Source organism: Xenopus tropicalis, chromosome 3 (assembly GCF_000004195.4).
Source record: "Xenopus tropicalis strain Nigerian chromosome 3, UCB_Xtro_10.0, whole genome shotgun sequence".
NCBI classification, from domain to species: Eukaryota; Metazoa; Chordata; class Amphibia; order Anura; family Pipidae; genus Xenopus; species Xenopus tropicalis.
In genome coordinates this window covers 92,852,050-92,908,556 of record NC_030679.2, presented here as the reverse complement: position 1 = coordinate 92,908,556, position 56,507 = coordinate 92,852,050, and the positions used below count along the sequence as shown (strand labels likewise).

At 40.4% G+C, this 56,507-nt stretch overlaps 2 protein-coding genes across 2 annotated transcripts; both read left to right on the top strand.

Annotated features, from left to right (window-relative positions):
• The first annotated feature begins 6,747 nt into the window (after positions 1–6,747).
• Positions 6,748–23,876, top strand: peak1 (pseudopodium-enriched atypical kinase 1). Its single transcript, XM_002937482.5, has 6 exons — positions 6,748–6,854; positions 6,944–7,442; positions 9,988–12,586; positions 15,213–15,409; positions 18,933–19,402; positions 20,103–23,876. Exons 3-6 carry the CDS (start codon positions 10,092–10,094, stop codon positions 21,279–21,281), a joined length of 4,341 nt encoding a protein of 1,446 aa, XP_002937528.3. The 5' UTR covers positions 6,748–6,854; positions 6,944–7,442; positions 9,988–10,091; the 3' UTR covers positions 21,282–23,876.
• Positions 23,877–35,779: 11,903 nt separating this feature from the next.
• Positions 35,780–50,188, top strand: ubl7 (ubiquitin like 7; the record flags this gene model as incomplete). Its single annotated transcript, NM_001017123.2, is given in 11 exon segments — positions 35,780–35,796; positions 35,905–36,087; positions 42,346–42,465; positions 45,579–45,661; positions 46,684–46,768; positions 47,199–47,256; positions 47,976–48,106; positions 48,269–48,318; positions 48,405–48,575; positions 48,785–48,907; positions 49,849–50,188. Coding segments are annotated over 10 exon segments (1,122 nt in total). The 3' UTR covers positions 49,987–50,188.
• Positions 50,189–56,507: the final 6,319 nt, after the last annotated feature.

Sequence of the window (56,507 nt, the reverse complement as noted above, 5' to 3'; positions counted from 1 at the left end):
TATATAAATAAATGATGATGTAAAATTCCACCACTCTGTTCATTTCTGTGGGACTTTTCAAAACATATATAGAAATTGATGAAAGCAAAAGTTTACCCTTTGGTCACTCTGAACCCTGACAAACTATAATTTCACACTTTGATAAATATGCCCCCTATTGGAGATGCCAGCAAGCTGTATGTCACATTACAATAATAATTCAGGATGGGCATTTTATAAGATTTGCTTGTTATCTCTGCAATGGCATGAAAAGAGATGTCATTCCATTAAGAGAACTGTGAAATATGGTATAGTCCCAATACATTTTCTGACAAATTGGTGCATTGCATATCTTTGCTGTCCAATTTACTTCTATGTTGTACAAGGGCATCAGCAGGCTCCAAACTGTTTTAATTGGTTCTAAGTAGGTCTTTTAATTTAAAGGATTGTAAATGAATAATATTGAATCTATAATATAGAACGTGTTGTTTAGTATGGTTAAATGAAAAAATGTAAATAACAGAATGGCGGCTTTACTATAGATCAGGGGAATCTTAGCAGTGATGCTTAGCAGTCTGATACAGTGCCGCATTTCTAATCCGGGTGCACCGAGGCCGTCCTCATTCTGCGCCCCCCGTGCTTGAACACAAACACGCCCCCACTGCGAGCGTGCATGTGCAAACTTTTAAACTCCCATACGGAGCAGTGGGGAGAGGTCCCCATTGCTCCGTATGGGAGCAAAATTTCGCTGTAGCGGAGTGGCATGCCTCCCTAAGTTTCTGCCGCCCTTGGCCTGGGCCTTTGTGGCCTTGCCACAAATCCATGCCTGCTCTGATATGTTTTTGATATTAACTGACACATTTGTTGCTTTGAATAGTCAAACTCCATTCTGTGCTATGGGCTATCAGAGTTCTTACATGCCACCAAATAGTTAAGCCCCATAATATTAAAAATGAATGCAATGCAAGTTAATGGAAGGCTAAATGATTAAAAAACACTTTTGCATACTGTAACAAATTGTTACAGGGTGTTACAGTTTGGTAAAAAAATACATAATAAATTATAACCTCTGTGTTTGCTAATTAAATTAGTGTGTAGGGGTAAAAGGAAGTACTCATCTGGATGACTGGTAAAGTACGTGTAAGGTACAAGCTGCTTGGTGTAATCTGTACCTCTTAGTGGTCATGCACAGAACACTTGTGTCTGGGGCAATAGCTGACACCTTTTGCCAGATAAAGATTTTAAGCAAAGGGGCAGAATGCAACACTGCTGTTTGCAAGGCAGCTCTGTATTTATTGCTTACTATAAGGTAGGGCTCTGCTGCTACCTGCTTACCTGGCCCAGGTAAGTGTCAGAATAACATGTTAACTAGGGGGCATTTCTGGGGGTGCCCACATGCTATTCACATCAAAAACCCTCTGGATGCAGTATTGTATTTAGAGAGATGCACAGCTCTTTGTGCTCTAATCTTAGGGTTTCCCCATGGCTGGTATTTTACTGGCAAAAATGATGCTTCACGCCAATGTTATTAATAGGCAAGATAATAGGTAACATATATAAAATATAGGAGGGCTGGTATTTTTTTCAAGTAAATGTGACCACCCTAGGGTGGTACAAAGAGCTGTGCCTTAGGGCACCATGCTTGCTCTGCCCCTGGCCACATCCATCACCCTCTGGTTATACCTTTGTTACACAACGCCACAACCCCAACTTTCAGGGGCGGGCCAAGCCTACCTGTTGCCCTAGGCAGCCAGGACGGCCACCTCACCCCTGCACACGCACACCCCAACATGTGCAAGCGAACATGCGCTGTGACCTAGCGGGGGGTGGGATGTGTTGCTCAAAGACAAGCGGCAGGGGAATGGGAGCGTGGACATGGGGTAGGCAGGGGAGGTACCTGCCTGGTGCCCCCCCAGAGTTTTTGCCTACCCCTAGTTCTAGCCCTGCCAACTTTAATCCATGCTCAGCCTGTTTCTAAAGATTTCTGGGTGCATTTCATTGCTTTTCAATGGTGGAGGTAAGCTTTAATTCAGGTGCAAATTACAGAGGGAGACTAACCTGTTAATGCTGGCGATTCCTGGTTATTACGTATACTACAGTTATAGAGTTAATTAGTATTATGGTCAGATGTTGCCTGGTCCAGTAACCCACAGCAACCAAAAATACATTTACTTTCAACATTCTAAATAGGCCAATCAAAGTTAATTGTTAACTGACTTAAATTGGTAACTGGACCTGCACAAACTTTTACACAGCCCATTAGTTTTGAACAAAAGCAGCAGGAGGTTAAGAACAGAAATTTGGTTGTGTCCTCTTTTCAAGAGCCCCCATTTGCATGACAGACTTTTATGTATCGTGTTTAATTGTGAGTTATGGAGTGTGGCTGTGATTTACCCTGGAGACTTCAGACACAAATAATCCACCACATTAATGGCAAGGAAGTGATATTTTAACTTTGGTGAGTAACTTCCTACTGCTGCACACTGAGCAGTTTTAAGAAATCACGTTACACAAAACTGGTGCATACGTGACAAATGTTTGCTATCTATACATGCTACTATGTGACTTCCCAATCTGATATACATCCATAATGCCTTGTCTGTGGCAGGGCATTACACATATTTAATAAATAGGCTGTGTGTTCTGGGCTATTATACATGAACTTGGTACTGTATTTATTCTACCATGTGTACTGGGGGCACTATACTTATAAAAGGTGCAGCATTTATCCTGCTATGTGTTATATGATGTATTTTAAATAAAATGGGTAATGTATTTATTTTTTCCTGTGTTCTGAAGTATAATGCATAAAATTGGTACTACATTTTCCTTATCATGTGTTTTGAGGACTGTCATGAATGAAGCTGACCCCACACTATCATGTTCTAAGGGAATTATATATATATGCAATGGGGTCTGGGATACTAGAAATCCATGTAGAAAAGGTCTTAAAGAGGAAATCCAGCGTCCGAACCAAAATTTTTTAATGAGCCTCACACAACACAGAAACCCCTAATATACTTATCACTGTAATCTGTTCCTTCAAAAAGTATGAATAAATACCATTTTATATGCTGAAATCCAGCTGCAAAACAGTTCTCTTTCTGCATTATTTGAAATCCTGGCAGGGCAGAATGAACTAAAACACTGATGTTACAAATTGTAACAACTTCTCCACAGTTTACAGACAGCATTCAGGGATTGTATAACCCACAATGCATTACACTGTGATGTAACTTTCCTTACTGAAATCACGTGTGCAGGGAATTGTGGGGTTTGGAAGATGCAGGCTAAGAATAGTAAACTACTGTTAGATATTATTTGTCTCAAAGTAGTTAGCCAAATCAGCACAAGAACAGGGGGTTAGGTTTAGGTAACTGTTACAAACTAGTATTACATTAAAAATCATGAAAAGGCTGCATATTTTTTTGATAGATGTACATTGCAAAGTTGCTTGAAACTATATTTATTTTTCAAAACGCTTAATTTGCCTTTGGTTGGACTTCCCTATTTAAATTAGCATCCCCAAACTCAAAAATCACCTTCCACCACTAACACTTTTAAATGGGATGTTGAACCTTAAATTAACTTTTAATTTATCATAGCTGTATTGTTCAGTTAGTCTTTGTTTATTGTTTATCAATCTTTTCTGGTTCTCTACTGTTCATCTTTCATTCTGATTTCTAAACTGCTTCCTCCCTGCTAGCCAGAAAGCAGTTGAAATGTAAATGTAAAGCGGTAAACTACAAAATGTAAGTCACTGAAAACCACAACACTGCTGTGAACATCATACTAAAAGTTAATATGAACTACAACTTTAACTTTGATACAATATAGATGGAAAAAGTCCCGCCTTCAGTTTAGTAGTAGGAGGAATAGAGTTTTCAAAAAATGGAATCAAAACAGTGATGCAGCTGCTGTCGATACAAGTTTTTGAGTGTGCATTTGGATGAATTGGCACATATGCAAGAGTGTGAGAATTCCCTTAACAACACATGTATTCGGTAGCGGAAAGTGAGTCAGGGAGAGAGACTGATTTGTGCGATGGCTCGTTGATGAGGAACAAGACAGGAAATGGCCATTTACAGAAAAGGAATTTCTTTGCAAGGAAGTTAGCATTGCACAGTGCACTGGGAAGCCTGAGCTAGGCTGAGAATGCCAAGTAACAAATACAAAAATATTAATATTCCTTATGTGGGTATGAACAAAGCAAAATAAAGACATTTCACAGGCATTTTTAATGCAACCAAGCAAAAGGATGGGGAGTATTGCAGTCTAGCATTCCTGTTAATGGGGATTTCAGAATAATAACTACAGTTCAATTTGTTGTGGAGTGTATTTTTAGTGGTCAGGTATTGTTTGTACTTTGTTAGGTCCTTGTCCAAGCCTCTGTAAAGGATGCCTGTCTCTGATTAATGGTGTAGTGTCGTGGAAGGGTTCAATGAGCAGTCCATTAGCAGCGGAAATGGATCTGGCTTTAATGTGCAGGGATTCCCCTTGGGATCACATGATCTGCCAGAATACATCCTCCCCATGGGCTGACTTCTCCTGTACACTGGAGCATCTACTGTTACAAACGATGCTTTGTGTGAGACAAGTAGCTTGGTGCTTTAAGCCCTAGCATTTGCCAAGCTGAATTCCTATCATCTTTCTGGGCTCTTTTTATTTTCCTGGGCTGGGTTCTTTACTCCTCACAGTAATGTTCTTAATTGTGCTGTACTGGTTTCAAAGAACAACTCCTAGCATTGCCCAGCTGCTTTACAATGATCTGTTGTATCCCAGAAAACACCCCAAGCTCTGTGGCATAACTACAGTTGCACAAGCAAGAGTGCAGTATTTGTACCCAGGCCCACACTTCCTGTCATATCTGTTATGATGCTAACACAAAGTAATTAAAGTGACAATTTTAGAGGGTCACTTGCAAATACTTTTTGAATGAAACATCTCCCAAAAATGGCAGACCTCCTCATTAATCAGTTTGAAAGACAATGCCGTAGAAACATTTTAAATATCTATTTAATTTCTTATTTTTTGTGGTGTTCTATTAATCGCAATGTGATTCATCCTTGCATGGATGCAGGCAACACATAGCACTAACCATGGAAGCCATGATTAAGCTGGGTGCTCTTCCTTATTCCCCTAGAGCACACAGGACCTGCAAGACAAGTTGTGTTAATTAATTGTTTAGGAGGCCAAATATAAGCAGCAAACTTCAACCCTACATACCAAGTTAGCAGCTTATTGTTTCATAAATGGGCATTTAGACAGAAATGTATTGGGCTGGTTAAAAAATTCTGTCAGCAACGGTGTCCTCAAGCAGGGTATTTGCCCTGGGCCTAGCAGTGCTCTAAAGAGATTGTTCACCTTAAAAGTAAATTTAAGTATGATGTAGAAAGTAATATTATGAGACAGTTTGCAATTGGTCTTTTTATGAATTGTGGTTTTTGAATTATTTTGTTTTTTGTTCAGCAGCTTTCCAGTTGGGAATTTTGGAAGCTGTCTGGTTGCTAGGGTCCAAGTTACCCTAGCAACCGAGCAATGATTTTAAAAAAAGACTTGAATATGAGCAGTAGAGAACCTGAATAGAAAGATAAGTAATAAAAAGTAACAATAACATTGTAGCCTCACACAGGATAATAATTTAAAAACTATAAAAAAATTAAGACCAATTAAAACATTGCCAAAAATTGACCATTCTATAACATACTAAAAGTTGAAGGTGAACTAACCCTTTAAAGCAGCCCTGGACACTATCACTTTTATTTTTTGTATTCATTATTTTTCTTCATTCTTTTTACATATATGAATTTGTATATTTATTCCCAAATGATCCCAAGTATCTGTTACTACAGCCTTGGAAAACAGGGTTCATGCAAGCATCACTCAGACTTCTTATCAACATTCTTGTAGGCTGGAGGACAAAAATATAAAGGGCCCCAACCTATAAGAACATTTCCCCGCCCTCAAGCACTGTGTCATTGAGAAGGCAAAGCTGTTTCTTTGGTGGAAAAATGTTAGTATGTAGGTAGCTGAGGGAAGGCAGAGGGCCAGAATTACAAAAAATCTTGGCAAATATCTAGACTTATAGAAGAATAGTGACACTTTTTGTTAAAATCATAACATTTCACTATTGCTTTAAGTTAGCTATGCAGGCGCAAATAAAGGCTGCTGACCCCTTCGGCCCAGGCTATAAGCCTATCAGCCCATGTATGGTGCCCTCCTAAGAGTTGCCTGACCAATATTCAGCTACAGGGCAAAAACTGCATCAATGCCCTGATGCCTGGTGGGTCTCTGTAGGCTCACAGTATGATCCGTTTGTTGTATACCTTTATGGCCTGGAAATCACACTTTAACATATCTTGGGGTCCCCTTTGCAATGGGGAACCCTGATGGTTCCCTGATTGTCTAGTCAAGCCTTAGGCAAAGCTACAGGATGAGTGCCCTAGTATCTTAGCAAAATTAACATCTGAAAATGAAAAGAAAATGTATTTAATAGATAGAAGTAGAAAAATGAAGGTGCAGTGTAATCCTCAACTGAACAATTCAGTGTGGGATGTATAGCAATAGCAGTGGATGGTATCTTTGTGGGTGCTCAGAATGTGAATAGCATAGGAAGAAAAGGAGCAGCTCTGGTTCATTTCCAAGCAATATAAGCACAGACCATGCCAGGCTAGAGGAAAGCGCGCACAGCTGACTTGCTAGGAGCCCCTTACACAGAGGTTCACCATAAAGGGGCTGTACCTCCACCCCAATCCCTCGGCTTTCAGCCTTGCACTCACTGCGGCCCTTGGAAGCCACACTAAATAAGCTGTCTCTTTCTTCATTCCTCGTAACTATATGATTTGTTTGGCGGTGCCCGCTATATTCCTGCCAGGGTGTGTGTTATTACGCATTCACTTTGTATATCCGTGCATTGTGTGCGCTTTGAGTGTGTATATGTGAAAGCAATGCCTTCCTTTTTCAGGAAATAATTTGCCTGCTGCTGCTCTTCAGGCTCCCTGTAGGGGGAGAGGGAGAGACGGACACACTTACACACACACACACACACACGCACACACGCACACGCTGGCTCTCAGACACAGACAGCAGGCCAGCTAACACACACACATGCACAGATCACACACAGGAACGCCGCACAGATCTGCGACTGCACCCCACACAATGCATATACAGATACACTAGCATCAGTGCCACAGGCCGGCACCTACATCCATCAGGAAGGCTCAGAGAGCAGCCTGACATACACGCAGATGTCACACACAAGCAGGTCTGTCACATTCAGACAGCTCTGACACACGGTTATGTCACATTCAGACACAGCGCTGTCTCATACACACAGATAGAAGTGACAGTCACCGGGCTGAATCACACACTCAGACCTGTCACACATATACACTGCTGCTGATTGCTCCGCTTAACTCTCCCTTCGCCAGGAGAAGATCTACCAGACCCATCACATTCTGGTGAGTACTAAAATGGCCATTTCTTATATTAATGTGTACGAATGTGCGCTGCCGATGTGGGGATGCTGAATGGGTTCCTGGCACAGAACTGGTTACAGACCACAGATTGGACATGCTTTGGCTGCTAAGGAATAATCTTGGGTAGATGTATTCTGGGAAAAGAAAGAAACAGTGCTAGGCTTTGCGCTCTGGCGATCGCGGGGTTAACGTGGCTATCCCGGGACGGAGCAGTAGGGAAGGGAATGAAGGGGCAATGCGCTGCGGATATTGGCCGAGTAGAGTTAAGCAGTGGGTGCTGCACGGGTTTCTAACTGGGCTGTGTTCCTCCTCCCCCCATTATGTCCTGTAAATAGCACATACTTTCCCTGCTCCCAGACTGACCCCCCCCCCCCCCCCCCCCCCAGACATACCGAGCATTCCTGTAACTCTTCCCAGGCCCGACAAGCAGAAGGGATGGCCCTGAAACTGGAAGGCACACACATGTTGGAGCCCATGCTGCTGCCCTGGCGCATCTATACGTGCACACATGCTGTTTGCTCTCCGGCCGCTGTCACAGGCAGATGCTGGCTTCTGTCAAAGCCGCTACAAGGAGCCACACACACAGGAATGCAGCAGCCTGTTACCCACACACACACCAGCTTTCTCTGTATCCGCTACAAAGGCCCACTGAGTACACTGTATTTGTGCTGTATATGCATCACTGAGCTCTGTGTATAAAGAGGAAGTCAGGGGCAACCGCTAGAAAAATAACAGCTCACGGGTTTATTCCTTATCCTGCATAGCTGCCAAGCGTCCCCACATTTCCAAGGCTAACACCTGTTTTTAACATTATCCTTGGAAATGCCTAGGTGTTTTCAAACTGACCAACTGCACATATGTATTTGAATGATGTTTTGGCCAGATAATAAGTTGTTAGTTCCAGCTATAAGGTTTGTAACCTATACTTATGGAGATAGGGTGCCTATGACATAAATAATCGTTCTCATGGTGGCCATTAAGGGTTAGTAATGAGTTAGGGGGAAGTGTGGTACATTAACTCACACAGATATAAGGATCCCTGGAAAATAGTTTCATACGTTGGCCTGTTAGTGTCATACTTCAGGGCCCATTTACTAATATACTGTAAGTGGTAAATTGCACTGGAGTGGTTAGTTGCCAATAGCAACCAATCTTGAATTAGCTTCACACAGTCTTACTATAGTTAGGAAATGAAAGCAGAGATCTGATTTGTTAAGTAGATACTTGCGCTGAAGCAATTTAGTACCTATGTTTTTAAATCAAATCCTTCATGCATATCAGGCAAAAGCAACCAGTGATTTGGCTGGCCAGGATTCTGGGAGTTGTAGTTCAATACTAATTGGAGGGCAGCATGCTTTCCTGTTGTGATGTATATGAAAAATATAAAGTTTGCATACGGAACATAAGAGGAGTGTGTGGGTCTTTAGTAGAAAGTTATCATGCTGAAGGTTTATGCATATTCATTTCCATTACTTATGATGTTCATTGACTAAATTGACTAAGCAACATGAAATAAATGGAACAATGACTTGTAGAATAAAAAGGGGTTAATAGTGATGTTTGGTAGGCCTCTCCCAGGGGAATGCTGCCTCACACCCATGTGTGACTCAGAGGCAGGTCATTAATGTCTAAGGGTCACTCTCTGTGTCCAGACCTTTAATGTCTTCCTTCCTCCATGGACGGAAACAGGTAGCAGAGAATAGCTGAGGCTGCAAGCCTGGTATGACAGTGAAGGCTGGAGCAGAAGAAATAGCATGTGGGGTGGGGGTGAGCGCAGAGTTTAGACAGTCAGGATTATTTCCAAACCAAACCCCCAAATATTGAGTAGCCAAATAGTAACATTCAACCTGCAAATCAAATAGGAAAACCAATGGAAATACAGTAGAACCCCCATTTTAATTTTTTGAAGGGACCAGAAAAAGATGGTGCAAAACTTGGGAAAATGTAAGATCAGGGAAGTTTATTATGTGTTATATATTAGTGGGACCACAAAACAATGGTGTAAAATGCAGGAAAACGTTAAATCAGGGGATGTAAAATTAAAGTTGTACTGTATATATTTAGCAACCCCAGCTGGATTTCTTTGGAGCATTGGCAGTGCTGTGTATGTATGAAAAAGGGGTACTGGCAGGGGGCCCTGTATTCAGTGGATAGATAATGTGGGGGTGGTTGGCACTTCTGCTGCTCCTATACCTGTTCTGTGAAATGAATTATTTGGCATGGAATTAGTCGAGGGGGAGTTTGGCAGTTGGTACTGACACTGTACATGAAGCTTAGTTCTAATCTTAGCATTCTCTGATGGAAGTGCAGCCTGCATTGCATATCTTTCTGTGCAAACATGCCACAATGTAGAGCCCTAGCTGTCACCAGTGCAGCTCATAAAATGCACACATATTACAGTGGAATGGAACCTATGTTTTACATGTTTACACATTTTACACATTTTTCTCTCTTTCGCTTCATCTTCTGTAACCTGCTTTTGTTTCAATGCAACTTTCTATAATGAGTTTCTTTTTTGCCCTTGCAGGTCTTGAGTTGGGTGTCTGTAAAGATCATGTGATTAATGTGTATCCTGTTACCCTGTGGGCTCCTCGTCATATCCTGGGGCAATGCTCTACAGTGCCTGTCAGAATGTCAGCCTGCAGCTCATTCACAGAGCATGTCTGGAAACCAGGGGAGTGCAAGAACTGCTTTCAGCCAAAGGGGCAGCACCAACTGGCAGCTCTTAATAGGGGAAATCCTACACAGCCTCCTCCTCCTCCCCCCCCACCACCTCCCTACAGAGGGTATCATGCCAAGATTGTCTCCAGTCAGAGGTCACGTGCGGCCACTGGGTTCAGACCCCCTGTGGCCAAAAAGCCTACCATTGCTGTTAAACCCACCATGATGGCAGTTGAGGGAGCTGCTTGCCAACCAACCCATGGCCAAGCAAGGGCAATTTTGCCCCAACAACCAACCCAAAACCAAACACCAGTCACAGTTTGTAGTGATGATCAAGCAAATAACAACACAGGATCTGAGCCAAGTGTCACCAATAACAATCTCATGAGCAGTAGTGGACTCACAGAGGTGCTGAAAGAGATTGCAGGATTGGGGAGCACATCTGATCCTAGGCCTCCCCCAGACCCCAGAACCCGTGAGACTTTTCTCTGCAGGATCAATCAGTGTTACCGGCGTTCCCTGGAAAGAAAACCCTCCGCAAGCTGCCTCTCTGGAGGTCGTCATGATATGGGAGAGACAAAAAGAGCTGTGCGAAAAGTGGCACTAAGTGGTGAAGAGGGGGCAGTCATCAGCTGGGATGGTGGACGCTTCTGCTACCCAGAGTTCTCCAGTGGTGAAGAGAGCTGGGATGATGAAGGTGAGACCGAGAGAGGGGAACGGGAGAGCTGGGAAGAGAGTGATGAGGAACTCCTGGCCATGGAAATACGAATGAGGGGACAGCCACGTTTTGCTAACCTACAGGGGGGCAGTCTGTCTCCAGTACCTGGGCGTCCAGGTGGGAGAGAAAAATGGAACACTGTGCCTCTGCGCCAGAAGTCATTGCAGAGGGTTTGTGCTGTGGATTATGATGATAGTTATGATGAGATTCTAAATGGCTGTGATGTGGCTGAAGACAGGAGTGTAGCTGCTATTTGTCCTTCTCCTGATCCGTCCATGACTGAGTCGTTTTCCTGTCCCCCTTCTTCTTCCTCCTCCTCTTCTTCTTCAGGGGGGTTATTTTGTAACGGTGAAGTATTATCAGATAAAGCAGAAGAAGGTTCAGAAGGTGCCACACAAGGTGCGGTTCAGGATTGTGGTATGGCACAAGCTAAGCCTTATCGTGTTGTGAATCTGGAACAACCAGTCTGTAAGCCTTATACGGTGGTAGATGTGTCTGCAGCTATGGCTGGTGACCGCTTACGTCAGCCCAACACCAGGTTAAAGAAGGCAACTGCAACTCGATACCAGGAGGTGTGGACATCCAGTACTAGTCCTCGGCAGAAGATTGCAAAGAATGAGGTGGTAGAGGCACCCAAACGTAGCTGCCACAAGTCAGCTCCCACCTCTCCTACTGCTGGGTTGAGTGCCAACACTGTGCCTGTCCGATCACCCAACTTGTCAGAAATTAAGTTCAACAGTTATAACAATGCTGGCATGCCACCCTTTCCAATTATAATCCACGATGAACCAGAATATGCTCACAGTTGCAAGAGTGCTGATAAAGTGCCTATCCTTATTAATCCTGGGGCCTATGACAACCTGGCTATATACCGTAGCTTTGTGGGGGCAAGTGCGGTGTCTCCGATTCCCCCTGAAAAGGAAAAAAGATCAACTAATAGTGTTACCAGCCACACATATGAAGAGATAGAGACACCAGCAAAAGGGCAGAGAAAGCAGGCTTCTTTAAGTGAAATGACACAGGAGGTTAATGGTTGTCCCAGAGAGAGTGCCAACCGGGTGCTTTCCCAGATTGTGGCATCCATACAACCGCCTCGCTCTCCTCCAGAGCCTGTGACTCCTGAGTCTACAAGTTCTGAGATACCTACCTTACCAGAGCAACACCCTGATGCTGAATCTCCGCAAGGGTCACTGGAAAGACCCAAGACACTCTTTACTTCACAGAGTGATATGACAGGAACTCTCAGCTTTAAAAAGGCATCCCCAGTGTCTTCCTCTGAAGTGAGCCCCACAATTCATGGCACCAATGAACCCCTGCCACCATTTCCCCCCCCACGTTCAACTTCTTCTCCCTATCATGCTACCATGCTGCAAAAGCATTTTGCAACACGTGGTAAACCTACTGGAACCAATCGCCCGTCACCAAGTGAATATACGACACAACCACGCCGACAGTCAGATGGAAAGCCACGCCGATGGATCTCTTTCAAAAGCTTTTTCAAGAGGAAAAAGGATGGGAGTGGGCCGAGTGCAGCAGAGGAGAGGGGTGAAGAGGGCAAATTATTAGGGCTGGATGGAACAGTTATCCACATGCTCCCACCACCACCAGTTCAGCGCCACCAGTGGTTTAGTGAAAGCCATGGAGAACATGGAGAGAAACCAGCTATTGTGTTCATGTGTCCAAATGAAGACCAGAAAGTAACCAACTGTCAGGAAGAAAAAGTGGATGATGAGAACAAATCTAGCAGGTAGATTATTTCCACTAGCTGAGCACATTATTAGCTTTTGGGAATGTTGTAGACAGTATTGATCATCTTTAGGGCACAGTCATCCTGAGTTTCTTATGCATGCTGAGAAAAGTGGATCTGCTCTTATATGCAGCTTAGTTTTGTATTTTAAGCCTCTTTGTGCTCTATGGTGATACTGAAATCTACCAGGAGCAGTTACAGTGTAATCAAATGAACACCTTTAGAATGAATTACATTCATTAATTAGGTTACTAGACATGGTGCAGTTTTATAGCTTAAATTACATTACCTCCTTTTTCGCATTTTGTAGATATATTTTCCCTTTATGAATACAAAAAGTATGAAAGCTGTAATTGAAAATTAATGTACACAATTATGCTGCCCATAAGCATACCAATAATGTCTTAGGAAACAAAAGTTGGTATGACTACTGGTAGGTGTATGGTGGCCTGAACATCCTGATCCATTTTTATGTACTATGGATATCTGTCATATTGGAAATTGGACTGATTTAAACATTTTATCTGCAGATGCACCATGAGGAAGTGTTTATTTCTTGCTGTGCCAATCATTTATGCTCTTTGTCCTACCATACATTGTGTACTGCCATGCATTCTAGGTTACATCAGCCAGTTAAATCTCAGCTCCCATGGGAGGCAATTATCCTCAAATGCTTTCCCACTGGCAGTAAATTATATCACCAGTGGCAAAACATATGCAGGGATTCACTTTATTGCCAGTGGGAAGGCATTTCAGGGAGTTTTATCGCCCATGGTAATCTCCCCATGAGCCATTACCCTTAAAGTCTAAATTTGTGTTATTTCCTGTCAGGTCATCAGTTAGTTATATGTACGTACCAATTTGATAAGTATCTTTAATAGGTAATTAGGATATAAATTATCGGTTAGTTAATTATTATTTTGGAGGGTAAAGGTTTTCTCTAAAGCTGGCAAGACACACATCAATATAATCGTATGCAACAAAGTTTCGTACAATATTATGTGCATGTACGGTGGGGACCGATATCACAAAAGCCTTGCATAACGGTCATCTTGGTGATCAGGTGGGACAAAAGATTTTGATCAGGCATATCTGTAGGTTTAGGGCAATGGCACACAGGGAGATTAGTCGCCCCACGATAAGTCTTTGTTCCCGCTGGTGACTTATCTTCCCGCAGTGCCATCCCATCAGCAAGAATATAAATCGCTAGTGGGATGGCATATGCGTCATTCCGTTTTCCTGAAGTTGCCTGAAGTTTCCTTGAGAGCCAACTTCGAGCGAATTTGGGAAAACGAAGCAACGCCATCCCACCGGCAATTTACATTCTTGCCGGTGGGATGGTATGTCAAGGAGATCCTATTGTTTCTACCTCGATATCTGACAATTCAGCCTTGAACATCAGTGGAGGGTACGAATGATTTTCTTGTGACCAATGAGAAACTTGCCTCAAGCGGCAGGGCCCCCAAAGTTACCAGGGGTGGTAAAAAGCTGCTCCCAGTAAGAGACGAATTCGTAGTTTTTAAAACAGAAATTCGTCTGTGCTCTACACTAGCGGTAAAGGTAAGCGCGGGGGGGGGGGGGCGCATTGCAGGAGCTTCCTCCATAAAAGCCCCCCTCACTCATTAGGCACAATTGTTTGACATAAGATAAGGACATAACATGTGACATAGCATAAGGATTCAGCAGATCCACATTTTAATGTGGTAGGTCCCTTAAAGGTACTAGCATGTCGGCAGATTTGTCGCCTACAATAAATCTGTGCTACCTTGGGCAACAATTCTCCCGAAAATGCCTTCCCTTTCACTTACCATTTAAATCTTAACAAGTATAATCCATTATTCTCTTTGCTTTACTCTAATTCTTCTTCCAATTTTATCCTTTGTTTCCTTGGGTTATCTGTATTTTTCATTTCTTTCTTGGAATTGTAACTGCTCATGTTCACAGTAGTATATGCCCTAACCTATTTTGTCCCTGGCTTCTACACACGTGAAATAACATGCTTATTCCTGTGCAGGGAGACAGAGCAGCTATTACTTTGGCTGTGTTCTAAAAGTGGGTGGCACATTGCAATCCCCTCCCTTCTCTCCTTATCAGACCTGTAATGGGGGTGGTATATGTTGCTGCTGGGCAGTTACAGGGGTGGGTGTTGGGTGACACTCCTTCAGAGTTAAACACAGGTGAGGGGAGAGATCAGAACGTATGTGGCAAATACTACTTCTCTGAATGTGATCTTTCACCCTTTCTGACGATGGGGAGCTGTGTGAGTAGCAGGACACGGTGAGGCCAGGCCTTTTCCAGCAGACAATCATTTTTCTACTTTTTACATAGAATTCTATTTAGTTTTCTGGCTTTTTACACATGCTTTCATTCCTTCCATGTTTTCCCTATTGCGCCCACGTTACTTTTTCGTGATTTCATTTTGCTTCTCCCACATTCTTTAATTCTTCCTCTTTTTATATGACAGCTTTCACTTTTGCTGTGTTTCTCCTTTCACCCACTGACTACACATACAGAGCATTGTCAGTGTTGGGACTAGCCACACCTATAGATATATTTCCTACAGAAGTTTCTCTTGCTGATTGAGATAACATATTTTTTTAACAGCAGAGTCTCTGCTTCTTTTTAGTATCCCTGATACTACTCCAGAACAAGAACCCACCTCGCCTATAGGAACACCCCTGACAACACCATCCCCAGATGAGCTGGTTGTGGGCAATTCTCTGCAGTTGGCAGAACCTGACATGCAGGCTCAAGGGGAGTATGTACCTGCCTCTGATTGCTCATCTGAATGCAGTCCTGGAGGCGCAACCTACAGCAACCTAGGTAAGAAAACATTTAGCATAGTTTAACATCCATTGCAAACCAACATACCGCCTGCTAACCAGCAACCATTGCTTAGTAGTTAAGACTGCTTCTCCGAGAGTTCTAATGATTTTTTGGTTTAACTTCTGGTACACATCCAGTTCCTTGGATGTGTATAGCTGTATTTATATACTCCTTTACACAGACATACACAACTGATAATAAAAAATAACTGGTACACTAAGGGGCTGATTGATCAGTGCTTGAATTTTAATGTTTACCATGATTTTAGTTTTTTCGCGCTAAAACTCACAAACTCCAATTATAACTTAACATCAAGTATTTTTTAAGCTATAAAAAAACTCGAAAAACTGGAATGTAAAACATAGGCATCTAAAAGCTTGTGTCATGTAGAAGTCAGTGGCAAAATTTAAACTGTTTATTCAATTCAAGGATTTCAAGTTTTTCAAGTTTTTTTTGCTTGTAAACTCGCAAATTGGAGGTATTCGAGTTTTTTTTTTCCACTGTTTTATTCAATTAAATTTTTTTTTAATTGTGAGTTTATTCAAGGTAGAAAAAAACCCTCACAAATTCGAATTTTGATGAATAGACCCATAAGCCATTAAGGGGCATACGTATAGTGGTAAATAAAGGGGCAGTATAACTCCATCTTCAACATGAGTTCATTGAATAAGGCTTTTGACAAACTACCTCACAAGGCCCAAATATGGAGTAGTTTAAATTGCTTTGGTTGACTTGTTTGACTCAAGATATAACAAAAGCCACAGAAGCCCTGTTTATTGAAGTTAGAAATGCACCAGATCCACTATTTTGGGATTTGTCCGATCCCCGAATCCTTTGAACAAGAGGATACACTGTCCGTGTGCATACCTCCCATATCACCACTTAAACGTAATGTGTAACATTAATACCCGTGCAACAAGTACTGCAGAGCTTTATAAATATGACATTTATCTTATACCGTATTTAACACTGTTTTACACACCTCTATAAAGTAAATTACTTAATTAACAGTTAACACAAAGCTATGTTATAGGAAATCTTCCCTGCAGGGGAAAAAGAGAAAAATGTATTAAACAACAAAGTGCATCCTGACAGAGGAAGCAAGAGAATCACAAGAATTATACGAAAGAGAATGGCAAAAGTTATAAAGAAAAGAGGGAGAAAGTGTGTTTTTAATAATGTGCAAGACTTTACTCCTTGAGAGGGAGGGGAAGTAGGGAATAAGTGATATATGAACAAAAGAGAAACAAAAGTGACAGCAGGTTAGAAGTTAAGGTGCCCATACACCTTCAGATCCGCTCGCTTGGTGATGTCGCCAAGCGAGCGGATCTTCTCTCAATATCCCCCACCTACGAGTGGGTGATATCGGGAGAATCCAGGCTAATTCGATCATTTGGCCCTGGGGCAAAACGATTGAATTATAACAACGGGTATAGGCAAAGTCGGTCCGGGGACCGAATCAACGAGCCGATGCGGTCCCTGATCCAACTAGATTTTTTAACCTGCCCGATCGATATCTGGCCAATTTCAGGCCAGATATCAATCGGGCAGGCTCGTCGGTAGTGCCCATACACGGGCCGATTTTCTGCCAAATCGGTCTGAGGGACCTATATCGGCAGCTAGAATCGGCCTGTGTATGGGGGGGGGACCTTTAGTGCAGGAAGGTGTTCCATTTGAAACTGAAATATAAACATGCTGCAGCACTCCGAATTTGGTGCAGACAACAAATCAGGCAACATTTCAGGTGTAAACCCTTTCTCAACACTGTACACTGTGTAATAAAACTCCCTTAAATACATGTGTAATGTGGGAGTGGTAAGTAAACCCCACCCTCCAACTTAGGTACAACTCTCATTATGCTCAGTAAAATACACAATTAAAGTGTCCACAATTAATCACAATCCTTAACTAGTAATAATATATTGCTGTGTAGATCACATGTTCCAGTGAAATCCATTCAATCTGTAAAAGGTCCGTAGTCCGTAGTGAAATCCATATTCAGTACAAGAGCAATCCATAGTCCATATTATGTATAATAAACTTGGTAAATCCATCCCGATATTGTGACCACCACTTTAACAAATGATTAAAATCTGTTATTGTTTTACTCACATATTGATATTGCTTGGATCTGATTGTCTGCATGGTAAAACATCAGTCACCCCAAGGACAGGAGCTAGGGAGTGTATCCATGCTCAATGATACCTTTTTGGTCACTGATATCATTTACATTCTCGATTACTGATACATTAGAATAAAGACAGGTTTTTTCACCAGAGGCAGACCAATTGTGTTAAGATTGCTGAGCTTGGTCCTACAAGGGAACTACTTCATGTTTGGGGACCATTTCAACAATGACAAGTGGCAGCAATATCTATATGGACCACTTTGAGTGTCATTTTGTATACCAAAATCCACTATTTAAAAGGTATGCAAGATAATACAGATGCTATATAGATGACATTATATTGTTTTGGGATTGATCCGTTGAAGATCTTAAATTATTCCATTCCACTTTAAATGATGCAGTACCCACTCTGTTTTTTCATTGACATCATAAAATGAGTATTAATTTTTTGGGTATGACTGGTGTAAAACTGGACAGTGGTGAGAACTGATTTATATAAGAAGGAGACAAATCGTAATAGCCTGTTACATTATACAAGCTTTTATCCACCCTCATCCAACCTATTGTTTCTCCTACTCCCTTGTAACTGGAGTCTCAAGTTGGACTTGGATTTCTTACTACTTTGTGCTATTCGGATATCTACTTGGAGCTGCTTTCTTGCTCCCTTGCCATTGTTCTGCTGATTGGCTGCTGGGAGGGGGATGATATCACTTCAACTTGCATCTCAGCAGTAAAGTGTGGCTGAAATTTATTAAAGCACAGGTCACATGGCTGTGGCACCCTGGGAAATGAAGAATATGGGTGAAATTTCTAAATTAAGTATAAAAAAATCTGTTTGCATTTTTGAAGAACGGATTTCAATTCAGGATTCTGCTAGAGAAGGTCTAATAACTCAACTACTACAACTTGCGTTTTCAAAAAAACATTTTTCGTTTTTCCATGAGAGTATTCCTTTACAAAATGAAGGTGAAACAAATTGTGACAGATCCTCTAGTGGAAGAACAGAGGTTGGGTGGAATGCAATGGAGATTTGTTAAAAGGGGTTACCCTGCTTATGTTCTAGAAACTCAAAGCAGGATGGTGGCTAATATTTCTAAATTATAACTAAAGAAATTAAAAAAGAGAAAAAGGACCTCAAGAATAGCATTTGTTAGCAAATTTTCGGTGGCTTGTGATTCTGTAAAGAAAAAATAAACACTTGCACATATTACAGACATACGCTTTGCTTGTGCATGCCTTTGCAGAGATTCCAGTAATGGCCTATCAGCATAATAAAAATGTACATGATATACTTGTGAATGCAAATATTTGGCAAACCGAAAAAGTGTACTTTTTTTGTGCTTGTGCTGCGTTTGATTGTAACCCTTTCAATGAAATTTTTTATACCCACAGGTCAGTCTCGTGCAAACATGATTCCATATAAGCAACCTCGCCAAACACGAGGAGGTAGCCCACCACAAGATTTGGATTCCCATCCCACTCCTCCTCCCCTTCCTAAGAAGAACTTGACACCTCGCCATGCCACCCCAGAAAAAAGATCTGGAGCCCCACTGAGTCTGGCCAACCCTACTTATGATACAGAACGCAAATGGGAGGCAGCCGGAGATGAGTCAGATAACTCCCTAGAGCGGGCAAAAAGCTGCAGTGGACAGATTGCTGAGTTGCAGGCAGAAGCTTTAAGGAGATTTTTTGCCCGCTGTGAAGATATCTTTATGGCAGGCCAAAGAGAGCCTATAAACTTTGGAATAGAGAACTGGCCTGACTTTCGACTGATCAGTGCAACAACCTGCTGCATGGCTGGGGATGCTGTTTATTACCGTGCATCATATGCAAAGGACCTGGGCAATCTCTATGCTGTGAAGGTAATTTAACGACTTGTACTACACTGGCTTCTAAAATGTGATGGAAGGTAGGAATTAAATGGGCAAAATCTTATCAATCATTCTTGTCTGCCATCAGTTTTAGCTGTCAACATATGTAGTTTGTACCTATAAACTAAATATATACTTATTGTCAATTTTCTTGTAATTATTGTGGTGCAATCCAAACCTTCTAACCACAGACTAGTTCACTTACATTTATTAAGGATTTAAAAAGAACTTCTATGTATGAAAATGTAGATTCTTCAGAATGTAAAATGGGCAATTGTTTGTGGGCTTAAGATGTGACTAGCAATTTACCATTGAATATAGCAATAAACTCCTGGTAAAGTATCATAAAATAAGCAACTGTAGCTAATTTGTGTAAAGAAACTGCAACAATTCAGTCCTTGTCATTCATGAGATGCAGAGCATGGCCAGGTAGTATTAGTGTCCAAGGCTAATAGTACTTTGCCTGATTCTCTCCTTGCTGCCCCCTAGCTACAAGCATGACAACTCCAGCCCCCCCAGCTATCGACATAAATGTCTCCCCAACCAATGCCACCATTTGCTTTACATGGCCATACCCCCAAGTATTTTGGAAATACATGCTGCAAAATTGGCTTACAGTTGTGTTTTATTATTGCTCCAAATGCCTGGTTCTACTATTTTATAGACTTTTGTTTTCTTGTTTATCCTACAGATCTTTCGCAACAAGTCCAAGCAGGCCCAAAGGGAATATTACCATTGCCTGGCAGTACGTCAGGGTCTCTCAGAGCACTTTAATATCCAGCAGGACTGTGGGCATTTCCTAGCAGAGGTGCCTGCACGCCTGCTTCCTTGGGAAGATCCTACTGTTTCAGAAGATGAGGGTGAGGAAGAGGAGAAAGAAGGAGAAAAAGTATCTGGCTCTACAGAATCCAAGGTGCCACAAGACAAACAACAGAAACAGCCTGTATCAGGCCACCAGGGATCACTTGGAAAACGTAGGAATAGAATAGTGGTTATTACACGAGAACCACCTCTGCAAACTCTGGCGGACTTTGTTCGTAAAGGTGAAGAAAGGCACCGCCGAGAGCCAGAGGCATACGAGCGCCAAGTATGTTTGCTTCTCCTTCAGCTGTGTGGTGCATTGGAGCACTTAAAGGCGCAGGGCATCACTCACTGTGATTTACGTCTTGACAACTTACTAATTGTTAGCTGCAAACCTGGTGTGAAAGGGTGCAGCTGCTATCCTGGTTCTATGACAGCAGAACAGAGTGACAGCAATATGATGATGGGTTCTTTAGAAAAGAGGGAAACACCATCATGTCCTGGTCGTCTCCTTCTTACCAACTTCAGCCAGGCGAAATTGAAGAGCCAAGCTGCTTGGCGTCCACAGGGTTTAGGAGATCCTACACGACTAGCTCCAGAGATTGTTGGAGCTACTCAGTACCGGCGGAGTGATGAGTTTCAGACAGGGATTCTGATCTATGAGATGTTGCACCTACCTAACCCATTTCAAGATGGAGGTTTAAAAGAGAAAGAATATGCCTGTTGTGATTTGCCAGTGTTGCCACGCCGCTCTCCCTATTCCCGTGGCCTTGGGCGTCTTGCTGGATTACTTTTGCAGCACAGCCCTTCAGACAGGTTGCAGGTGGGGCAAGCTAAAGGGGCCTTACGTTGTCTGATATGGGGACCTCGAGAGGAGGTGCTCCAAGGGCCAGGAGCTCTTCATAATTGGCTTGAGGTAAAGAGAACAATGTTGCTAATAAAGTTGGCAGAGAGATCACTAGATAAAGAGGGAGGGGTGACTTTGGAAGACTGGTTGTGTTGTCAGTACCTGGCATTTGGCACAGCACGGGGACTAGCACAGACAATTCGGCTACTGGAACATCATTGAAAGGGATATTTCCCCCATCATACACCCTCCAAAGTGTGTGTGCAATAGCTCGGACTTATCCCAACAGGCTCCGTTTAAGAAGCTTGAACTTTCAGTGTTATACCACTCCCTCTCTGCACACTTGGGCAGTTGACACGCACATGCTTTTTGCACTCTTTAAGCTCTTTGAGCCTCTTCCACAGACATATACATTGCTTTGCATGTCTCAAAAACACCATTTTCTAGCCTCCTACATAATGGACACTGAGACATAAATCTATAAAAAGTACCTACACATTTATTAACTTAGCTAAATAAATATAGTAAGGTTGTTTACCATCTACCAAGCCTATATTTAAGTCTAAATTAATTCCATTTATACATCATTTTCATCAACTGAGAGGAAGTTAATGTAAATCGATTTTCTGTTTCCTAATCCTCTAATGCAGGTGTGTGCTGGCTGCATGGGGCACTATGAATGTAATAGAACCCTTTCATGGAGGGATGAATATTTAGCACAGCACCCATAAGTCTGCTGTCTAATTAGTCCAAGTAATGACAAGACTTGAAGCCTTGGTAAAGAAGTCTGGCTGATACATAAAACCTTAGTCAGTCACAGGAGACAGTTTCCTACCCTAGTTACTGCTGCTACAGGCTGAAAACTCAGGGCTGCATAATGAAGTAATGTTTTTATTCTCTACAAGGAAAAGTGGGCTTTGGCACAGACAAGAAATGTATAAGGTTCCATTTCTATGTGTACACAGAATGTTTTGTGCACAATATATCATACACCCAGAGATGTAATAATGTAAGAGGAAATAAGTAGAATGTATACCATTAACACAATTGGTTGCAGTTTAAGATAGTACTATGGCCTTCCTCAGATTTAGAGATTCCCCTGACTTCCTGGCCTAAATATTCTGGTTCTGTTGCTATCCTTTTCCAGGCACTTTGTAGGCTGGTCACATCATCTGTGTCTTGCCATCCCACAGCCCCCCCATCAGGTCCCTATCAGAGCTCTAGTGTGCTAAGGCTTAAACGGACAGTGTTACAATGAGGCACATTCATTTACACCATAATCTATATTATCATTTTACTACCTGCTAAATAATACAGGCTCTGGCACATACCAAAATAGCATTCAGCTGCAGATGATGCTCAGAGCTTCCAAAAAAGGAACAACCAATTAGGATGAAGGTACTAACTTGATTCATTTATTAAAATCCATACTCTTTTACCTTTTCATAAATGTAACTGAAACGAAACACATCTATCATGCACTCATAATAACATGACACGCAGGCATTCTGCCAGTCTATGAGGGAGATTACCAGTAATAGTATTAATATGAAATGTTTTATTCTGAATGCTTTTAATACCATAAATCCATATTTATATTTATAAAAATACATTGATATGGTGAAAGGTGCAGATATGAAACATGGAGTGGCACTCTAAAAGCTTAAGCTTACTGTTTCCCACTAAACTGAAGTTGTAGGCCATATTACCCAAGCCTTCCCCCTGTACTTAGTTCGGAAAATATTAGATTTACTCCAATAGGATCATACGATAACCTTCTAGGAACAGTGTAGGTGAACAAAATGTGTCTCTAAGCAGAGAATTTAGTTTCATTAATGAATATTTACAAATGTCTCTGCTGCTACAGAATTTGGCTATGTGCAAAAAGGCCCACAAATAAACATTTATATGTTCTTCTTGCATTCGCCAAGGGCCTAAAACCATATCCTTTGTATAAGTTTTCATCAAATTTGGGGGATGTAACTGCAATTTGGCCACCATCCATCCCTATTCTAGGAATAGGACAAACTCTGTGTGTATATAAGAGCAATGGCATAATACATTTTATAGTATCGTTGCTTTAGGGGGTCAGGAATGGTTATTGATACCGTAAGAAGTATACAGAAGACAGAAGATTTGCTTTCTTCTTTAGATTTGTTTCTATTAGTGGTTACATCAACAACAATAAAAAAAACATTCTTTTAATTTATGAATATATATTAGAGAAATGATATATGCATATAACAAAATACTTTTGTTGAAACAGTTTTAGCTGCAACATCCCCCCCAGTATAATATACACCTTAAAACAGCAGGTTTCAGGTGCATCTTTCAGGCTGTGTGGGTGATCATAGAAAATTTGGATCCAAACACCATGAAGAGTCCCTGGGTTTTTATGAGCAATAACAGGGAGTACAGGCTATTACAGTAGCTGTAAGTGCCATTCATGTATATTAATTGCTGCACCTTAAACATTCCTGATTTACTGGGAGCAGGAGGCACTTTGTAACTAATCGTTTGGCTTTCAACGTGGCATCACAGGTTTTCAGATTTGAACATTCTGCCATTCTGTAACCACTACTTGCTTCCTTGGACTATATCATTGCATTCATGGGCTATGTTATCCTACTCGGAAGTTGTGTTTATGTCCTGGGTGCATTACTGCCGAAGGTACATATCAGTGGTTGGTACCACCTCTGTTATACAAGTGGTTTGGATATCTCTCGCTTTCTTTCTGTAACTCTTTCCGGTTATGCTGTGGTACTCACCCATGGTCATATTATTACAGTGTTAATAAATCTGTTTTATGGCACAAAATGTATAGTATGCGTTCTTCTACACAAACATGCTGTTAAAACACAGACGTGATGTTCCATGGAGACTGGGCTTTCACTCATTTGGGTATTTTCTGCTTCACTACCAGCATTTTGTAATGAAAAAAATGGGTGCCAAATACTTACCTGCATTTTGCATGCTTTTATTACCAAACTAATGTGTATTTGAAGAAGGGACTCCAGGCTGCAATTTAACTCCCACCAACACATTCACTTTCACAAAAAACTTTAGTGCCAGTAGTTCCTAACCAGGAACATTATATAAGAAACAGAACAGAAAGTACTTCCTTTGTACACAAAAGGTTATAACGTAATATTCCATCACCTGTTCATAATGGTTCACAAGTTCACACCACAGGTATTTGCCCCCATTGTATCAGAATCTCACAGTGTGCTCCATGGCATTTCACTTTCTAGTGGAAGTACTAGCCACTTGTGTCCCTACAGTCTGGCAGGTGTCACCTGGCAATCTACCACACAAGACAACCTCCATGGTGAAGTACAAAGCTGCTCATACTAGCTCACACTGTGTATCTAACCCTTCCTAGAGTGTTCTATAACAGTAGCTACCTGCCACTAACTTTACCTCATTCACAGAGCCCCTTATTCCTTTTATCAGGGGTGAGTTAACATTAGTGCATAATCTTCTTACCTCAGGTTCCTAAGTACATTCACCCCTGGCATCAGGTGGATTTCAAAGAAACAACTATGTGCTTCCTCCCTTTATACAGACAAGGAACAGAAACTACACTAACTATCCCTGGGCATAGGTTACACTTACACTCAGTAGGGATGGTTAACTTCTTCAAATCTACTACAAAACCTTTAAGTATCTCAAACATATATATTAAATAAACTGAAAAGGCCTCTTGGTGAAATAGGTATATAAAACATAGTAAAGTTTTGGAGATCCTATAATATTGCTATGATCTTTTTTTTATCTGTTATGGCTTGCCAGTGGGATGGAGTATTCTGGTCCTCTGTGTCCCTTGGCAGGGGGACAGTTCTGGTTGGCTATTTTTAGTGATTTCACTGGGAAGCAGTCTGATTAGTAATTCCTATTTGGCAATCTCTCTGCCTGATTTGGCCATCCAAGAGCTGGGCCTACAGATACCCGTCATGTTAGGACCACAGCAAAGTGCCAATGCAATCCTTGCCTGAGAAGAATTTCAAACCTGTCCGATAAATATCTTGTGTGATTTTGGTCTGATATTGATTGTGTAGGCCAGTCCAAGGACCAATAAGTGACCAACATGGTGCTACATGTGTCATCCCTACTAGCAGTGTAAGGTGAAAATCCAAATATGTAACGCAAAACTATACCACCAATATATAAAGTGGTTCACCTAACATTGTGTGCTCACCAACACAAACCTTGTGAAGTCCAGTTTTTGGGGTTTGCAGCACTCCCAGTATATGTATTAAAAGTGGAACTCCATCTCCCAAACCAAAATGTGTTAAAGAGCCCCACACAATACAGAAACCCCTAATATGCTGTTCCTTCAAAAAGTATGAATAAATACCAATTTATATGCTGAAATCCAGCTGCAAAACAGTTCTTCTCTTTTTTATTTGGAATCCTGTTACTTTCCTTACTGACATCACATGTGCATTGTGGGATTTGGAGGATGAAGTCTAAAGGCAGGCTGAGGACAGTCGACTACCGTTACATTTCTTTTTGACTCACAAAGTAAAAAAACGCTGTATATTTGATTTATAATGCAAAGTTGCTTGAAATTATATTTACTTTTCAAAAAGCTTAATTAGTGTTTGGGTGGAGTTCCCCTTTAACACCTTATTTTGCACCTGGCAAGGTCACAGATTAAAGCAATGTTGCAGACTGCAGTAGTCTTATAGCCATAGTAAATAGCTTACATAAATTCACATTTGGACAGAATTAGCAAATATGAATATTTCCACCTTATTATGAATTTGAAATTGTATTTATAAATGCTTTACTTGCTCAGTCAGAGTTGAATTCTTTCTACAGATGCTCAGATTTATTTGTTGGCGTATAACTGGAAAAAGGTTTTGCTCAGGTTAAAAAATGTGTATTGCAGTGTAGATGAGTGTCAAATATTCATCCAGCTGTGAAATGGTTATATGGACCCAACAAATCATATTACCCCAAAATGAAGTTTGTATTTATATCATTTTGTCAAAATCAAACTGTGCATTGCCGTAATAACATATATTTTACAGCTTGAGGGCAAAGTTGAATCACTGGGCCCTTGATTAAATATGGGGGAGCTGGTGTCTGCCTTTAGCTTCAGAAAAGATGACTTCCCTAAGGAGAGTTTTTGAAATAATGTGTATTGTTTATATTATTAAAAAGCTGGTGTGCTTGAGCTGCATTTAAAAAATGTGAATATGTTGCATGCTTTTGCCTTTGAAAAGATGATCTGCTAGGGGGCACATAAAATGGAGATTAGTGCACAGTGCTAATGAGCAAACAATGTACTGGAGTGCCATTAGAAATATGCTTTGCCTTTGTAAAATTATTTTAAGTAATATTGATTATATCTAATTGTGCCTCTCTTGTAGCTTTGTTGTGTTTTGGGATACCCACCCTGGGGCCCATAAAGATCATGCATAATGTAATAATATACTTTTTGTATGTTTATGATGCATATAATATGCAGCTGCCATTTTATTTGAATGTTCCCAGAATGAAAACAATCCACACAAGGAAGAACGCAGGGAAGGTCACTGGTTACGGCTGCCTTTTCTTATCTTAACTCGTAGCATATTATATGGGGGCTCATTTACCAAGCCCATGGGCTCAAGAGTCAAAGCACTTAGGGGTTACATCAACAGAGCAGTAGTGTTAATGAGATTGGTGGTGCAAGCTGCACTGTCAGGCACAAGAGAGCCCTTACTTACCACCTGCCATAGACAGTGCCCTGTGCCCTCTTGTGTTTCTAGTTTACACATCCGAAATGAGGCCAGCAGTTCATTATTGATCTGATAACATTTGTGAAGAGGAAGAGGCAAGGATCGAATTGAAAATGCCCTGGATAAAGCTTTCTATGCTAGACATCCAGCTTGGACAAAAAATTGGCCTGTCCATTAACTTATGTTTTCTGATAAAAACACAGAGCTGAAATGGTTGTCATTTAAAATGATATTAAATCATTACTTTTCTCAGTTTATTCCATTAATAAGAAAAAGTAGAAGTGTTAAGAATCACCCTATGTGGCTTAACTCTGAGGTAAAAAAGTTTATAGGGAAAAAAAGGAAAGCTTTTAAGAAATATACCGTATATACTCGAGTATAAGCCGAGTTTTACAGCACTAAAAATGTGCTGAAAAAGTAACCTTCTTCGGCTTATACTCGAGTATATGGATTTGCAGATTTAACGTGCTTGTTGCGCACACCCGCCCCCCAGTGGACAGCCTTACCTGCGTGAAAACGCGCGCCATAATGCGACGCGCCACAATGGGACGCGCACCAAGCACTAATGATGTGAGCGCACACAGCGCACAGACGAGCTCAAAGCTCGGGACGAGCACAAAGCACACAGCATATGAGCACACAGCGTATGAGTGAAGCACATGATTGATTCAATGGGAGCGCACACAGCAGGATGGCAAGTACTTGATAATTAGTATTGCAGCTTCCTTGGCCTTCCCAAACTTGCTTTTGTCTGCTGCTGTAGAATTTTACTTTCCCTAAAGTTATCTATTATTTATTTATCTGTTATTTATTTGATTATTGAAACTTAGCAGTAGCGGCTGCATTCCCACCCTAGGCTTATACTTGAGTCAATACGTTTTTCCAGTTTTCTTAGGTAAAATTAGGTACCTCGGCTTATATTTGGATCGGCTTATATTCGAGTATATACAGTAAGTCAGAAGGGACAGTAACTGCATTTAATGAATATAAACACTATAACAAGTGTTGTAAAACAGCAATCCGGAAGGCTAAGATATAAAATAAGGAGCGCATTGCGGCAGAGGCCAAGACTAACCCCAAAAAGTTTTTTAAGTATATTAATAGTAAAAAGATGCAGGTTGAGGGTGTGGCCCCATTGAGTTATAATAACAATATGTTACAGCGGATACAGAAAAGGCAGATGTGCTTAACCAGTTCTTTTCTTCTGTGTATACAGTAGAGGAGCCAGAGTGCCAAGTCCCACCCAATAGCTTCACTGTTGCCTCAGCTCCAACTACACAGTGGTTGACACAGGATATGGTGCTTAAAGGGTTACACAACATAAATGTGAACAAGGCACCTGGGCCAGATGGAATACACCCTCGGGTAATGGGAAGGAATTTTTTCCCCCTCTGCAGCAAATTAGTGAGGCTTCAGATGGGGTTTTGAGCCTTCCTCTGGATCAACTAGAAGTTAGGCAGGTTATATATAGGCATTATGGTTGGACGTGATGGACATAGGTCTTTTTTCAACCTAACTTACTATGTTACTATGTTACTATAACAAATATAAGAAAATATGGCATTACGGCCTCTCTCCTATAGTCAGCGAATAACAACAGTAAAAAAGAATTAAACCTTACATTTTACCATAATTATCCATTAGGTTTTTTTCTTTCACCAAGCCAGGATTGTAGGTTCTAAAGTTCTAAATAGACCAGCTGTAGTATAGACAAATGTAGAAAATGAGACATAAGACAAGCCAAGGTTAAAACCTGAAACCCATACCACAGGACAGATGGAACAGAACAAAGAACTGGGAACTACAAACTAGAACTATAGCAAGACAAACTAGAAACACAGCAAGAACTGGAAAAGGAAACAGAATCAAGTGAGACCTATAATGGGTCAGGGCCAAGTAGTGAGATATATAATAAGAAGCACAGAGGAAGGTATCAAGCTAAGAGCTGCTGGGTAGCTGAGCAAGGCCTGTAGCAGAGTCTGCAACACAAACAGAATTTCTAAAGCTATAACCCAAATTCAAGGTCAGGGAGCACAAGGCCCAGAGTTCCAACCCTGCAGCAAGCTGCTCAATACAGAGATGCTGGCCAAAACACCTAAAAAAATACCCTGTGTGCCACTGCACTTAGACTCCAATGAGAAGGTCTAGGCTAGTATATAATTTTGACAAATATAGTAAATAAAGAATCAGGGCCTGTATTTTCTCAGTAGTGAATAGGTCAGGGACGTCACTGGATCCAGTTATTCAGCCATCTAAAATATTACCATTGGCGCCAGAAGTTCTACAGAGAAGTACAACTCTCCCTTCATTCCCCATCTTAAACATTACCAGTGTAATTCCTGTGAGTTCAAACCAATTTTGACATATTACACCATCAATAGCAAATACTTTATGCACAACTTCTAGGGGAAAGGCAGATTGGAAAGGCAACCCTGTCCTTACTACTTGCCATTCTGAATGGTGCGCAAGTTATAGGACAGGAGGGGGGATGCCGAACACAGACATCATGGTATTTATGGGCACAGACAAGGGCCAGACACAAAATGAATAAAACATGTTTATGCCCATTTTTTGCCTATTGAACCGTGCCCTGCACTTTGTAAATGATCTCTTAGGTGTTAATGTTGCAACTAATAGCTGTAATGTCATTAACAAAAAATGTTACAACATATAGGCCACCCCACTTCTATTTCCATGCATTTAAAAAGAGGTATGGGACAGGTGCATTGTATTTTTTATGCTCTGAACATGTGATGGACGTACATGGTATGGTTTTTAGTAAAACAATAATGCAGAGGCAGTGTGGCTCGGTCTGAAGTTAGGATGGAAATTTGGAAGAAAGGCTATTTGTCTTATTAGATGAATCTGAGAGCCTAGCTTAAAGGCTAGATTAATAATATCAAATAAAGTGACCACTAATAGTAGACCAATGCTCCTATGTGTGTGAATTGGGATAAAAGGGATGCAGCATTTTTTTATTTCCTTGCATTTGCTATAGGTAACTACATGCTTTTATTTTCTAGCCATAATTATGCACTACTTTTGTAATGTGCAACAATATGCCTAGTGGAAGCCCTCACAGAGTTGTAGATGCTGGTAGCAGCAAAAAGAAGCAACTTCATATTATGGGCATTATTATGTCCATATTGGCATTTTATGGACGCACAAATTAATTCAGGATCACACATATTTGTATGCGATGAGGTGAAGAATTAGTTAACATTTGCAGGAGCACTTTAAAAAAAAATTCAAATCTGAATCAGAAAAAAATGTGCTATTTTTACTAAAGCAGAAGTAGAAATTGTAGTTATAAATCTTTTTTTGTGTATATGTACTGTATATGAGGAAATGAGTTTCCTAGCACTCAAGCTTTCCCTGCTATGGGATTCAGATTCTAGTTTTCTTTAAATCAAATGATATGATCCTGAAAATGAATGATGTTGTTGCACTGCTAAACTACTTACTATTACTTTCTCTTGCATTTACTGATTCTTATAAGCCATCATATTATTTGGCCTTATGAAGCAGTACTGCACTGAGTGCAATAGCAACACCACCCTGTTTGGAGAAACATATACCTAAACTCCAGCTTCTTAAAGAGATACTGACATCACAAATGGAATATTTTTTACATCTATCATAACATTATTTTTGCATGCTATTTATAATTTCGCCATAAAGGTATTTGCCTGATGCTTTTACATTATGTATTCAATCAGTTTGCTCCTCTATGAGGGGGCTACCATATTTGTGCAGCAGTAGTCTGACAGGTTGAGTAGGGACAAACAAGTTGGCAAAACAGTCAGGTTTGGGAATTTCAAGTAACAATTACAATTACAAAAGCAGCCCTATCAGTGAAAAACGATCAACGTGGCCTATAGGTAACTTTTAATGCAAATTAATATTTTACAGAGTAATGATCGGTATTTTGTGATTTTTTCGTAAATTGTCGTGACTTTTTCGTAGCCATTACTACTTGCTCGTAAATTGTAGCGACTTTTTCGTAGCCGTCGTGCCGAGTACGAAAGTTTCGGATTCATTCAAGCTTCAGTATCGTGACTTTCCTTGGGCCAGGTTGGAGCTGCAGAGTGCCATTGAGTCCTATGGGAGGCTTTCCTTGGGCCAGGTTGGAGCTGCAGAGTGCCATTGAGTCCTATGGGAGGCTTCCAAAATCATGCAAAGTCGCAAAGGTTTGCCCGCCGTTTACGAGTGCTCAATACGAAAAAGTCGCGACAATATACGAGCAAGTCGTAATGGCTATGAAAAAGTTGCGATCTGATTTTTTCCCATTCGGGATTCGGATTCGTGGATTAGTAAATCAGCCCCTATGTGTATATATAGATATAATATATACAATATCTGCATAAAATCCTTTTGTGTGTTGAGGTCCGGGTACTGGGTATTTTTTTTTCCTTTATATCATGGATAATATCTAATATGCATCTAAGCTTTATGTAGTTGTTACTGTAATGTACTCCCCCTACTGGCCAACATACCTACTGTAATGTGTGTATTGTGTATCCTTCAGTGCATTCTTAAGGGATGTAGAAGTGGTGTGAAAGACTTTAAAGAAGAAGAAGGAAAGGTAAACAGTAAGCTTTTTCAGAAAGCACTCACAGAAAAGCTGCACCGAGTCCTCTATCAAAAGAAACACATGATTTATTTTCATCTTTTTTGTACATGTGTTCTTCTGCACCAGACTTCCTTCTCTCAGAAAAATCCTTCAGTACACAGCATGAGCCTGATCAGTTTGCTCCTCTCTCCCCCTCCATTCTCCCTCCTCCCAACCCCATCCCTGCTGTAATTTAAGGCCAATGCACAATGATGCAGGCATGGAAGTGAAGTCAGACCAAGCTAAAATGGCAGCTGCTATCTTAAATAAACAGAGAGAGCTTCTATGGTTTTTTACTTTTAGAATGAATATAGCGTTCTAGCTTGCACTATTGTGACTAATCTATTGGCAATAAAATGCTTGAGTATCCATGCAGGCCTGGATTTGCGGAGAGGCCACAAAGGCCCGGGCCTAGGGCGGCACAAATTTGGGGGCGGCATGCCGCCCCGCCACACCACAATCTTAAGCTTTTTCACCCATACGGAGCAGTGGGGACCTCTCCCCAGGGGACAGGGGCGGCCTTGGGGCGGCGGGATTACAAATCCGGCCCTGTATCCATGACCCACACCTCAGTGTAATTTTTTAACACCAGTTTAATACTGGTTAAAATTTAACAAGCACCTGTAACCTTCTCTATGTTAAGAGCATTTGCCATGAAACCAAAACCAAAAAAAACAAGAAAATAAAGAAAGGACTGGCCAGTCTGCTAATCATTTGGACCCATGCTTAATTACTTATGTTACTCAAATATGCTAAAAGTTAATTTAAAAGTGAACTACCCCTTTACATTAAATTACAGAAAGAAACAAATTTCAGCCTATAAAAATTCTAACAGAAATGAGCTTAGGCCTTGTATTAATGTAATTTTAGGGTCTAATTGGGCCTAATTTCACAACTTCTATTGACTGAAATATGATTTGATATATATCAATATCACCTCCGTGTTCAATGTAATATGTTAACCAATTGCTGAAACACGTTTTGTATCTAGAATTTCAATGGAGAACAAATTAAGAAGGCCTATGAGAAGGCGGTAGAAATATCCACAGATAGTTTGTTGTTATGTTGTTGTGATACCAAAAGTAAGGGCACACAAAAAACAGGGTTGAGAAATGGAAAAGGTTTGGATTTGATAATAAAGTTTTTTGATTTTGAAGTTTAATTGTTTTTGGGAGACCATTTGGTTCTATTTTTGCCAAGCCAAATGTAGCAACCCTACCACTGACCTTTTTTAATTTCTTATCGATTGATGTTTTACCAAAGAAGGTTTACATTCATCCTGGTGAAAAGGTACATTCCTATGAAAATCAGTCAGTATTACTAGGAGTTACGGCAAATCTAGCTAGCACAAGTCCCCCAAAGCAACCCCAGTAGTTGTGTCAGTCACGCTGGGCTGGAGAGGGTACGATAATTCCACGGAAGGAAGTACTGTATTCATTTCTAATTAGCCTTTGGAAGGTTTGTGCCTTCTCCAGCCCGGGTGACACAAGGATAACAGTGTGGCTTCCTCTTCTTTATGTCCTCTTCATGATAAGCAGGTACCGCTGGGCTGGGGAAGACTTTATGGCTATACAGATTTTCATGCTACAACTCTTTTGTATTGCACATTTCTATGAATTTTCGTAGGAATGTCTTGGTATCCCTTTAAAAGAAAACTATACTCTCAGAATGAATACTTAAGCAGCAGATAGTTTATATTGTATTAAGTGGCCTATTAAAGTATATTACCAAAATGGAACATAGAAATCAGTAAATAGTGCCTTTTTAAAATCTTTTCCCTTGAGCCACTATTTTGAGATTGTCTGTGTGGAAGTAGTGTAGGAGTAAAAGACTGATGTGGCCTAACATGTATATGTGCCCTTTGTACCCTTCATGAATCATATGATCCCAGGGGGCAGCCCTTAGTACTTAAACTCACAATTTTCTATTTAGGAGTACCTAATGGCACATTCTACTAAAAGATAATTTTTTTATGAAAATGGTTTATTTAGATGAAGCAGGGTTTTACATATGAGCTGTTTTATACAATATGTTTTTAAAGAGACCTACATTGTTTGGGGGTATAGTTTTCCTTTAAAGGTATTACATTTATGCCACCCATGTTTTGTTTTTTCACAACTGCAAAAACACACGACTGCTCTGGTGCAGCTTTGCTCATTAATTAACCCAATTATTTTTAATATAGTAAGACCTTGAACTTAGAATGTAGTGGCTTTATTTTTTGCTTAAATGGGTAGAATAATTTTTATTGTTGAATGGTAGAGTGCACATTTTAACAAGCAGGAAGGACTACATAGACAAAAAGGAAGTAAATGCCAGATGTATTTGTACTGCATAAGGACATGAAATATCCATTAATGATTGGACCCACAGTGGACCCATGCACTGCCAGGCATCTGACAGACAGCTGGTGTACACGGTCAGTCATCTCCAGCATATTATATAGTAAAAGAAATGGATAATGACATCACTGTGATATTATATGATAAGAGCAGTGGATACTAGAACCCAGGGCAAGTGCCCTAGGAAACCCAGCTGGCCACCTCGCTGGCCACCTGCACATGTGCAGTGATGGGGGGGGGCTGGAGGAGGGTGCAGTAATAAGCATCAGCTGCATGGGGCAAGAGAGCCAATTCCAGGAGTAGGCAGAAGAGGTACCTGACCACTCCCCCCCCCCCCCCGGTGTGCCCTATGCAGGAGCCTCTTATGCCTACCCCTAGTTCTGTCCCTACTAGCACCCAAAACATACATTTATGCAGTGACTGCCAGTGAGCACTAAAACTTCAATTACATTATACGATAATAGATTCTGGCACAGATTGTAGTGATGACACCAGTCCATCACTTGGTGACATCACTAAGCCAGTGCAGCTCTGTGACACCAGCACCAGTGCACCAAGAACTGGCACATACACACTTGACACCAGGGACCCCTGGGAAATTCCTCTCAGTGCACCTTTGGCATGAAATTCAAATCTGCTAAAGCCCGCTAACGCCAATGCTTGGTGCCAGTTCATAATGTCCCAATGTTGTCACTCTACCCATGATAGATGCTCCCTGTCTTGTTACTGTTTTTAACCTTGTCTGTTTTACCTTGATTTAACCCTCACAGTTCTGTCCTGCTATTGCTGGACTTTATTTTTTATTAACCCTTGTATTGCTGCGTTTTGGACTTTATGGTGCGTTACCTGGATGTGCCATTGCCTTTTTTAACACTTTCTATGCCCTTTCCTTCTTTTGTGTCTGATCTGCTGACACAGAACACTTGTTAACTTCTGGGTGCCTGATTCCCAGCCTACACCAAATACTAAAGACCATGCGTATTATATAAATTTAGAGGCTGTGATGCAACAAATACTGCACACAATAACAAACAGGCACACTATTTACAAAGGGTGTTGCCAACTCAAGCACATTGGTACTGAAACAGCAGTGATAAAGTAGCAAACTTACAGAACTGTAAAGCTGGCCGTACACGCACCGATAATATCGTATGAAATCTCGTTTCGTACTATATTCGGCGTGTGTAAGGCAACTCGGCGAGGCGACCGATATCACAGGAGGCTGCTAATATCGGTCGACTCGCCGATCGGGCGGGTTAAAAGATTTTGAGCGGGTGCCATAGAAGGCTCCTAAACAAAATCTGCCTTCAGGGCTGAATCGGCAGAAGGAGGTAAAAATCTTATTGTTTCTACCTCCATATCTGATGTTTCAGCCCTGAACGTCAGTGGCGGATTGGAACAATCTTTTGTGCGACCATCGATCAAAAATTGCCACATGTGTGCCCACCTTAACTGTGTGACTCTTGCTCTGTGACTCTCCTTCTTGCCAGAGCTGTCAGATTATAAGGCCCTGGGCAAACAGTGTGATTTGCTGCTTCTCTTAGCCTGATTCAGGCTAAGAAAAAAAAATTGGTTGTGGATATTGACACACTGACAGGGCTGTAAATGTGCACAGATGGAGTGGATTTTAGGCAGAAAATGCACACGTGTGTTTTCTGCACAAAATCTGCATTGTGTTTGCTAGCAACTAGTTCTATTGTGTCCCCATAATCAGCTATTTAATGTCATTTCCTGCATTGTTATTTACACATCTTTCCTGTGAACCAGCATACTTTGTTAAACCAGTAGTTCTACTATTGTCACTATACACACAAATTATCACCAGAGTGTGCAGCAAATTACACTGAGCACGTAAACAGTTTATTCAGGCTGGAAGTGACATAGGCGGGACTTAGGCTGTGAGCAAAGACATAGGGGCAGGACATGAGCTGCTATTGCACAGTTCTTGTTGTCACTCACAGATATGACCACTTCCTGTGGAAGAATAATAGGATCCTTCCAGCGTTCAGTTCAGCCTAATCACGGAGCGGAGCGCTTCTTTCTGCAGCTCTGAAGTAATTACCTTTTTATATGCGGTAAAAAGATATTGCAAGCATTTTTATTCTGGTACATAAAACGCAGTGTTTTTTTTTTTTTTTTTATTAATTATCATTTCTCCAAAGACTTAGATCCCACTGCAGTCATGTCAGAACTTCACATCTGTGTTCAGCTGGCAGACCAGCCATTGACTCCTAAATCCATTGTGCACCTTCCGGGACAGGTGTCATGTGGCCATCAAGTGTCAGCGGTAAAACAGCTAATTACGGCCATGCTGCCTGAGTCCCTGCCTGACCCTGAGTTAATAGGTGAGGAAGATTTTCATTATTCTTGCACATCACATTGCTATAATACATTAGCTCTCGCTCAGGGGATTAGGGGTTAAATAAAGTCTATTTATATATTCTATAAGTCTATATTCTTTAAATTTAAGACTTGTCTCAGGCACAGTACAGAACTTCCCTGCTATGCATGCATCAAGTCTGAACTCACACAGGGGACAGTTTGGTGCCTGGGGTGAAGACATGATGATCTGTTATAAAGGGCTAGATCACCTTTAAATGGACTTTTCTTTAGATGTATTTAGTTTTTTGTTCAGCAGCTCCCTGGCTAGGGATTTTAGCAGATATCCGGTTGCTGTGGTCCAATTTACCTTAGCAGCTAAAAATAAAATTGTAGCTTTACAGAGCAATTGCTATCCACTCAGGGATGCCATTAACCTTTATACCCTGGTCCGGCACTCCTCTATACTGAAAAATGGACTGTCTAACAGTACTTGTTTTATAAATGACACCATTTTTAATGATGTCCCAGGAATGCCTTGCAGCTTACCAGGTCTATTCACATTTGCAGTATAGTAAAGTTTCCTGTGTTACTATAGAGCACATGTGAATGGTTCTGGACAGCTGCTGGGTTTCCCTGGGAAGTCCTTGAAGATGGCTGCTTGGCATTCAGAGAACAGGTACCTCGGACTAGCACTTTTTCTTGCTAAAAAGCACAGTGGTCCAGGGTCAAGTGTCCTCTGAGCGCCAAGCCGCCATCCTCGAGGTTAGCAATTATATCTAATAGGAGGTGCATAACAAATTGGCACCCTCAGTAATATTTCCTTGTCCTTTAACCCTTTTACTGCCAGCCATTTTGGTCAAAGCGGAACTTGTATTGCCAGACAGTTTTTGAACATTTTGCACTGTTTCACTTTAGGGGCCTTTCCTCGGGGGGACTTTTAGTTTACCAAGGAAAACAATATATCGTTTTTTTCAGAACAACCTAAGCTTTCAAAATATGGTAGAATTTTTGTGTAATTCCAATTCTGTAACAAGATATAGGCTTCTAAATGTCTAAAAATGCAAAAAAAATCAAATTTTCCATAATATAATCACACATACTAGAAACAAAAATTATTTTATGCACGAATATACAACTGATTTGGAAAGTCCCATGTCTCCTGAACGTGCCAATACCAAATATATATAGTTTTATGGAGATTTCTCACTTGTATAGGTCAAAAACTCCCAGCAGTACACTACCAAATTCCCAAAGCACTGCTCCAAAAAAACTGCATACTTTGGATTTCAAGGCCAAAATTCCACTAACAGAAGGTTTATCCCAGAAAATTGTACATTTTTGGAAAGAACAGATTCTGGGTAATACAGAATAGGCACAACTGTCTGTCTACTCCAAACTATCAAGTCGCAATGCTTTCCTAAAGTTATTGGTTTTTATCAAAATTTGTGATTTTTTTTAAAAATCGCTTCAAAGCTTCTAGTCTATAGTATCTTATCTCCTACAGGTCATAAAGTAACCAAATAAAACACCCTAAATATGAATGCCTGGGGTCCACTGAACAGTTTGATGCCCAATATGTATAGGTTTACCTAAGTATGTGGCATGTAGGGGCCCCAATGTGAACATACCCCATATGAACTGTCATTTCTGTCATTTCAGCTTCTGCAAAATCAACACATTTACATCATTATATGTGGGATGAAGCTAGTAAAAAGTACGCTCACCCCAGAAAGTCATATATTTTTGGAAAGTACACATTCCCCCCGAATCTAAAATGGGTACCCATGTCTTTCTACTCCAAAGTACCAAGCCGCACAGCTTTTCTAAAGTTAGCAATTTTGATGACATTTCCAAAAATCCCCTCAAAGCTTCCACTTTGAAGCATCTTATCTCCCACATAGCATTAGGTACCAAGATAAAACACCCTGAATTTGAACGCCAGGGGTCCACTGAACAGTTTGATGCCCAATATGTATAGGTTTACCTAAGTATGTGGCATGTAGGGGCCCCAATGTGAACATACCCCCATATGAACTGTCATTTCTGTCATTTCAGCTCCTGCAAAATCAACACATTTACATTATTATATGTGGGATAAAGCTACAAAAAAGTACGCTCACCCCAGAAAATCATATATTTTTGGAAAGTACACATTCCCCCGAATCTAAAATGGGTACCCATGTCTTTCTACTCCAAAGTACCAAGCCGCACAGCTTTTCTAAAGTTAGCAATTTTGATGACATTTCCAAAAATCCCCTCAAAGCTTCCAATTTGAAGCATCTTATCTCCCACATAGCATTAGGTACCAAGATAAAACACCCTGAATTTGAACACCAGGGGTCCACTGAACAGTTTGATGCCCAATATGTATAGGTTTACCCAAGTATGTGGCATGTAGGGGCCCGAATGTGAACATACCCCCATATATACTGTCATTTCTGTCATTTCAGCTTCTGCAAAATCAACACATTTACATCATTATATGTGGGATAAAGCTAGTAAAAAGTATGCTCACCCCAGAAAGTCATGTATTTTTGGAAAGTACACATTCCCCCGAATCTAAAATGGGTACCTATGTCTTTCTACTCCAAAGTACCAAGCCGCACAGCTTTTCTAAAGTTAGCAATTTTGATGACATTTCCAAAAATCCCCTCAAAGCTTCCACTTTGAAGCATCTTATCTCCCACATAGCATTAGGTACCAAGATAAAACACCCTGAATTTGAACGCCAGGGGTCCACTAAACAGTTTGATGCCCAATATGTATAGGTTTACCTAAGTATGTGGCATGTAGGGGCCCCAATGTGAACATACCCCCATATGAACTGTCATTTCTGTCATTTCAGCTCCTGCAAAATCAACACATTTACATTATTATATGTGGGATAAAGCTACAAAAAAGTACGCTCACCCCAGAAAGTCATATATTTTTGGAAAGTACACATTCCCCCGAATCTAAAATGGGTACCCATGTCTTTCTACTCCAAAGTACCAAGCCGCACAGCTTTTCTAAAGTTAGCAATTTTGATGACATTTCCAAAAATCCCCTCAAAGCTTCCACTTTGAAGCATCTTATCTCCCACATAGCATTAGGTACCAAGATAAAACACCCTGAATTTGAACACCAGGGGTCCACTGAACAGTTTGATGCCCAATATGTATAGGTTTACCTAAGTATGTGGCATGTAGGGGCCCCAATGTGAACATACCCCCATATATACTGTCATTTCTGTCATTTCAGCTCCTGCAAAATCAACACATTTACATCATTATATGTGGGATAAAGCTACAAAAAAGTACGCTCACCCCAGAAAGTCATATATTTTTGGAAAGTACACATTCCCCCGAATCTAAAATGGGTACCCATGTCTTTCTACTCCAAAGTACCAAGCCGCACAGCTTTTCTAAAGTTAGCAATTTTGATGACATTTCCAAAAATCCCCTCAAAGCTTCCACTTTGCAGCATCTTATCTCCCACATAGCATTAGGTACCAAGATAAAACACCCTGAATTTGAACACCAGGGGTCCACTGAACAGTTTGATGCCCAATATGTATAGGTTTACCCAAGTATGTGGCATGTAGGGGCCCGAATGTGAACATACCCCCATATATACTGTCATTTCTGTCATTTCAGCTCCTGCAAAATCAACACATTTACATCATTATATGTGAGATAAAGCTACAAAAAAGTACGCTCACCCCAGAAAGCCATATATTTTTGGAAAGTACACATTCCCCCGAATCTAAAATGGGTACCCATGTCTTTCTACTCCAAAGTACCAAGCCGCACAGCTTTTCTAAAGTTAGCAATTTTGATGACATTTCCAAAAATCCCCTCAAAGCTTCCATTTTGAAGCATCTTATCTCCCACATAGCATTAGGTACCAAGATAAAACACCCTGAATTTGAACGCCAGGGGTCCACTGAACAGTTTGATGCCCAATATGTATAGGTTTACCTAAGTATGTGGCATGTAGGGGCCCCAATGTGAACATACCCCCATATATACTGTCATTTCTGTCATTTCAGCTCATGCAAAATCAACACATTTACATCATTATATGTGGGATAAAGCTACAAAAAAGTACGCTCACCCCAGAAAGTCATATATTTTTGGAAAGTACACATTCCCCCGAATCTAAAATGGGTACCCATGTCTTTCTACTCCAAAGTACCAAGCCGCACAGCTTTTCTAAAGTTAGCAATTTTGATGACATTTCCAAAAATCCCCTCAAAGCTTCCACTTTGCAGCATCTTATCTCCCACATAGTGTTAGGTACCAAGATAAAACACCCTAAATTTGAACGCCAGGGGTCCACTGAACAGTTTGATGCCCAATATGTATAGGTTTACCTAAGTATGTGGCATGTAGGGGCCCCAATGGGAACATACCCCCATATGATCTATCATTTCAGCTCCTGCAAAATCAACACATTTACATCCTTTATGTGGGATAATGCTACAAAAAAAGTACATTCACCCCAGAAAGCCATATATTTTTGGAAAATACACATCCCCCCGAATCTATAATGGGTAAATATTTCTTATTGCTACAAAGTACCAAGCTGTAAAGCTTTCCTAAGTTTGCAGATTTATATGACATTTTCGAAAATCGCATAAAAATGTTGCAATTTGCCGCATTTATCTCTCACAATTTCTTGATAAAGATCAGATAAAGACAAATCACCCCAAAAAGGAACACCGGAGGTCTACTGAACAGTTTGATGCCCAATATGCATAGATATACCAAAGTCTGCGGTATGTACTGAACCCAAAATGAAAATAGCGCATAAGGATTTCTCGCCTGCCAGCTCAGCTTTTGCACACAGAGCCCCCTGTCAGTGTATTATGTGCCAAAACTTCCCCTAACCATACAGAGACCCCCACAAAACCATATATTTTTGGAAAGTACACATTCTGACAAATCCAACAAAGGTAAAGAGTCCTTTCTACACCAAAGTACCAAGCCGCAAAGCTTTCCTAAAGTTATCGGTTTTTATGACATTTCAGAAAATCGCCTAAAAATGTTGCAATTTGCCGCATTTATCTCACACAATTTCTTGCGTACAAAGGCAAGTCACCCCAAATAGGAACACCAGAGGCCTACTGAACAGTTTGATGCCCAATATGCATAGATATACCAAAGTCTGCGGTATGTACTGAACCCTAAATGAAAATAGCGCATAAGGATTTCTCGCCTGCCAGCTCAGCTTTTGCACACAGAGCCCCGTCAGTGTATTATGTGCAGTAACCCCCCCCTAACTATACAGTGACCCCCAGAAAACCATATATTTTTGGAAAGTACACATTCTGATGAATTCAAAATAGGTAAAGTTATTTTTGTACACCAAAGTTACACCTGGCAAAGCTACGCTAAAAACAGATCAGGAACACTTATATAGGGATAAAATGTGATAAAACCACAAAAATTGTGCAAATCAGTGAAACAACAAAATAAGTTACATGACAGTGTAATTAGTGGCCAGAATATCTGATCCAATAGTTACGCTGTCAAAATAAACAGTTTTTAGGTAAAAGAAAATAAAAACAAAGTGGTAATATGAAAAAAAAAAAAAAAAAAGCAAAACAAAAAAAAACCAAAGTGTTTGTGTATACATGTGTGTACATGTGTAAAAGTTGTGTGATAGTGTGTAAGTGTGTATATGAGTGTAAATAAGTGTATAAAAGTGTGAAAAATGAAAAAAAAAATAAAAAAAAAAAAATGCTAAAATGTGTGCTGTAAGTGTGTATAAATGTATGTAAATGTGTGTATAAGTGTGTAAAAGTGTGTAAATGCAATAAAAAAAAAAAGTCCTTACCTGTTCCTGAAGACCGATCGCCTCCTTCGTCATTTGGGCCGGCGCTGGGGGAGAGGGAGGAAGCAGGAAGCAGCAGATGCGATGCGATCGCATCTGCTGCTTCCTGGAGGGTCCTGCGAGCGATCGGTTCGCAGGACCCTGATGACAGCCCCCCTGGCACATTGCCCAGGGGGGCTGTCATTGTTAGAAGCCCTCTGCAGCGGCGGCACATGCCGCCGCTGCAGAGGGCAGCGCTTAAACGCCAACGACGTATGAGACACGTCGTTGGCGTTTAAGCCCTTTTACTGCCAGCACGTATGCCATACGTGCTTGGCAGTAAAAGAGTTAAAAAAACAAAACTGTTTTTGTTTTCCTTGATACAATACATTTGCAAGCATAGCAGTTTGCGTTATTAGGTGAGGGTGGTTTCACATTGTCTTTTAAGAAACCTGTTTATTCATTCTCCCATTTTAATTTTATAGATTTGATTCACTGCGGTCGCAGGCTTAAAGATGATCAGACACTTGAATTCTATGGAGTCCAGTCTGGAAGCACAATACACATCTTGCGCAGAGCATGGCCAGAACCTCCACCCAGGCCTGGTGAGATGTAAATGTTATTGCAATTTAGAAATAGTATTGGTCTAGCCATTTCTATTTCCTACAGAGGCTTTTCTGCCTTTCTCCTGTGGCAAAAGTCTCTTCCGGTCAAATACTTCAATTCCCACAATGCCTTGCATACTTTTTTTTTTTTTAAGGTCTGTAAGTCACAGAACCTGTAAGGCATTATGGGCATCTGTATGTATGTATGTATGTATGTATGTTGGTAATGATAATGTTGGCATGCATTCATATTGCAGAATTGACAAATGCATGCTGTGTATCTAGTCAGCAATTGATTAATGTGTGCTAAAGATTGTGTTGATTGCTATGTAGCTATGCAGCATGTGGGCAAATGTTTATGAATTATTAATTTCCCTGAAGACCATTTTCATTTATCCACTCTGCTTCTCATTCACAACTGGACAGCTGGCGTTGCCTTCAAATATGGGCCCAATACTTCCCATAATATCTACAACTGAACTATTAGATAAACTGAAAGAATTGTGCGTAGCACTGATCCATGTGGTACCCTGCTTACAGCTGTGGGGCAGTTGTAATGTTTTTCCCTTGTAATAGCTCTTTGCCGCCTAGTTGATTTTATTCCCAAATCCAGATGCCTTAAGGTGGCCATACACGAGCAGATCCGCTCGCTCGGCGATGTCGCCAAGCGAGCGGATCTTCCCCCGATATCCCCACCTACGGGTGGGCGATATCGGGGAGCATTTAGGTTAAAAAAAAAATAATCCGATCGTTTGGCCCTGGGGCCAAACGATCGGATTATGTGGGCGGCAATGGGGCAGTCGGATCGGGGACCGCATCAACGAGCCGATGCGGTCCCCGATCCGACCAGATTTTCTAACCTGGCCGATCGAGATCTGGCCAATTTCAGGCCAGATCTCGGTCAGCCAGGCCGCTCTGCTCTCCCCATACACGGGCCGATTAGCTGCCGAATCGGTCCAAGGGACCGATATCGGCAGCTATAGTCGGCCCGTGTATGGCCACCTTAAGTCTAATGCACCAGTGCAAGATGTGGAACAATGCTAAATATATTAATAGTTAAAGATAAATATATCACCTCAACAGCTTTATCCAATTCACTTTACTGTTCTACTTATATGTGAATAGTGTTTTTGGCAACTAGTGTTCCTTCTTAAAAGTACACCGATTCTCTGGCTCAAAAAAAAAAAGATCATAATAGAATGCTTCAGGTAAAGTAATAGATGATTAGATCATATTGTTAGATGATATTGTTTATTATTGGTTTAATTGTGCAAGAAACTAAAACAATCCTGACACCGGCAGTGGTTTCAGTTACTTACATGTCCTAGGATTTAGTAGCTTGCTAACACAATAGATGGGGTATATATTTTTGTTCTTGGACTCTTGCATTCTTTTGTTATTCTGTAATAAGTATTTCTCACCTGGACCCTCTATATTGATGTACCTTCCCAGCCCCAAAAGCATATGCTCTGTGTATTTGTACACACTTATTCTTGGCCCTATAGCAAGATATAAGCTAATGAAGCCATCATGGAGCCAGGCTAGTCTGTTCTAGGCCAGCACTGAACCTGTGATAGCTCATAGAACAATGCATGTGGGTAGGAGGTCTGTTGGCCTTTTGATGTGATCTACTTGGTTACCACTGGAGGGCAACATGTAACTGCTGGAACTGCTACAAGTGAAACTGAATGAAATGGGCAATTGCTATATAATAAATATATATATATATATCATATATAATATATAATTTTTTCTTGGCCCTGTAGCAAGATATAAGGTAATCTATATATATATATAGATATATATAGATATAGTCTTTCAAATAATTATGTAATATGTGATATTACTTAATTATCAAATTTTTACATTATTAAGTGCTTTTTATTATTTCCTGTTTTCCCTTTCTTTGCGGATAGATTTCCTAATGATGTAAAAATACTTAGTTTACTGTTAACAAATTGAATCAATAATGTGCAATATTACACAAAATCACATTGTACAAAGACAAAATGTGTACTAATTTCCTGTCCAGCTGCTTGTAATTTTATAACTTGACAAGCTGGTGAAGGTTTACCCTGTCTGGTTCTGGTATAAGGAATTTGCTGGGCTTGAGCAGTGTCTAGGCCAGACAGGGGTAAGCTTGCCACAGGCTGACTACAGGGACCTCTTTATCCTTAGAGACATTTTAATTAAACAGTGGTGGAATGTTACAGAAAACACAGAGCCCTGATTATATCTTATCATTTTAAAGGGATTTAAAATATATATGTGGGCTTCACTGAGCAGCCAGAAACATTATACAATCCATTACCAGCTCTGGTCATGTAGAACCATGCTGCAAATTATCCTGCTTATTAATATGTGAATAACAAGCAATATGCTTCACTGGCTTGCTTTCAAACGAAATGACTTCTAAATTTAAGACATTTGGATCCATCATAGTAATGGAAGTTTGGGGTCATAACAAAGTGCCCACACTCACATACTCATTAAAAATATTAAAATCCAATTATTTTGCCAAAAAATTATTTGAAGCAGAAAATTAGTCATAAGCATGTGATTATGCAGATTGTAGCTGTAAATCTGCCATCTGCATAATACGAACACAGGGCAAACCATCTGGGGGTACTGCATTTATAAAATAGCAAATGCTTTTAGCATAAACAGGATGCAAAGACAGTGAGAGGATAAATGAAGTTTGTAGAGTTGTAAATGTATAAAAATATTTTGCCCTTCAAGAGGTAGCATCTGCATATACTGGGGACCAAAGAACATGTAAAGATGTGCATTTTGATGTTTTTTCTTTTCAGAACTTCAGAAGAAATGACAGTAGTTTTCTTCTTTGACACCTCCTCATACAAATAGTACAGCAGCCTTATTGTATATGGGGAAATGGTTTTTTGTGTCCACACATTGTAAATTCCATTACACTTCGTTTTGCTGTACCTTTTGTAAGAAATGGATAAGCGGAATGGTTCCCTTTGTATTTTGCTCCATACTGTTGCATTACGTCCTTATTACTGTTGTGATAGTCTTTGGATATAATGTATAAAGAGCCAGTATTCAGTGCACTTCTGTCTAATCTGCTTCTTCCATCCCCCATGTACCACCAGAGCCAGTAGACAAAGTTGCTGCCAGCCGTGAATTTCGAGCTCTGCATACAGCACTGCACACAAGCTCCGCATACCGTGATGCCGTGAGTATCTTTTACACTGATCAGTAAACGGAGTTAACCAATTTCTGGAGATGGACTTTGAATTAAGGGATTGATCTTCTAGCACTAGTGCTTGTGGCCAGTCTCTTCCTTGCTCCTTTGCATTGTTTTAATTATATTGCCAGCCATTAACAGCCAATACTATGCTGTTAAAATAGGACAGAAGCAGTAGTGAAAGTTTGCACTGCTGTTTCTTCAAGCCTGCTTCTGTGAGAAGAGAGTTTGTTCTGCAGATCATGTAACTATTGTCTTTGCCAAAATATACCAAACTAGTGTTTTTTTTTTTGTTTTTAAATAAATTGTTATTGCTTCATTGTTGCATGATTTTTTGGGGGAGTTTTTACATCTCAGAAATAGTAAGGTTCTTATTTGCGTTTTCACAATCTTCAATTTGTACCATTAGTTGGACACTATAAGTTGCTTAATGTTATTTGTAAATGTGATTGCAATTTCCATTCTCTGTTTCTGACTCTTGAAACATTTATTATTTATTTCCTGTTAATTATTTAGTGCCAACATTTTTTCGCGGCACAGAGATTATTCATCATTCACTGCCCCAGAGGAGCTTACAATCTAAGGTCCTTATCTCATTCGCACATACTATGGGCAATTTAGTCAGAAGCCAATTAACCTGCCTGTATGCTTTTGAAGTATGGGAGGAAACTGCAGTACCCAGAGGAAACCCACACCCCAAGAACATACAAACGCCTTGAAGATGTGCTGGCCAGTATTGAACTTCTGCTTATGCTACATTTTTCCCAAGAGTTGGATCCAGTAGTGCAGAGAACAGCCAGACCATGCTTTCAATAGCAATAACCTTTACAAATAACTTTAAAACCACCAAAAATTTGGAATGACTGTATATTTGAGTATATCAGGATTACAGTTTTATTGACATTATACAAAAATTAGTTTTGGGTAAATATGCCCAGTAGTTTTGTGTTCCCTTATAACTATTTGTTTCACTTTACGCTACTTCTGTCTTCATATATCCTTTTATGCAGGTATTCAAGCTTCTTGGCAACAGGGAATCCTTGGATCAGATAATTGTGGCCACACCTGGCCTCAGTGCTGACCCTGTTGCCATGGGTAAGTTACTAAGTGGGGAGCTAGAAGATGCTGACGGATGTGCATTGGTGTAAGGTGGAGCATTGAAGTTGAAGCCATGCACTGATCATTGCCAACTTTTTGACCTACTGTTAAACAATTTTTCCTTGAGCATGGCCCTACACTGATGTATTGTTATCAACTGTGTGTGACTGTATCTGGATTGATCACCCAAAACCAAAAAGCTTTATTTGTTGATGACCTCCAACTGCACCCATTATGCATCAGTGGTCAACATAATGGGGCCGTACTGGGGAAGCGATGCAGTATATGCATTCATATAATTTTTGCCAACCACTTGTATGGCTGCAGAATAATTAGTCTTTACTCTAGAAATTGTTCTGTGTGGTCAAAGTAACAAATGTGGGACTAAACAGGAAGTACCTCATTTAATAGATCTATTTGTCACCAGGAGTTCTACAAGATAAAGACCTTTTCACAGTGTTCACCGATCCCAGCATGCTGGACACGTAAGTGTGACCTCAGAAGTTTGGCTTAGCTTGGTAAGCGGGTCATACACAAGTAAATATTCTCTAGCCAAATTACCAGATTTTTTTGGCCACCAACATTCTCTGCCATTGGGCCATTTATTAGAACCTGTGTAGATCCATAGCGCAAGAACTGCATCACAACCTGTGCAATGGATATCTGTCCCTCCCCTTTAAACAAAACAGGGATTGTTTGTCCATACATTGCAATATACTTCAAGCTGGCAAACTACGTCAAAGTCATCCCTTCTGGCCAGTCCTACACTGACTTATGCGATTCATTAAGAATTCTACTGCTTCAATATACATTTAGCAAAGGGACTAAGTTTTACCTGCAACTTGCTTGCTTTCAAGGTTAAAACCCCCAGTGTAGGACTGGCCAGATGGGATGACTTTGACGTAGTTGGCCAGCTTGAAGTATATTGCAATGTATGGACAAACAATCCCTGTTTTGTTTAAAGGGGAGGGCATTTCTTAGTAGCTTAATGCACAGAATGTCCTAATGTCCTATATATATTGATAATGGGTGAGTGCAGAGGATCTCTTGTTGTTGTCTATATGTATTTTGTGGTCACAACCTCATTGCACCCCCGCCTAATGGTTTAAAATTTAGTGGTTGAGCACAACTTTCCCCTTTTTTGCTATAGTATATATATATATATGTGTGTGTGTGTGTGTGTGTGTTATCTCTGTCCTTTCAGGCTGGTTTCATCCCATCCTGCCCTGGTAAATGCAATTATACTGATTCTACATTCAGTGAGTGGTGGCTCTGCCTTACCACCCCCAGATACTTCTGCTCACACAGTCCCTCCTGCCACTCTCCACATGCCAGGTGAGAATACTATATCAATTACAAGGTCTCTAATATAACCTGCTGGTACTGCAGCACTTATCTTGTTAACATCCTCTGTTCATTTACCTCATTTTAATCTCCTTGCTTTTCTATTGTTTTTTACGCCTACACTATTTGATTTGCACTCTTTTTTTGTATCAGGTGGATTTCTGTTTGATGGTCTTTCAGATGAAGAGGAGGATTTTCCACAGGTAGCAAATATGTTGTGTGCAAAAGTAAACTGATCTATTCTTTTCTGCTCATTTGTAAATGATGCCACCTCCCTTCCTTATTTTAGCAGGCGGCACGCTCTGTACCATCCACTAGTACTTCTGGTCCACGGCCAGCTTCCCTTGGGTACACAGGAGCGGCTGGACCCCGCCCTATCACGCAGAGTGAGCTAGCCACAGCTCTCGCACTTGCCAGTACCCCAGAAAGTAGCTCTCACACCCCAACTCCTGGAACTCAGGTCAGTCTTCATCCACCTTGTTTGTAACAAATACTCAATGCATTTATTCTTGTCAGTGAAGTGTTTACCATTTTTTTTTTTTTTTTTACCTGTCCCTTTCTGATATTCTTAATAACTTGATGAGGGATGCTCTTATATAAGCTGTAAAGTTTTTAGGTTAAAATTGTAAAAACTGCACTTTGCAAGATAAACTGCTGTATGTCATACAGGGTCACTCCTCAGGAACATCCCCCATGTCAACCAGTGTGCAGTCGGGAACACCAATCACAAATGACTTGTTCAGCCAGGCTCTTCAGCATGCTCTACAGGCCTCCAGCCAAACTCCGCTGCAGGTGAGAATTTGACATAATACCCAAATAAAAAATCCCAGGATTAATAAACACTGTAAAAGTTCGTATTTCCTGGAGTTAGTGGTCCTTTCTCTTACAAATTGGCAGTTTTGCCATTAATTATGGTTTCTGACTATCTTATTATAACACAGCATTTATGCCACAGGGATTAGATATCCTATATGAATCATTGCAGAAATTTTAGCCTTTTAGAACAAGAGCAATTCTGGAAAAAATGCCTGTACTTCAGTAGCAATAGTCCACACCTGCATGGTGCGCTTTTGGCACAGGTGATTGTTACTCAAAACAGACTCCCATGCAAATGCCATTAAAGTGAATGGAAGCGATTTCAAATGCCTTAATGCCAAAGTGGATCTATTAAATGCTCAGACAAAAAAATCCCAAATTAGTGTGTGTGCCATTGCCCTTACTGGATTAATAAACTGAGATAAGGAATCTTAGAAAGGGTAAAATATCTGCTCAGTGCTTTTAGAATGTGATCTTATCAAAATGGTGTATATTTTAGTAACCGAAAACTTACTAGCTGTAATTTCAAGTGCATAAAAATAAAGAAATACTGTGCATTAAAGGGAAGATATTTGGATGGTAAATGCCCTTAAAAGGATTTATAGGTAACTCTTTTAATTAGTGCCTAAGACAATAAATGTCTACCTGTGCTTGATAACTGAAACACATATTGTGTTTTAAATGTTTTTATTTTGCGTGGGAATAATTAATGAATGAAAACCATTTTTAATGCCTGCATTGGTTTATGGTCTCTATGAGCAATTTTGTGGTGTCAGTATTCATTATTAGCCATGGGCATTCACTAGAATCTGACCCATTAATGGTAATTGCAACCAAACAGAATCACCCTCTTTCCCCTGTGTGATAATAGTTTCTTCATAGAAGAATTTCCCATTTTCTCACCTCTCTTTCTCAAGAATCAATGGCAGCCACAGCTCCAGCAGTTGCGTGGTATGGGAATCCGTGATGAGGAACTGAGTCTTAGGGCTCTACAAGCTACTGGAGGGGACATTCAGGCTGCCCTGGAACTTATATTTGCAGGAGGTGCTCTCTAGTGCTGATTTATACCATCTTTAAGCTTGTCATATTCTATTTCTCATCTTTGTTGCAAATCATTGGACTCATTCAGAACATGAAGGAATGTTGCACATTCTTTATAATTGGACAGATTTTAATCTTCTGCTTTAACCCTATTTATTTAAATTTTCATTTGCGTGTAAACACTATTAAAAAAATGTACTATATTCCTCCTAAAAATATGCTGATTAATTCTTTTATCGCTTGAAGTGAAGACATGGCTGCTCTTCAGCCCGTGTATAAACACAGGATGAGAAACAGCTAAACTGCTCACTGCCTCTCTGTGATGTTATCACACCTGCAGGCAGTAACATCAGTAACTAGGCAGCTAGTTAGTCTATTTGCCTCCAAGCATGTTCAATGCTGTGCTTGCTTTTAGAGCTGCATAGAATGCATCTGCAATGAACAGTGATGGCAACCTGAATATTAAAATAAAAAACAAATTAACATTTTATTTGGCAGAAAATCTTGTCTACACTGTAGATTTTATATAAAGCTAATAAAAATTACATATAAAATGACTATAGGGGATGGGGAACGGGTGTCTGAGGACAGAAAAAGATTATCATGAGTACCTTTCAGTTTTTGGAATCAGGTATGTTTGTGTAGAAAAAAAAATACATTTATGTATATTTCTGGAAGTTCTGGCAGTGTTTATGCACCTTTTCTTCATAAGCCCAACTGAAGGAGCTCATGTCAGAAAGGGGGGTATATTTTCTCTTTAAATACAGTGCACAGCTTAAGTGTTCCTAAACACTTAAGTTGCTCCAGCCCACAGTAGTACAACTATGTTTATGGGACTGCAGACTGGAAGGAGTAGTTTATGTTTAATTAAACTAGTATGCTGTAGAATTCTTAGCAACTATTCAATTCAGTTGTTCTTCATGTTTTACTTCTTATAGCTTTTGAATTATATGCATTCTTACCCTGGCAGCCAAAAAAGTATTGCTCTATGAGGCTACAATTGCATTGTTTTTGTTCATTTTTGTTTTACTTTTTGTTACTCTTTCTATTTAGTCCCTCTCCTGTTCATATTCTAGGCTCACATGTAAACCACTGCCTGGTTTCTAGGGCAATTTGGACCCTAGCAACAAGATACCTGCTAAAATTCCAAACTATAGAGCTGCTAGACAACACACTATATAATTCAAAAACCACAGAAAATAAAAATTGAAGACCGATGGCAAATTGTCTCAAAATATCACTGTCTACATCATAAAGACAATTAGTTTGAAGAGGTACCCTTGAAGGCAGATTAAGGTAAAATGAGGGGGTGGGTTGTTAATTTGGTGTTCAGCATACTACTCAATTATACTGTCATGTGAAAAAATTAGGACACACTATGAAAGCCTGTGTGTTTTTTTTTAACATTCTTGGACATATGGATTGTTAATCTCAATTTTAACAATACTGGGAGATTCAAGTAATGTAACTAAACAATTAAAACTGAAGAAAAGATATTTAAAAATCTTCTGTAAAATGTAATTCTACAAAAATGCAATTTCTGGTGAGCAATAAATCAGGACACCCCCATATTTAGGCTAATGCCACATCATGCGTATGGTATATATTTTCAGCTGAAAAACGCTTGCCACAAATATGCACCATACGCTCCTGCAGGCACAGGTAGGAGCAAATGGGGCGTATGGCACATATTTTCAACAAGCGGTTTTCAGCTTGCCGAAAATATACGCCATATGCATGGTGTGGAATTAGCCTTAGTCCCACTTAAAATGGCTCAAATCACACACAGGTGTATCACATCAGGTGCACATGAATAGAACATTGTTACTTAGCATTTTGAAGGAAGTTTGCCATATTTAAACTTCAGACATTTAGTTTGGTGTGCTCCTGACTGTTGAGGTGAGAGTGAACACCATGGTAAGATCAAAAGAGCTGTCTGAGGCCTTCAGAAAGACTATAGTAGTAGCTTATAAGTCTGGTAAGGGATTTAAAAAGTTCTCAAAAGAATTTGAAATCGGCCATTCCACTGTCCAGAAAATAGTCTACAAGTGGAGGACTTGAAAAACAACTGCCAACATGCCCAGGTCTGGCCGTCCAAATAAGTTCACACTGAGAGCAGATCGCAAGATGCTAAAAGAAATCTCCAAAAACCCTAAAATGTCATCACGGACCTACAGCAAGCTGTTGCTACTGTTGATGTGAAAGTGCATTCCTCTACAATCAAAAAGAGACTGCACAACTTATTCTTATTATTATTTCTAAGAGTAACATCAAGGCCAGACTGAAGTTTGCCACAGAGAAAATAGACAAACACCAGGATTTCTGAAATATTTTTTTTGGACAGATGAGTCTAAAATTGAATTATTTGGACACCAAAACAGAGGACAAGAATTCCAGGAAAAGAACCTCATGCCAACTGTGAAGCATGGAGGCAAAAAGTGTCATGGGTTGGGGATGCTTTGCTGCAGCAGGGCCTGGCCAGCTCACCATCATAGAATCCACCATGAATTCCACTGAGTATCAGAGGGTGCATGAGGATGAACATGTGAGACCATCTGTTAGAAAATTTAAAGCTGAAGTGGAACTGGACCCTGCAACATGACAAAGCATACCAGTAAATCCACCAAGGGCTGGCTGAAAACTAAGAAATGGAGAGTCCTGAAGTGGCCGAGTCAAATGAGCTGTACATGCAAGAAACCCCTCAAACATCTCACAGCTGAAAGAATTCTGCATTCAAGAGTGGGGCAAACTTTCCTCAGACCGATGTCAGAGACTGGTAGATGGTTACAAGAAGCTTCTCACTGTAGTTATTGAAGCCAAAGGGGATAACACTAGCTATTAGGGGGTAGGGTGTCCTAACTTTTTTCTCAGTTAGAATACACATGTTGTTCATATCTTTTGTTTATTTAAAAGATCTTTTGAGTAAATCAAAGTTAATTTTTGTTGTTTACCTGCAGTTAAAACCAGAGATACCGTATATACTCGAGTATAAGCCAAGTTTTTTCAGGGGTGGTGGCAATTGTCCGCAACGGACACATGCCAGACACTTAGCAGACACTCCTCTGTTCACGCACACACACACACACACCCCCCTCCGGCCCGGGATGGACGGACGCGTGCCGAACTCAGCAGGTATTACTATTTTTAAAACTAATTTTTTTTTTTTGCTGGTATGGGGGCCCCTAGTCATTCACCAAGCAAGGGTGGCTTTCCTTGAGTGCATTTGGAACTTGGCCCAGAACTGCTTTTCCTTTCAGAGTAGGACAAAATGATTAACTGTTTCATACCAACAGTCATGGACACTAGCACTTATACAAACCATTGGATACTAGGTGTAATGCAAAACATTTATCAAGTTTCAAAATTCCCCAAATTTTGACTGCTTTTCAATCCATGAAATGTTTTAAGCATAAACCTGACAAAAAACAAAGGGTTTTTTTCTCATAATTTTGCAACATAACAGATTGGGCTACACGGATTGATAAAATGATCTCCTATTTTCATGAACATATTTTAATGATGGGTGGAACACAGAGGGAAAGAGATGGTGACAATGGAAACAAAGGGCAAAGACAAGGGACATCCACAGAATTCGCCTTCGTTGACACCTACAGAAGTGGTGCTTATCAGCAGTAACTGCAGTAAATGGTTGTCTGAAAATATTTTTATCTTAGTGCAGTTGGCTATCATATATTTTAGGAGAGGCTCTATAGGAAAGCAGCAAATTGTGCTAAATGTCAACATTTATAATAAATTTGGAAAGATTTTGATCTTTAATACATGGGGAAGCTCTTCATTTTGTACCGTGTCCCCTGGCTCATATTTTTGCGCAGATGCTGCTGAAAATAATACATAGAGTGAAAATATACTTATTAACGCTTACCATTGAATAAACTGTTGGCAATTGCGCCACAGACAGCCCAGGAGTTTGAGTTTATATTCTGGCTTTAATTAAAGCCACATTTCCTAATGTAGCTTTATGTACATGCAATGAGGCTGCAGGTAAGCCATTGGGGGAAACATTTGAATAACATTGCAGCGGGGCTGTTCAATGTTAAAGGAACAGTAACACCAAAAAATGAAAGAGCTTTAAAGTAATAAAAATATAATGCACTGTTGCCCTGCACTGGTAAAACTGGTGTGTTTGCTACAGTAACACTACTATAATTTCTATAATGAGCTGCTGTGTAGCCACGGGGGCAGCCATTCAAGCTGGAAAAAAGGAGAAAAGGCACAGGTTTGCTTAGCAGATAACAGATAAGCTCTGTAGAATACAATAGTGTTTTATCTGTTATCTGCTATGTGCCTGTGCCTTTTCTCCTTTGAATGGCTGCCTCCATGGCTACATAGCAGCTTATTTATATAAATTATAGTAGCCTTCCTGAAGTAAACACACAACGTTTACCAGTGCAGGGCAGCAGCACATTGTATTTTAGTTACTGTTATACACTTTCATTTTTTGGTGTTACTGTTCCTTTAACATGATCATTTATTACTTTTTTTCTTTCTTTCCTTTTTTTGATAACTTGACATATGGAGACTGCTCCATTGGGATCACTGTACTTTGGCATGTGGTTTAAAGTAATATATATATATATAGGTATATAGGTATAAAATAAACAGTGCTGCTGGTACAGGAAGTATACATGAAAATAGGGAAGTTTTTCTTCTCTTGCAATAATTGTTCCTCCTTCTACTGACAATAATGAGAAGAGGTTGTGCAGCAGTACCCCCCCACCCCCACTGGGTTCCTTTTGTAATAACGGCAACTTTTCTTTTCCTCCTTATCTGACATGCAGTGCAACTGAACCCAGCTCAGTCTCTGTCATAAAGATGCTGGTTATTCTTTTGGTTATTATTTTTATTTTTTTATGTTATAATGTGATGTGTGCTAATTATGTAAGCAGAATAAAATTCATGCTTTACGTGGTGTTTATTATAATATATATATACATGTAGGAAGTGGAAAACATAATTAAATCCTCCTGCAGTAGCGCATATGTACCTGAACCAAACAGGAGATGGCTGTGTATAAAATAAGTACCATGGCTAGTTATCTTGTCTATTTATGAGCTGTCACTTGAGTAGGTATATTTGACGACAGGGTAGGGTTCATACCAATAAACCATACCAAGCTGCATGCAAAACAATAACAGCAAAAATTTGGTTGCCATGGCTTACCACCCAGGTGCAAATTTTGATGCATATTGAAAAATGAGCCCCCCTGATATATTTTCTTTGCGTCTAGTTAAGTAGTTGTAAAGTTGCAACAAATATAGTAAAAAGGATTAAAATTGAAAACCGTAGAACCCCCAGTTAATGTTTTCCAAGGAACCAGAAAAAAATGGTGTAAAATCTGGGAAAACTTACATCCGTGGTTTATAAAATTAAGGTTTCAGTGTGTATATAAACATATGGGTGGGGGAGTAGCAGGCCAGGCATAAACATGGGCAGAAGAATGTTGCTGATGTCAAGAAATATGTAATTAGTGTTTTTCTCCACACCCACACTACATTCCACTTCTAAAGTTCAAGTTTCTTGGCCTCAGATTTGTTTAGCTGTCATTCTCTAGGTGCTTCTGAAATCAGTAATAAGATTCCTCTTAGGCTAGTGGCAAATAGCACGAATTAAACAATCTATCAGACAACAGCCAATCCACTGCCTTCCATCTCCTTTATATGTGTGCTTGGACAGGCATGGGATCAGCCCCATAGCACAGTGGTCCCCAACCTTTTTTGCACCACAAACCGGTTTCAAGCAAGACAATTTTTCCAAGGACCGGGGGTGGGGAGCAACTAGTGCATAGTATATAATTTAATTATTACATATAATCATGTAATTGTAATTATTACATTTTAAATTATGCACTTTATTTTTATTACATTATAAAATATAATACTGCTCATCATAATACAAAATCAGTGAGAGACCTGAGCTTGTTCCCCTGCAACTAGATGCACCCAGCCCCTTTGCACGTCTTTCTCCCACCTAAGTGGCGACATCCCCTGCCGCTTAGTATGAAGCTTTAAGTACTTTGGGTCCCTTTCACGATCAGTTGAAAGCTTCCTGGGCTTTGCATATCTGTTTTCATGGCTGTGTAACATCAGGGAGTTGGGACCAGAGGTGGCCCGGTTCAGCACAGCCCATGGTCCGGCACCGGTCCCCGGCCTGGTGGCTGGGGATCCCTGCCTTAGTGCACACAGAGCAGTTTTCAGCACAGAAATGTGTTACTTTTGCATTGTGGTTCCAAAATCCGCTCTGTGTGTGCACTAACAAGCTGATCCCATGCCTCACATGCATACAGGGGATGGAAGGAAGAAGAGAAAATGATCAGTGTGCCATTAGCTGTAAAGTATCTAGTTATGGTAAGTTGTGGACTTAACCTGGACATGCATGTATTGATTAAACTTTATATTTGTTGAGCAAACAATCCTTACTATATTTACATTCTCAGTTTTCCCTCTCGTTATTACAATTATTTTACAATATGGGCAAGCGTCCTGCTCAGGGATTCTCCTTGTACAAGTTGGTTTGG

Coding starts and splice junctions, on each gene's coding strand:
- peak1 (XM_002937482.5), top strand. CDS start 10,092: ATGTCAGCCTGCAGCTCATTCACAGAGCATGTCTGGAAACCAGGGGAG. Junction 12,587..15,212: donor GATGAGAACAAATCTAGCAG/GTAGATTATTTC, acceptor GCTTCTTTTTAG/TATCCCTGATACTACTCCAG. Junction 15,410..18,932: donor CGCAACCTACAGCAACCTAG/GTAAGAAAACAT, acceptor TTATACCCACAG/GTCAGTCTCGTGCAAACATG.